Source organism: Octopus sinensis, linkage group LG4 (genome assembly GCF_006345805.1).
Source record: "Octopus sinensis linkage group LG4, ASM634580v1, whole genome shotgun sequence".
Taxonomy (NCBI): Eukaryota; Metazoa; Mollusca; class Cephalopoda; order Octopoda; family Octopodidae; genus Octopus; species Octopus sinensis.
Genome location: NC_043000.1, coordinates 159,212,623 through 159,284,711, shown reverse-complemented (window position 1 = coordinate 159,284,711; position 72,089 = coordinate 159,212,623). Strand labels below are relative to the sequence as shown.

Genomic DNA, 72,089 nt, shown 5'->3' with positions numbered 1-72,089 from the left:
AAACAAACACCTGAAAACCGAGCTCTCATAGAACTTATATGTGATAGCTGGATCTGCTAAAGACAAATGCTGAAGTTCAACAAAGACAGTTGTTCTTATCATGTGTTTGTTCAATAAAAAATCTACCTAGGGCTAAACGATAGCAATGACTAGAAGAAAAAGGGGATCTTTTCGGTTTTAACGGCAGTTTTTACTAGCGGTGTCATATGAAATTGTCACCCATAATTATGACCCTAGTATCGATCTATTGCATTTCAATCTGTTTTAGGGTTAGGGTTAGTTAGGGGTGGGGGGAAGAGTATCCTTTTTCTTCAGAAATGTAAATAAACCCAATCTGTTTCTTAAACGAGGGACATATTCATACGACACAATGTTTTTCACCTCAATAGACGTCATTGATTGGTTGAAATTGCAGAAATTGAAGAAAAAAACAACAAATATCTTACAAACTATAGAATTTCCTCAATAAAGCCAAGAGAAAAAGATGTTTTATAAACACATTCTACCAGTATACGAAGTTTAAAAGTGTTTAGTTACGTGGAAATTATTTTTTAAAAACTGCCGTTCAAACCGAAAAAGTCCGAAAAAGGACATTATATATGTATGCACACCCACTCACCCTTACTCATTAACCTCACCAACGCACCATATTTGTGTATTTGTTTGCATATACATTAGTACCCTTTAAAAATAACGGAGATCTGTTTGAGTATGGAATGCATAATGCAAAAATTAATATTGCATAAGGGTTTGTAGTTATTTCTATGACTGTATATAAAGAGTAATACTTTCATACGATTCTCATCACATTTCGAATAAAGGCAAAACTTGTCCATATATTTCTATTAACATCTGACTGCTAAAATCTCTATCGTGTCAAGCGAAGAAATAGACTATAGATTAATATTAAAATCTAACATGTATCTATTTTCAAGTATCTCTCTACTTCAGCTGTATTTACACTCCGTCATATCTTAGCTCTACACGTTTTTTCCCACTCTTATTGAGCTATCTACTAATGTCTTTGCATCAAAGAAATATTTCGTTGTAATTACTATGTAATTATTTCTATGATAGCCATAACAGCACATTTCTGTAAGATAATTTTAAAACCATTTTTTAAAGGGAATGTCGGCAATTCAAAGGAAATTGAAAGTATTTATGTGTACATAGGGACAGGCGTGGCTGTGTGGTAAAAAGCTTGCTTCCCAACTACAGGGTCCCGGGTTCAGTCCCACTGAGTGGCATCTTGTGTGAGTCTTCTGCTATTGCAGAGAAAACATAGGAAAAGGAAAGGTCCAAAGAAGGGAAGACGGAGGGAAAAAAATCGCCAACGGTACACACGCGGTCACATTTTGAATATATATATATATCGTTGAAATTTATTGAAAAACAAGACAGACAGGTGTATGAACAACAAGCAGTTATATTACTTTGACACTCTGGAAAGTGAAAATGTCTTTTAAGTTTCGAACCTACGCTCTTCAACAGAAAGGAATAAGAGAAAAGAGAGAGAGAGAGAGAGAATTAAAAAAACTTGTGAATAAGAAAAGAAGAGTGAAAGGCAAATAACGTACGGCGTATGAAAAATCACAAAGTTCAGAAGTCTGAAATTGTAGAGATTTTACATTAACGGAAGAGTCCAGCGAAATCCGTGAAAGTAGAGTCAGTATATCCTGTGGTGATCCAGGTGGAGTGCGGGTACGTAGATGAGGAGAGGTGCAGAAAGTTCAGGAAGTAGTTAAGATATGTAAGTCCAAAGGTTCGGAGGTTAAAACAGGATAAAACTAGAGTGACCACGTGAGCGTATAATATATAATTATACATGCATACATACATACATACATATATACATGTGTGCGTGTATCTGTGCTTGTACCACCACCAATTGGCAACCGATGTTGGTGATTTTATGTCCTTGTAACTTAGTCGTTGAGCAAAGAGATCGATAAGAATAAGTACCAGGCTTAAAAGCATAAAAAACACTGAGGTCGACTCATTCGACTAAAATTTCTTCAAAGCAGTGCCCCAGCATGACCCCAGTCTAATAACAAACAAATAAAAAAATAAATGATAAAAGATATGACTGATTCGTAAACTAACTATATTCGTTGTGTTGTAAATAATAAACTTCCCACATAGCTGTCTTTGTAGTCTTCACGATGAAGATATCATCTCTTCCAAAAACTCGATCGTTTCCAAAAAAGATATAGATTATATATATATTAAATATTTGTTTAATTAAAGTATCTTGGTTTATTTCCAAGTATTCATTCGCTTTTATTTGCATATGTGTATAGTTAATTTCATAAATTTTCGATTCAGCTCTCTGCTAATTACTTTGCATAAAAAGACGAATAAAGTTCTAATAACTGCTAATATCTTCCTTTTTATAATTATTACAACAGTTCCTATATGTATTTACGAAGTTTACTTGGGTGATTCGACGACGCTTGAAGGTTCGCAAAATAAAGCATATTTTGATATTTTGTTTTGGCGTTTTGATAATTACGGATATAACCAATATCTACAATGCAGTATATATATAAACAAATATCATTACGTGACATATTTTGCGTTTCCGCTTATGAAGGCATCACGAATCTTCGTATATAACCGGTTTCTAAATCGTAAGTATATAAAAAGCAAAATTCTCATGTGTCTGTCTTTGTAATTCAGCTGATGAATGCATCGCGCAATCCTATATTTCTTGCAGACGTCTGGCAGCTAGAAATACTATTGTAGCTTGATTTTATTTTCATGCATATTTTCGTTTCAGATGTGCTTCATATATACATATCTATACACATACATGGAAGAACATACATACACGTATTCACATATATATGTGTACATATTTACACACACATATATACATATACATGCATACACCCGCGCACTTTATATAAATGAGTCTGTGTGTGTATGTATCTCTTTACTCTCTTTTTCTCTTTTACTTGTTTCAGTCATTTTGACTGCGGCCATGCTGGAGCACCGCCTTTAATCGAGCAAATCGACTTATTCTTTTGTAAGCCCAGTACTTATTCTATCGGTCTTTTTTGCCGACCCGCTAAGTAACGGGGACATAAACACACCAACATCGGTTGTCAAGCAATGCTAGGGGGACAAACACAGACACACAAACACACACACGCATATATATATATATATATATATATACACATATACGACGGGCTTCTTTCAGTTTCCGTCTACCAAATCCACTCACAAGGCTTTGGTCGGCCCGAGGCTATAGTAGAAGACACTTGCCCAAGGTGCCACTCAGTGGGACTGAACCCAGAACCATGTGGTTGGTAAACAAGCTACTTACCACACAGCCACCCCTGCGCCTGTATACAAAACTTTTAGATGTATAAACAACACTTATACATAGCAAAACGCAGAAAATAAATGTGTGAATACCATTTTTATTAAGACTGATTTACTGTCTTTAGTTTTGAGAAATCTCCGGCACGTAGACATTCTTTTGCGCGTACACAAGAAAGGTGAGAGAATAAGAGAGAGGGAGACAGAGAAAGAGTGAGAGAGAGATAGAAAGAGATAAAGAGAATTGTGAATTGATATTTAAAAAAGGGAGGAGTATAAGAAGGATTAGAAAGAATGCTGAGAAAGAGAAAGGATTGACATTTTCTTTGACTACAAATTGCACTCTTCACTATGACATTCAAAGATATTATGTGTTTAAATTATGTCTTATATTTCGTCATATTTGCTGCTTCTGATGTTGTTTTTGCTGCTTCTGACTCCATTCCTTCTGTTGTTGTTGTTGTTGTCTTAATTATATTAGAATCTCTGAAACTTAATTAAACGAAAACTAATAGATCTACACTACTATTTTATCATCTTTCAACTGCTCAAGTAACTATCTGTCAGCTAATGAGTCTAAAATACATTAGTTGAGAATGCAGAATCCAATTTCTATCATCACTATTTATGAAGGTTTTTTTTTGTACCTCCCCCACCAAAATAGCGAATAACAATAATAATAAATAAACAGTTTTACTAGCACAGACGCGTCACTGAAAACTGGGTCTTTTACATTCCTGCTTCAGCTAAAATTCCTAGCAGTAACTCCTATTAATTCCTTCCAACGTGCCTTTTAAATTGCGGTTAGAATTCTCGAAAAAAAGATTTGTTTTTAATATGGCGATATATGAAAAATGACATTCCAGTTGAAAAATGTTTTAGATTTGAAGCAAAAAATGAGGAAAGAGATAGAAAATATTGGAACAATTTTAAACCTTTTCTTTTCTTTCTTATGTAGAAAATAAACGCTAGTCCTCACAAACCATAATCTCAAAATAATTTTAGTCTTTAAAGCTAACCATGATATTTTTTGTATACTTATTAGTGATTCTTCATTCATTATTTCGCTAATTCACTCATGAATTAATTATAAGTGGTTACAGCGTCAAGCTTACGATCGTGAGTTGTGAGCTCGAATCCCAGACCGGGCTGTGTGTTGTGTTCTTGAGCAAGACACTTTATTTCATGTTGCTCCAGTTCACTCAGCTGTAGAAATGAGTTGCGACGTCACAGGTGCCAAGCTGTATCAGCCTTTGTCTTTCCCTTGGATAAACACTGGTGGCAACTGCTGGTCTTCCATAAACAACATTGACCGGACTTGTGCCTGGGAGGGTAACTTTTTAGGTGCAATCCCATGGTCTATGTCGTAACCGAAGGGGGTCATAGAAAATATATTTGCCGAAATAAAATAATATTAGTTAATTAATATTGTTCTTATTTTTTCTTCAGTGCATAATTATTTATAGTCAACTTTTGATGCTCCATATATTAAAAATACTAGTGTTAATCTAATTAATGTTGTTTTTTTTAACAGCTGGTTATTTCGTTGATTTCCTTTTTCTGCATTCTTCGCTGCTTTAATGAGAACATTCAACAGATTTATAATGCGCATGTAAACTACAAGACGATAACATCGTACAAATGCACTTTTCAAACTATTTCTATTGCACAGTGCTTTTGTTATGACATCATATCGTATTATCAAATATACTATGATCTGATGAGCAGCGCTGGATTAATCATTAAGCAAAATAGCTCCATGCTTAGAGCATCAAGGGAGGTGGGAGGAGGGGGGGCCACGGAAATGGTAAATGGGCACAAACTTACTCTTTTACTTGTTTCAGTCATTTGACTGTGGTCATGCTGGAGCACCGCCTTTAGTCGAACAAATCGACCCCAGGACTTATCCTTTGTAAGCCTAATACTCATTCTATCGGTCTCTTTTGCCGAACCGCTAAGTTACGGGGACGTAAACATCGGTTGTCAAGCGATGTTGAGGGGGACAAACAGAGACACACAAACATATATACACACATATATATATATACATATATGCGACGGGCTTCTTTCAGTTTCCGTCTACCAAGTCCGCTCACAAGGCTTTGGTTGGATTGAGGCTATAGAAAAGACACTTGCCCAAGGTGCCAAGCAGTGGAACTGAACCTGGAACCATGTGGTTGGTAAGCAAGCTACTTACCACACAGCCACTTCTGTTGACATAATATTCGAAGTGGTTTATATAATCGCAAAACTAATTTCAAAGTGTTCACGGTGTTATAGTGAGGATCTGATCAAAGACATTGTCATTATAAAAAAAAAATTTAAAGTAGGAGAAAACTTTTCAAATATATATGAAGTGGAAGTTTACAAAAGTAAAGCTTATTTTCCATCTTACCGTTAGTTTTGTTTCACTTTGATAAAAATAATCTTATTTTATGCTTTATTATTGTTTATATTTTGATTCACACACACATGTATATGAAGGCACCAGAATCGTGTAAGTGCTTAGGGCCTCTATGGGGCTTAATTCGGGCCCAGCTGATAAATACTAAGAAGCTAGAAATTGCAACAAGTTGACTCCTAATGATATATTGCTACCAAACTAAGGATTTTGCTCAAAACAATCATCCTAGCAAGACTATGTACATATATATATATATATATATATATATAATATATATATTATATATATATATATTATATATATATATATAATATATATATATATATATATATTATATATATATATATTATATATATATATATATATATATATATATATATTATATATATATATATAGGCGCAGGAGTGGCTGTGTGGTAAGTAGCTTGCTAACCAACCACATGGGTCCGGGTTCAGTCCCACTGCGTGGCATCTTGGGCAAGTGTCTTCTGCTATAGCCTCGGGCCAACCAAAGCCTTGTGAGTGGATTTGGTAGACGGAAACTGAAAGAAGCCTGTCGTATATATGTATATATATATATGTGTGTATATATGTTTGTGTGTCTGTGTTTGTTCCTCTAGCATTGCTTGACAACCGGTGCTGGTGTGTCTATGTCCCCGTCACTTAGCGGTTCGGCAAAACAGACCGATAGAATAAGTACTGGGCTTACAAAGAATAAGTCCCGGGGTCGATTTGCTCGACCAAAGGCGGTGCTCCAGCATGGCCGCAGTCAAATGGCTGAAACAAGTAAAAGAGTAAAAGTGAGTAAAAGTTTTGACGTATGTTGTATGTGAAATAAATGTTCTTAATTGCATAATTATAACTCTTTTAACGGGCTCTGTATTTAATGGTATTTTTTCTAACTATGAAAATATGAATTTACAAACATAATTGCTGAAAAGGAATTCTAAACTTTCATAATGATTGCTCTAAAATTCAGTCACCGTAATGCGCCGTTTATTCATTTAGTCTTTCAGTTAATATAGAACATTAAAGTCGAGTTCGTACCCTGTCTTCATAACCACTCTTCTACTGCTTTGTTTTAAGACTTGTGAATTACTTCGCTCTTCAAGAATTTCGAAACAAAAGGATACTGCAATGACAAATTTTATCGATAATATAATGATTTCAATTCTTGGCACAAGGCCAGAAATTTCGGGAGACGGGAAATTCGATTACATCGACCCCAGTGTTTCAGGTACTACTTAAGAAGAGTGGTCCCGATGCGCGCACTCGCGTACTCGCACATCCGCGCTAGCTAGTCGTGACTAGTCGATCTTACAACGACTACCTAACAAGGTAAATAAAACACAAAAACTCAAAGTAAGGATCGACTAGTCACGACTAGATAGCGCGGATGCGCGAGTACGTGAGTGCGCGCACCAAGACCACTCTTTTTAAGTAGTACCAGTGTTTCACTAGTACTTAATTTATCGACTCCGAAAGGATAAAAAGTAAAGCTGACTTCAGCGGAATTTGAACTGAGAACATGAAAAGAGACGAAATGCCGCTAAGCATTTAGTCCGACTTGCTAACGATTCTGCCAGCTCGCCGCCTTAACGTCAGTGATAATATAATGAAATGGAGAACAATATCTTTAGATAGAAAGTACATAAGGATAAATGAGCAAATGTTTCAAAGCAAAAATTACATTCAACTGTAATCTACGAAGGTAATGCAAGAGCGCTCACCCTTATTCCTCGCTTTTATCGACATAACTGTTTAAAACACTGAGATTATTCGTTATTACTACTCTTTTACTCTTTTACTTGTTTCAGTCATTTGACTGCGGCCATGCTGGAGCACCGCCTTTAGTCGAGCAACTCGACCCCGGGACTTATTCTTTTTGTAAACCCAGTACTTATTCTATCGGTCTCTTTTGCCGAACCGCTAGGTGACGGGGACGTAAACACTCCAGCATCGGTTGTCAAGCAATGCTAGGGGAACAAACACAGACACACAAACACACACACATACATATATATATATACATATATACGATAGGCTTCTTTCAGTTTCCGTCTACCAAATCCACTCACAAGGCATTGGTCGGGCCGAGGCTATAGCAGGAGACACTTGCACAAGATGCCACGCAGTGGGACTGAACCCGGAACCATGTGGTTGGTTGGCAAGCTACTTACCACACAGCCACTACTGAGCATGTTTTGGAGACAAATAAAGATAAAAAGAAGACAACCGAAAAGAAGTCTTTAAGGGAAGCAGAGCCTGATTTTACACACATTCACACACACCGCCACCACCACCACCACAACAACAATACACCACACCGCATACATGTATGTAATCTAATATGCTTGTATGTATGCATGCATATATATGTATATGTATAAACAGCTGGTTGGCATAATGTAGAAGTGCAAGATGCTTCTACTTCTGATAATCAAGCAGAAAACTTAGTTTCAAAAGAATTGGAAGAATATGGTTACGCACTCTGACAAATTGTTAATGTAGACGAAGCATGCCTCTTTTGGAAACGCATGCCAGCAAGGAGCCAAACTCAAAACAAACAGACATCGTTTGCAGGTTTTAAAGCAGTTAAATAATTAGTATAATTGGTTGGAGGTAATTTACTAAATAGTAAGTTAAGACCTTACGGAGATGTACTTGCATAGCAAGTGACCTGATCTGAGATCGTGTGCTGGAACGAAAACAGTTGCAGGGTTGAAGGTGTTTATAAGCTATTTAAGAAACACACAAAAACCGTTAGATTCAAAGTGTCCGAAAAAATTATACCGGGGTTACTATTACAATGGTGACGGTGCGTGGCTTAGTGGTTAGGGCATTCGGCTCAGAATCGTAAGGTTGTAAGTTCGATTCCCGGCGTCCCGTTGTGTCCTTGAGCAAGACACTTTATTTCAGGTTGCTCCAGTTCACTCAGCTGGCAAAAATGAATAGTACCTGTACTTCGAAGGGCCAGCCTTGTTACACCCCGTATCACGCTGAATCTCCCTGAGAACTACGTTAAGGGTACATGTGTGTGTGTGTGGAGTGCTCAACAACATGCATGCTAATCACACGAGCAGGCTGCTCCATTGATCGGATCAGTTGGAACTCTCGTCGTCGTAACCAACGGAGTGATACTACTGAGTGATATTTTATTTTTATTTGTTTGCATCACTATTTATTTGAAGTAAAAAAGAATATGAGGACCAAAATATTCTGTTACATGTGCTACAGATTGTAAACAATGCATCGTGTCAACTATAATCGTTACAACATCGCCATTCAAAAGTTACATTATGGTTATGCTACCGAATGCAATGTCACTTTTCCAAACAATGGACAAAGACAATATTACAATAGCTAAAGCATATTATCTTCGGCAGATTGTTTGATCAGTTATTACATGCTTTTGACAAGGAAGGAGATCCAGCGGTGAAAGAATTCAACAAATCATTCAATGTTCTTGATGGGCTAAAAATATCAAAAGAATCATGGAACAAATTATAGAGAATAATATGAAAGTTGCTTGGAAGAAGGAATTCTGCCTCATTCAATTGAGAATTTTTAGGGAGATGAAGAAACTGAAGAGGCTGAGATTCAAATGAAACAGAAGTGATCTTTGATATTGCTGATCAATTACACCTTAATGTTTTCTACAAATGGCATAAATGATCTGTTTCAGTCGCTCGATCAAGAGTCCATACACTTAAGACCTCATTGAAATGGAAGAGCATTATGAAATATCTCAAAAAGATCTAACAACGAAAATTCTTGTTTATTCCTCCGGTCTTCAAAGGAGATGATGAAGCCCTTTTTAAGCATTCAAAAGGGATTCATATTTTCAACTATCATGTACCAAATTTCGAGCGAAATAGAAAAGTTGGTTCAAATCTAAATATATCTCACGCTTGTTATCATCAAATTTATAACTAATAAATACGTACAAATGGAAGTCAAAAACCTCTTACTACGTTTATAAATAAACTAGCAGTATCGCCCGGCGTTGCTCGGGTTTGTAAGGGAAATAACTATATAAGCATTTTTAGAGAGTTATAGCCAAAAAATAGCAAAATAATGCATTAAAAATGGAAAAAAAATTATGGTAAATTTTTTTTTAAATCGTTGACTCATCGAAGACATTTTTAGAGAGTTACTTCCCTTATATAATAGCGAAAAAATGCATTAAAATGGAAAAAATGATGGTAAATTTTTTTTAAATCGTAGACTCATCGTAGACGCGCGCTAATACCCAGAAGGGTTCGATATGAATCACGACTATAAGATACCCAGTTTTGGTTAAACTGCACCGCAAAATGTGGGAGTAGTTAGGAATCTAAATCGTAGGAGACAGACACACAACTTCACTTTTATATATAAAGATGACTTCTGCTTCCAGTGAACGAAGTACAAGTAACAAAGCAATAAGGAATGACGACCTCAAAACGAGTACTAAAGGAAGATCGAATGATGACAAGCTAGTATGCGTGTTTATTATTTATTGTCTATTCCCACTTCATAAAATTTACTAGCTGCGAGAAAACTCTAGTTATGAATACTGAGGTCAAAATCCCTCGTGCTTACTATATACAAAGATAAAAATGAAAATTATTTTCTAAGCAATGTCCGAGTCTCTATTTGCTGTCCGGCAATGTTTATTCAGACGCATTTTGTGATGTCGAGCGCGAAAATACCTTAAGCTAAGCCTGAAAGCAATGAAGTCATAAAAGAATCATCCATAATTTGCAGTAAGCAACATTACTGTTATTTCTTTATTTTCTGCAAACAAAATGCACAAAAAAAGCTACACGTTTGCATTATGTTATATATATAATCATAATAATAATAATAAAGGACGTTACCGTATACATTTTTACAAACCAAGGACGTTATACAGACCTCATTGACTCAAGTTAGAGAAGGGGCGCGTATTATACACAAGGTTTAGATTTTACAGAGGTACAGCCCCCTAAAAATCTCCTGCCTTATTATACTCAAGGGCGGACTATACTCGAGGATTTACGGTTATTCACTTAATATGTATGATGTATTAAATCATTAGTTATGGTTAAATCGTTTCTTTTTATTTTATTGTTCTTAATTTAATACTTTGAAATGTTCTCGCACTCACAATCCTTATTGAGAACTGAACTGTATTATGTAACATTATTTCTAAGTCAATTAACCTCTTACTTGATAATTGGATGTTTGGACCTAATTGCAATGGTTCAGTCAACGTTTCTTGTAACTAATCACACATTTGTGGACAAAGAATCCTGTTTATGGTATTCCAAAAGTGGAATTATGGTAGTAAACAGGTCACTGACTTCTTGACTTTCTTAGTTCTTTCAATATATTACTTCGCCATTTTATAGATTTATTTACTTTCTATTTATGTCAACGACTGATGAACAGTTATCAAAACTAAACTAGAAGAGGTGCGAAAGCAGGTGCAGCAGAAAGAGGGTTTCATGTTTGAAAAGTGGGCAAGTAACGTTATGATTTGCTAAAAAAACTTGTTTTCTAATGACTCCACAAATCTTTCAATCTTATAAGTGTACTTGAAAATAATACAAGCTGAGAAGTCAAAAGATATATTTTATTTTAAAGCACTTCACGACTGATATCTTAATCATTCTAAGAGCGGTGAGCTGGCAGAAGCGTTAGCACGCCGGGCGAAATGCGTAGCCGTATTTCGTCTGTCGTTACGTTCCGAGTTCAAATTCCGCCGAGGTCGACTTTGCCTTTCATCCCTTCGGGGTCGATTAAATAAGTATCAGTTACGCACTGAGTCGATATAATCGACTTAATCCGTTTATCTATCCTTGTTTGTCCCCTCTATGTTTAACCCCTTGTGGGTGGTAAAGAAATAGGTATTTCGTCTGCCGTTACGTTGTGAGTTCAAATTCCGCCGAGATTGACTTTGCCTTTCATCCTTTCGAGGTCTATAAATTAAGTACCAGTTACGCACTGGAGGTCATATAATCGACTTAATCCCTTTATCTGTCCTTGTTTGTCCCCTCTATGTTTAACCCCTTGTGGGTGGTAAAGAAATAGGTATTTCGTCTGCCGTTACGTTCTGAGTTCAAATTCCGCTGAGGTCGACTTTGCCTTTCATCCTTTCGGGGTCGATTAAATAAGTACCAGTTACGCACTGGAGGTCGATATAATCGACTTAATCCCTTTGTTTGTCCTTGTTTGTCTCCTCTATGTTTAGCCCCCTGTGGGCAATAAAGAAATAAATCATTCGAAGTTGTCAAGTATATTTTTAACCAATTGAATGTAAAAATGTGAAGGCTTACACGCTTTTTACTGCAATTCGTTACCGATTTTTATATCCGTAGGCTACATACTGTTGTTAAGGAAGTGAACCAGTCGGCTGTTAGTGAGACTTTTATAAACCGTGTTGCACAAGCGGGTGATTGCCATAATCAATAACATTTCTTTGAGCAATAGTACATTATAACAGAATTGGTGAAATGGGCAAATGTGTATGACACATTTTCCAGGTTATAGGGGGCTGTCCAATTTTCGTTACAGTGTATTGAATTAACTCAACCAAGGAAAGAAGCTTTACTGTTAGCTTATGTTCGGTTTAGAAAAGAAGAGGAAATAATTCGTGAGTTATTATTCGCCAGAAATTGTAAACAGGTGGTAAATGTCCTGTCGATATTTCTTGTCATGGGAGCGTTTTGTTGTTTTAAAGAAAAGGACATTTCTCTTACAAATACAGTGATAGATGCAATTAATGGTGTTCCGTTAACGATGGGTTGTTAGTGCAGGTTTATTGCACACATGCACAAGTCAATGACGAACGTATTAGTGAGACAGTACAAGATTCACAGTCCAAATTTAGTTACTAAATCCGTAGCGATTGCTTACATCAGCATCAGCTGAATTAACAAAACTCTAAATAGTTCACTCAAATACCGACTATTCGGACAACTGTACGAACAAAATTATAAAGAACTTAATATATCATATTTAAATTCGCTGGTTATTGAGGAGCGCCTGTGTGAATCGCTTTCTTAGCCGTTTTAGAATGCTTTAAAAAAACTAAGTTCCAACGTTTAAATGACGTATAATGTCGTATATATATTTCAAGTTTAATGAAATTAAGTTGTTGGAATAATTTCATTTTAGTAAATAATGAACAGAAATGTGGAATAAAAGTAGGAAAAAGAAATGTTAGTAAAAAATCTGTATGGTAATTTTCTCTCCATGAATTAAACATGGCTACCAGCAATCGTATAATCCAACATTGAGAGCTACTTTTGGGGGGAGATAATTCTTATTAACATTTAAAAGTTCTTAAAAGGTATTTTCCATTATTTATAGTAATAAATCAGGAGAAGCCGGAAGTGAGTGTATGATGGGAATAGTCTTTTTTTTTCTTGGTTAATTTATTTTATTTATATGTTAATTTTGATAAATAATAAATTTCTAGGTCGGTAAATAGGTAAACTAAATTACTCAACTTATAATTTTAAAATAAGGAAATCACTAGTAGATCATATTTTAGACTATAAATTACTTTAACAAATTTTTAGCCGATACAATTCGCATAAAAATCACTAACCACGTTAGTGTTAATATACACTGCGTAGACGAAAGCATTATTAGTCAATGAATAAGCAATATTTCAATTATTCTAGTATGTAGGGTAGACAACTCTACACAACTTTCAGCCTGTTTAGACATTCTCAGCTTAACGATACTATCCACACTACTTTGGATTCTTATCTTAGGTTTAATAAATCTGAAAAAATGTCCTCACTTATCTCCCGCATTTGTCAAGAAAAAAAATGTATTAGCGATTTACTAAATGTACCTTTTATTCATCGCATTATTTCTAGCGACTTTTAAAAACGGGCTTCATTAGATATAACAAAACCGAACTTGACTATTACTTTCTTTTTCCATTCAGACGGCGTAGCTGAGTAATGTTAATTTTCATGTATTTTCGTCAACAATATTTTGCATTGGCTTTGCGATTCTCTCAGCTCTAATTCGGCAAATTGCGAGTATAATTAAAATAACATTAGTAATAGACTAACGTGTTTTTAACTGTAATTAACATTCTAATTGGCCACAATTTAAAATGGTAATACTAATTTACACACGCACACACCCATTTTAGTTAATATTGCCATATTCCAGGCAGTTTATACACAAACACACGCATACACACCTTCTCTCTCTCTCTCTCACACACATTTATATATTGTACATTAAACCGTGTGGGTAGGTCAAAAAAATGTACACTGTTTCTTTATTAGCCACAAGGGCCCAAAATAGAGGGGGGCAAACAAGGACAGACAGGACACCACAGAGGGAACAATACGTAAAACGAATATGAATGAGATGATTATATAACAATGAGGTTATGAATGGCTGCATGCGCCCCTCATCACATACAGTACCTATTTCTTTATTACCCACAAGGGGATAAACACAGAGGGGACAAACAAGGACAGACATATGCATTAAGTCGATTACATCGACCCCAGTGCGTAACTGGTACTTAATATATCGACCCCGAAAGGATGAAAAGCAAAGTCAACCTCGGCGGAATTTGAACTCAGAACGTAACGGCAGACGAAATACCTATTTCTTTACTACCCACAAGGGGCTAAACACAGAGGGGACAAACAAGGACAGACATAGGTATTAAGTCGATTACATCGACCCCAGTGCGTAACTGGTACTTAATTTATCGACCCCGAAAGGATGAAAGGCAAAGTCGACCTCGGCGGAATTTGAACTCACAACGTAACGCAGACGAAATACCGCAAAACATTTCGCCCGCTGTGCTAACGTTTCTGCCAGCTCGCCGCCTTCCCTCATCACATACAGTATAATTAATCTTTTTTTTTTACAGTCCATTTTTATCAAGTATTTACAAAACAATTCATTGCAAGTATTTGAACCATTAAATATATTCTCTACAATTGTTCTATTTTTCAATATTCTTCAAACATAACATAAAACACTTTACTCTTTATTTTTTCTCCTTTTTCCTTTCTTTTTCTTTTTTCCTGTCAATTTAACATACTTATTTTCTTTTTAGTAGTACTTCATCAATGGTTCAATTTCTATTAAATCCATTACTGGTGGCAATTCTTTGAATTTCACCCTCACTCCTGGTGGGTCAATACTATCTCCACACATTTCCTCCAGTTTCTTGTAATTTTCCTTTTCGATCACTATCGCTTTCATATCCTCTGCATACATGTATGATGGTACTTTCATCCTTACTATTTGATTAAACTTCTCCTCTGTTTCTACATTCTTTGGGCACGTCACATAATACCATACTCCATTTCCTCCTTGTATTTTCTTTCCTTTATTTTGAACTCTTTGTTCTCTCTTTTCCTCCTCCTCCACTCTAAACAGACTCTCCATCTCTTCTTCGGCCAGTTGAATTTCCGAATCCTTTCCCACCGGAACAACTGGTACCTTTACTTGTAGCTCCACTTTCTTTTTACTTTCCTTCTCTGTCACCCTTTTGTTTTCCTTCCTGCTGACCTCCTTCACAGTTTCTTTTCTCATATCTTCTCTCTTCTTTTTCCGTTTCTCTGGCGGAGAACCCAACCCTCCGCTCCTCCTTTTTTTCACCACAGTAAAATCATCCTCTGTTTCTTTTACCTTTGTCTCGACCTGTTCTACCTGGTCCACGCTCTCTTGTCTCTCCACCTGCTCTGCTTGTTGCTTTTTCTGAGTGCACCATGCCTTCATGTGGCCCTTCTCTCCACATTCAAAGCATACAGGCCGCCTGCCCTCCACCTTCATTCTCAATCTCAAGTCGTCTGGTAGCACTATCTCCTCTGCAATCCTATTCAAATCCTCTACGGTTGCCTGGATAGTGAGTTCTATCCCACATCCCCAGTAGTTGAGTTTGTTAGTTCTTGTGGCCTTCAATATCTTGGCTCCATCTTTCATATTGAACATTATGGCTGTTATGAGCCATGCCTCTTCTAGTTCAGGGGTACTTGACCTACTCGCACTCTGGCCACATGTTTGCCGCAGTACTACGGCATAAGTACCCACTCCTCCGATCTTATTGCCTCTATTGCGTGTTTGATCGCCTCCTCCTCTGTCGCGAAGCGCATATTCACGGTGGAATACCTCTTTCTTCTTGTTATAAAAGTTAACTTTTTAATATTTTTCAACACTTCTTCTATTTCCTCCACTGTCGCAATCTCTATTTTTCTTGTTGCAATTCTCATAGTTTTATACGTGACTTTCCGTTTCGTTATGCTGTTTGTCAGCTCTGCAGGTGGCGTCAGCTTCAGCGTCTCGCCCTCCTTCTCCAGGAACTTTTCACATGCCTGCCTTCATTTTTCTAGGTTCGGCCTTGATTTCGAATGCCTCCAACGTTTTATCTTCAGCTTCCTTTTCCAGTTGCGGCCGCATTACTGTGGCCGCCCGCTGGCGTTTTCTCCATTTTCCCTCAATGGGGAAAAATAACACGACAGTTATACAATATTAACAAACAGCAATAACGAACAATTAATTAACGATCTACTCACAAAAACACTCCGTCTTCAACCGCTCAACTTCAAAAATAACTCAGACCCCTACTCAACTCCTCTCTACAACTCTGATCAACAGAAATGTACTCAACCCACCAATAGATGTGGATCGTTAATGAACCCAGGAGTTGTATGTGAGCGACATACTTATATATATATATATACATATATATATATATATATATATATATATATATATATATATATATATAATATATATATATATATATATATATATACTAGCTAAAGGTGGCCCGCTCTACTCGCGGGTAAGAGTGTGGTTGTTACTTTCTGTTGCTTCCTTTCTGTTTTTCATTACCACATTCTCCCTCTTTCTTTCTCTCTCCTTTCTCTCTCACTTTTCCACTCTCTTACTCTTCCTTTCTCTCGGACTCTCCCTCGCTTTCTCTTACTCCCTATCTTTCTCTATCTCTCTCTCTCCCATTTATAAACAACAAGAGATCTTGAGTAAGTTGAGAAAGAAAATATTTTGAAAGATCAATAATAAATATCAGGCAGTGACAACGGAAAGATCTGCTTCAAGGCAGACAGCAAAACACTAACATTTAAAAGGGACAGACGAACTTGCGAGCTGAATTAAAAAAAAAAAATATCTAAGGATAGTAGAGTCACCATGGCTGGCATTTCTTAACGACGGACAGCAACGTAGTGGCAGTTTAAAGGCCGGCGTAAAATTTTAAACTTGATGTAAAAGAAAATTCCTAAACACCAAGCTTTGGAGTGATTCTTTCTCACGACAGTAGACTCACCATGGCAAGCATTCAAAACTTCTTCATCATGGACGGCAACACATTGACGCTTAAAAGGCTGGCGCAAATTTATTAGCTTGATGTAACAGAGAATTCCTAAACACCCGCTCCTGTAAATTTTAATCCCCTTCAAGCCCCATTTAGACCTCTTTTCACATTTTGGTTAATATAACCCGATTTCATTCGGGTCTACTCGGGCCACATTTTATAAGATGAGGAATTTTGTCCTAGAGGTCACGCCTTTCATTTGAGGAAAAAAATAGTTGCAATGCAAACTCGCCAGCACTTTTAACATAGGTGTGCATATTTTCAGCACAACCGACCACATAATGCACACATTATATATATATATATATATATATATATATATATTATATTATATATATATATATATACGCATATATATATACTGTGTGTGTGTGTGTGTGTGTGTGTGTGTGTGTACGCATTATATTACAAATGTATACAATATTATATATATATATAATTAAATTAGAGATAAAACCACTATTAGGCAAATCAAATAGTGAAAAACATAAACCAAAACATAAAAATATAATATACAAAATATATAAAATATAAAATTTTAAAATTTAAATTATTTAAATTTAAAATTAAAATTATTAATTTATATTTATAATTTTTTAAAATATATATAACTATCAAAAAGTATTAAAAAGTTTAATATACATAAATACAGATATATAAACTTTGTATATATACATTATATATACATATTTATATATAGAATACACACACACACACACATATATAAATTAACCCAATAAATATCTGATCATAATATTTGTTCTTATGATTGTGTGGTGGTTGTGACGATGATAATTCTCTCTATGAATGCAGACAGACGTAGGGAGAGAGAGAGAGAGAGTGTGTGAAAGCGCTGTCGAAGGCAGGGAGGGGGAGATATAGATCGCTGTGAAACGACGTTATAAAAAGAAAGTGAAGGGAAGGGGTGTAGACGCTGTGAAACGACGTTATAGATAGAAATTGAAAGGAAGGGAGGAAAGAGAGTGAGTGATGGAGGAAGACAGATACATAAAAGAACAGACTTGTCAAAGTGCGCTTTTGGTCCTAGCAACGACACCTTTTAAGATGGAGATTTCTAACCTAGCCCACTCGCATCCTCGCCGCATTTTACATGTCCCTGTAAATTTGGGAGTCAATCCGACGGGATCTAGTGGCCTTTAACCCGTTCTCAATGCCAAAACCAGACAAACAAACAAACTTTTCGCATTTCAGAATTACAATATATATATATATATATATATATATATATATATATATATATATATATATAACATATATATCACTATATATATATATATATATATATATGTGTGTGTGTGTGTCTGTGTGCATGCGCGCGTGTGTGTATGTGCGCGTATCTATGATTGACTCTTCCGTCGAAGCCAACGTAGGCGTTCAGCTTTTGCCGAACGACCTTCACGAATGATTTGTATACAGTGATCAAATGTTCGTGGCACACATTAGCTGATTCTTCCCATCAAATCGACGTTGCCTGAACAGATGGGCTGTGTAGCACGCGTCAGGTGTCGAAGTGATTGTAAAGCAACGTGAGATGAAGTGTTTGCTCAAGACCACAACGCACCACCCGTTCTAGGGATTCAAACCACGATCTCATGATCTATCTATCTATCTATCTATCTATCTATCTATCTATCTATCTATCTATCTATCTATCATCTATCTATCTGTCTATCAATCTATCTATCTATCTATCTATCTATCTATCTATCTATCTATCTATCTATCTATCTATCTATATATATATATATATATATATATATATATATATATATATATATATATATATATACACAACGACCTCATTTCAGTTTCCGTCTATCAAATCCACTCACAAGGCTTTGGTCAGCCCGAGGTTATAGTAGAACACACTTGCACAAAGTGACACGCAGCGAGACTGAGCCCGGAACAATGTGGTTGAAAAGCAAGCTTCCTAACACAGCCACGCCTACGACTATATTTATATATATATACACATACATACGTACATTTACGTATGTATATGAATGATTATAACCATATCTCTTCACACCTCTCACACAACAAAACCCTTGTGATTTACGCATTGCTGAGCTGAGGTTATTTGGGCGAGAAACAAAGCCTCCGACTCCTGGAGAATTTTACTCATTCCTCAAAACTGGGTCACGGTCATGCATCAACGTATCTTATGAAAGAAAACTATCTCGTTAGCAAAGTACGATTTCGTACGTCATACATCTCTCAAGCTTTCACACCTCCCAGACTGCTGGTAGTCCTCCAGGTCTCCACCAACTTTATGTAGTTCTCTTTTAATTTTCTAAACAACGACGGCCTTGCAAGTAGAAAACCCGTGGAGAAGCACCCTCATTTTCGTTGCCAGCTTACATCCAATTCTTCATTCTTAACCAATTGCCTCTAAATTTGGTTCATTCCAAACTATAAAGATTCCATCTCGCGTACGTCCACACAGGAAATACCTCCGGCAGCTTCAAACAATGTCGCTTGCCATGACAATGTCCATCCTATTGTAATCAAACATTGTACCCCTAAACTTATCAAATGTTTTAGTCTCTCACTCTCTATGAAAATATACCTTGACATTTGGAAGCATGCTGCAATGTGACGCATTCCAAAGAAAGATATCCCCTCAAACACAGCCAGCTATCTCTCAACTACTCCATCTTTTAAGAATTTCGAAGATAATGGAGACTGCCATTAATAATGACCTTCTCCAACACATTGAATATTTTCCCCCTTTAAGAACCACCTGTACAGCTTCTGGAGAACCAGATCCACTGAAGACATACTCGTTCATGTCATTCGCCAGTGGGATCTCACTTTGTAATTGCATTAGCTATCAGTAAAGCCATCCAACTCGTCTAACATGCAAATATCCTCTCAAAACTTGTCGGCTAGATGTTCCAGCCAACGCGACATGTGCCGACGGTGCTCTTTCTGCCCCATCCTTTATCAACTAAGGTACTCCCCAGAGTTTGGTTTTCTTCCTCCGCGCTCGTCTTTCTAGACATCAATGACCTTTTTGATACATCGTCCAACAACGCCGCTTCTACGTAGATGACACGAATTTCAATTTGTTCTATTTGTTACCAACCATTGCACCATTCATATGCCTAAGCTGTAATCATTCTATAAACGGAGATCTTGGGAGCATCCTTCAGTGAGGTTAAATCCACAAGTCCTTTTTAATAGAAAAACAAAAGATCAATCACTAAGCATTCCAAGAAAACAACTCCTCTAAACACATGGCCCTCACACATCCTTAACATAAGGACTACATCCCAATACCTAACCCCTCCTGTTAGGATCAGAAAATATTGCAGCCGCCAGTAGCTGCTGAGACTCTAAGAGGCTGAAGAGAGTCCAATAATGGAGTTCTGCTCTCATCTCGGAAACGGTACTGCTGCTTCGTATACAGATATCTTGGACTACATCCAGGTAATGTATGTAGAATAGAGTCGGCATAGGACTACGAATATCGAAAATGAATACTCAAGATACATGTTGGACAGAGTTGAAAGAACCGTTTGTTAAACAACTGCACCCACACCATTCACATAGGTTGTTCGTCACTTATCAAGCACAAATTTCAGCTGACCTAATATTAATCTCTGCAATGAGAGGTCACAGCACCAGTACTACGAAAGGGTGATTAGAATGTCGCAGGAAATTATTGCATGATGGATCTTTCAGGCTGAGTAAACCAGCAGGAGACCTAGGAGTAGACCAAGAATGAAATCGTTGGATAATATCCATAGTCTGTTGGTAAATTTTGAGAATCCAGCTGGAAAGTATAATGGCGGTGGCTTCAGATAGGATCTTGCGAAGGAGGGACCTGAAGACTCAATCCTCATGACTCTCCCAGGGCGGAGAAGTTGGTTGAGAATATGAATCACAAGTTTTCCGAGTCACTGCATCAAGTTGCTATTCATGTTTGGTAGACTTACTCGCAGTATAAACACATTGTTGGCCTTCTTTACAAACACAGACAAGGCGTTCCAGTTTGTGTTCCCTATTCAATGTAATAAACAGTTCAAGAGTGGCGGGCAAACAGTATCGTTCGCACATCGGACAAAATGCTAAGCGGCATTTCATCATTCGATAAAATAAAGCGCCAGTCAAGTACTGTGGTTGATGTAATTAACGACCCCCTTCCTCGCAAATTGGCCAGAATTTGAAACAATTATAAACTGTTTACTTTTAAGCCCCACCATGATCCACTAAATTAGAGAAAATGCTTCTGGTTCTGAAAAACGCAATCACTAATCACGGACGATAGCAAGAAAATGGGTCCCGAACACATATACTCTTTCACTTGTTTCAGTCATTTGACTGCAGCCATGCTGGAGCACCGCCTTTAGTCGAGCAAATCGACTCCAGGACTTATTCTTTGTAAGACTAGTACTTATTCTATCGGTCTGTTTTGCCGAACCGCTAAGTTACGGTGTCGTAAACACACCACCATCGGTTGTCAAGCGATGTTGGGGTGGGGGGACAAACACACACACATATATATATATACATATATACGACGGGCTTCTTTCAGTTTCCGTCTACCAAATCCACTCACAAGGCTTTGGTCGGCCCGAGGCTATAGTAAAAGACACTTGCCCAAGTGTCCGGGTTCAGTGGGATTGACCCCGGAACCATGTGGTTGGTAAGCAAGCTACTTATCCCACAGCCACTCCTGCGCCTATAAATAATACTTTTATATCCTTTGCTTAATGCATCAATCAGTTTTTTTAAAAGGATCTATTTCACTGTACATTGATAACATGTTAATAATCAAATAATTTACCCTTAGAAAACATAAGTGTACTAGTTATCTCCCGTTCATATCTCGTAATATTGTCCCTTACACTTCAAATATGGTATTTGAAAGTTGCTTCCCTTTACGAAAAGGCGTGCAAAAGGATTGCAATGAGAGAGAGAGAGGAGAGAGAGAGAGAGAGAGAGAGAGAGAAGAGAGAGAGAGAGAGAGAGAGAATTATGAAAGACGGACTTCATCCAAAGCAAAGATTCTTTTAAAAAATATTTTTGATTATCTCACGGATCACGTAACCTGCACACAGAATATAATACATTTGGCCATTAAATTCGTGAATGTGAAATTCATTTGCATAGGCGTAGGAGTGGCTGTGTGCTTACCAACCGCATGGTTCTGGGTTCAGTCCCATAGCGTGGCACCTTGGGCAAGTGTCTTCTTCTACTATAGCCTCGGGCCGACCAAAGCCTTATGAGTGGATTTGGTAGACGGAAACTGAAAGAAGCTCGTCGTATATATGTATGCGTGTGTATGTTTGTCCCCCTAGCATTGTTTGACAACCGACGTTGGTGTGTTTACGTCCCCGTAACTTAGCGGTTCGGCAAAAGAGACCGATAGAATAAGTACTGGGCTTACAAAGAATAAGTCCTGGGGTCGATTTGCTCGACTGAAAGGCGATGCTCCAGCATGGCCACAGTCAAATGACTGAAACAAGTAAAAGAGTAATACTTAGACGTCTGCTTTTACAGTGTGTTGCTGCTACTTTTGATTAAATCCGTATCAGCTTGAAACGACCAAATCTATGATAAAATGTGTTGTAGAGTTGATCAGCCATTCTTGTTTTACTGCTTTTTCTATGTAGGAGTAACGACTACAGAGAGACTCCCTCTCTGGCTTATTACTGTTTAGATTGAACAATGCAATGTTATGAACCTTTTAAATTACATGCTAGATGTAGGGAAACCCTACAATAAATACTGTCAGGTTTTACAGTTCCTCAACCCAAGTTCAGATCCTGTCAGATGCAGGTTTAGCTCAGTGGATACAGTGGTTGCTTTATTGCTCCATAAGTCTTGAGTTCAATCTCACTGTGAGGCATTCCAGGCTAATGCCTTCTGCTGTAGTCTTGACAAAACCAATGTTTTGTGAATGCTATTGATAAACAGAAACTGTATGGAACTTGTATATAAATACACATAGGCATGTACATACATATCTATACATCCATATGTGTGTCGGTGCGAGTTCAAATCTCTCTATGGTTTACTGAGGCAGTAGACTTCACCTCTTGCCTAGTTTAACATCTTGGATACTCAAGATAACAGAGTCCAATTAGTAGCAAGGAGCCAGGCCCCACCCAATCTTGAAGGCTCTGTAAAGTATCTTGAGCACTAACTTTCAAGAAATATGAAGATGATGAAAACCATTACAGTTTTAACACAATAAATATATAAAAACATGTCGATTATAAATTCAGTTAAAAACTATTTTTTTAATGTTTCATGTAAAAAAAAGAAAAAGTCATTGTTCATTCGTTTTGTAAATAGTAAAAATAAGTCTTTATCATGGTTCACTCAAAATTCACTGATCTCCAAACCTGGTTTCATAGATTGAAAAATATAACCTTTAACATTTACAAATTTGAAACTGTTAACAATCCAAAGATTTTCAGTTATTTATTTTTTCTTTTGCATTCTTATTGTTTGGAATGTGGAATGATTTCAGTTTTATTTTTGATACAGGTAATAAATAACTGCTGTTTTCCCTACAAGCCATTCAGCTGTGAATTAAAACCAGGAACTGAATTCTGCTAAGCAGGGTGGAGCAAGTAGACCTGCTTAATTGCAGCATACAAGGTTCGTTTAAAAGTTTTGTATCTGAAATAAGTTAAGAAGATTATAGTTTTTCAGACTGTTAACTTAATCTAAGAGATGAAACATTTTGAAAGAAATTTATACCTTCACTAACTTAATCCAGAAAACCATCCCGCCTCCTGATCAACTACCAAACAGGCAAATATTGGTTTCAATTTTTGACACAGGACCAACATGTTCAGGGGAGGAAATAAGTTAATTACATCAGTTGGTACTTATTTTATCAACTCCAAAGGGATGAAAGGTAAAGTTGACCTTGGTGGAATTTGTACTCATAAAGCATTATGTGCCTTAAATGCTCTTTGGATACTTCCATGTTAGAAATTTTAATTCTATCATTCTGTAAAATAATATTTAATTAGTTTAAATGTACACAAATGCATAAAAATAATCTTTAACTCCATTAGATATTCTAAAATACTATTAAATTTCATTCAATTTTAAAATAAGGTAAAATTGGACAGAACTTATGGGACGAACTGATAAAATTTCTAAGATATTACTTCAGAGGGATGCATTTCAAGGGAAGAATTGGACAAAAAGTTTAGTGTAAGCTCTGGTTTGATTCAATAGCTCTATGATCAAAGGCATTCTTGCCATGACCATTCCACCTCTTTTTTAATTTTTTGGACACATCGAGGATGACAGTATGCAATGTATCTTATCTTTTTTAAGTTAGAACAGAAAGTGTGTTTAGCTGCTATTTGTTCAGCAGGTGGAGCAACCAGAAATGGGTCTTTCCTCTTGTGGAGTCTGATGAAGATGCAGGGGCACAGGAGAGGTAAGAGAAGGCCTTGTAGGGCATTCCTGTTAATTTTTGGAGGAGTATACTGTTACAGTAACGGTGCAAAAATTAAGGAGAAAGGTCATAGGTCAGTGCTTGCTTTTCTTTGAGGAAAGTTACTAGGATGAACTGTGTAGATGTGTGATTGTTAGTCATGGGTGTTCATCTTCAGATATAAGAATACTCTACTTCAGTCATATTTGCACTTGATAAATAAGAACTACTCTAAGGAAAGTAGTTCCTAACCTTAAAAAGGAAATCTACCCCCTGTACTGCCTTAACTGTTGAGAAGGCCTTGTAGGGCATTCCTGTTAATTTTTGGAGGTGTATACTGTTACAGTAATGGTGCAAAAATTAAGGAGAAAGGACATAGGTCAGAACTTGTAGTATTTTAATGAGTGAAGCCTCTCATTAACTTTCTGTATGTAAGCTACTTTAAACCTACCAACTAAAGTTTTTTTCATATAAAAAAAAAAAAATTAATTGCCGACAATAAGGCACAGAATTACATGTTTGTTACTACAGCTTTTCTGGTGTGCTGTTAAAGCACTTTTCACAAAAAACTGTTGCTGACATAAATCACAGGAAAATGGTTTCTCTCTGTAGTGCCTTCTTTGGTGTTCACGAAGGCTGTTGCTCTGAGAGAAATTTTTATTACATATATCACAATGGAATGGCTTCTCCCCTCTGTGTATTCTGCTGTGTCTCTGTAAGTTACCCCTGACATTGAACTTCTTACCACAGATATCACATTGGAAAGGTTGCCGGCCATTATGCCGAATCTTGTGCTGCTGTAGACTGCTTGACTGAGAGAAATCTTTACCACATGTGTCACAGTGGTACTGCTTCTTCTCCAAGTGGCTAATCTTGTGTACCCGCAAATTGCTTTGTTGGGTAAAGCTTTTGCCGCATAGATCACAGTTAAAAGGTTTCACCCCAGAGTGCACTCGTTCATGCGTTTTTAATAAAGTAACCTGAGAAAAGCTTTTACCACATGTGCCACATGAATATGGTTTTTCACCCGTGTGAGTCCTCTCATGTTGTATGAGGTCCCTTTTGCGTGCAAAACACTTGGTGCAATAATTGCAAAGGAACGGTTTCTCCCCAGTATGGCGTCTCTTGTGTTCCTGAAGACTGTTACTCTGAGTAAAGTTCTTACCACAAATTTCACAATGAAATGGTTTCTCACCCTTGTGGGTGCGCATATGTCTTTTCAAATTGCACAAAATGCCAAACTTCTTGTCGCAAGTATCACACTGGAATCGCTTTACACCTGTATGCGTAACAGCATGACTCTGAAGACTGCTTTTACTGGAAAAGTTCTTAGCACAGACCTTACATTTGTATTCTGTTTCACTGGCATGCGTTCGTTTGTGAGTCGAAAGAATGCTCGGCTGAGAAAAATTAATGCCACAAATGTCACAGTTGTATGGTTTCTCCCCAGTATGAGTCCGTTCATGGCATTTCAAAGTACTCCTGAAAGTAAATTTCTTGCCACAGAAGCTGCAAAGGAATGGTTGCTCCCCCGAGTGTATTCGTTTGTGGAGCTCAAGTTGGTGGCTGTGTGTAAATTTCTTATTGCAAGTTGTGCAACTAAACTGCTTTTCCGTTTGATGTGTTTTCTTGTGTTCTTGTAAAAGAGACAGTTCTGAGAATGATTCCTGACAGGTCTTGCATTTGTGAGGTTTTCTTTCTGAAGACTGGACAGGTGTATATTTGCTGAAGAGATATAAATGTGAGGAATCATTTAGAAATCTAGTAATATATGGACAAGTGGAATAAAAAAAATTTCTTCTTGGAATACAGATAAGGGTTAGCAAAAGGAAAAGTAACTGCTCAATAATAAGTATTTGTAAAACATATGTTAGTATGGGAAAAATGGACATAGAATAAATGAGTGAGATGAGTATTTGTGTTAACAGACTGGCCAGACAGATGGATCCATAGAAATCAACCTTAAATATTCAATATTACATATTTAAATATTATATATCATCATCATTGTTTAACATCCGTTTTCCATGCTAGCATGGGTTGGACGGTTCGACCAGGGTCTGGGAACTAGGAGGCTGCACCAGGCCCAGTCTGATCTGGCAGTGTTTCTACAGCTGGATGCCCTTCATAACGCCAACCACAAGTGACAGAGGAGGCTGGCAACGGCCCCGATCAGTTGGTGCTTTTTACATACCACCAGCACAGAAGCCAGTCAAGGTGGCGCTAGCATTGGCAACGTTCTTTTTACATGCTTTATGGTGCTTTTTATGTGCCACTGGCAAATGTATATATAAATATATAATGTAGGGTAACACTATCTCTCTCCAACCCAACCTTTTGTAGGACTCTAAGAACTTTTGATATTTGAAGTATATGTGGGCCATTGATCTGTTCAAGGCTTTCAGTTTTTCTTTTGTTACAAGTTTTAGAATTTTTCATACAAATGTGCAAACAAGGCTAACAGTGTGATTAAGAAGTTCACTTTGCAACAACCATGCAGTTTTATTTTTAGGTTCAGTCCTTCAATGTGACACCTTGAGCAAAGTTTCTTCAATGATATTACTCTGTTGACCAATGCTTTGCAAGTGAGTCTGGTACATGGCAACTTTTTAGAAGCTTGTCACGTTTACATATATATATAAATATATATATATTGATTGGAGGCGCAATGGCCCAGTGGTTAGGGCAGCGGACTTGCGGTTGTAGGATCGCAGTTTCGATTCCCAAACCGGGCGTTGTGTGTGTTTATTGAGCGAAAACACCTAAAGCTTCACGCGGCTCCGGCAGGGGATGGTGGCGACCCCTGCTGTACTCTTTCGCCACAAATTTCTCTCACTCTTTCTTCTGTTGGCCTGCTCGCTTAGCCAGCGGGGTGGCGTCATTTAAAGGCTAAATCAATGCGAAGCGCATTGTGACCAGCGATGTGTAGCAACATCTGATAGCCTAGCCGGTCACGGTAATATATATTGATAAAAATGGTAAGACAACAAAAGAAAGAAAGAGACCTCAATATTATGTAAATAGAGGAATTTATCTGTAAATGTAATATGTGACAATTATTCGGTAGCCATGATAAAACTCTGATTTCAGATGCCGAGGTGGAAATCCATGCCACCATCTCTTCAGATAACTGAATAATTGTCACATATTACATTTACAGATATATATATATATATATATATATATATATATATATATGTGTGTGTGTGTGTGTGTGTGTGTGTGCGTGTTTGTATGTGTGTGTGTGTCACTACTTAACAACTAGTGTTAGTTTGTATTGCTGTAACTTAGCAGCTTGGCAAAACCGAATAAATACCAATTTTAGAAATTAGTACTGGGTTTGATTTGATTGATTAATCACCTGAAGGTAGTGCTCCAGCATTGCCGCAATCTGATGACTGAAGCAAATAAAAGAATAAAGATATAAGTATTACTTATGAGGTGGGTGAATAGGAAAGATTCATAAGAAGTTCATTCCATAAGCAGTCGCTTTGCCTTACTACCTAAATAAGGTAGATAACTCTGTCTTGTCCAGTTTACAATCTTAGTAAATAGATTCCACTCACCAATTCGTTAATTAGTTGCTAGCAATTGGAAAGGCATCCGACTGTATTAGTAACTGTTCCAACAAAAGTCATCCCACCCACATTCAAAGCAGGATTCTTCCCTCTGTTAGTATATCAACCTCCTCGCTCTTGTGTGGTCACAAAAGCGTTACAAATATTTTCTCTTTGTTAATTGAATGAAGGCCCACAAACAAAAATAAAACATTGAGTAGTGATGGGTTGAATCGTTAGCTTTGAACAAATGAAAGGACTCTATTATATGAATTGAGTACTTTTACCTTTGCATGCATACCCTAACAGACAAAACTGACACACCCCATCATTGAGTCCATCTTACCCAACCCAACCCGTTATCCTTACCATCGTGTCCTCAAGCTCCCTCTCTTTCACACTAACCCTAATATTACTCTTTCCCTCCTCCTCTCTTCTACTCCAACTCTGATAGTATTCCTTCTCTTATTCTCTCTATCAACACTGTCCCACACTAATTCTGTTCTCTTCTATTATGAGGTACTCTCTTTTGTTTCAGCAACAAGGTGACTCCCAACAGTGTTGATGCTACAAAAAACACACAGTACACTGAAGCTGATTGGTAATCGATTCATACAGGGGCAATATGGAGTTTGAGAGGGTTCTTGAGTCTTGGTGATGGCTAGGTAACCTCTGTAATGCTAGTGGCATGAAAAAAAATGCACCCAATACACATTGGAAAGTGGTTCATGTTATGAAAAAAATGCAGCCATAGACACAATGCCAAACACAAGATACTGGAGCAAGAAGTCATCTGACCTGTTCAATTCTGTTGGCCAATCCTATTCATGTCAACATAGAAAGTGAATATAAAATGATGACAGCTATGATTGACTGCTAGCTACTAAAGTGTTCCTTTTTTATTCTCTCTCTCTCTCTTTATTTTCTCGTGTTTCTTCCTGTTGAAGAGCATAGGCTCGAAATGTAAAAGACTTTCTCACCTTCCTGAGCTTTAAACTAATACACCTGTTTGTTGTTTACACACCCGTTTTCATCTTTTGACTCTTGTAAATTCCAACTATATATATATATATATATATGTATATATAAATAACCCATATCTGTCTATCATGAGGTCTGTCTTTCTCATTCTATATATCCATGTGGACCATTTTCATACTAGCTAACCACTTGATCTATTCCTTCAACATTCAAAATATCACCTGGATTTACCTGGGATTATACCTTCACAAGGGCATATACCTTCACAAAAGAATGGACCAACCTCCATACCCTCTGGAAGAAAATGAGCTGTGAACTTTATCCTGTCTATATTCTTCTATCTACTATTTTACTCTTTATTCTTCTATTTACTATTTCATTCCTTTATAAAGTTTGAATTCCCTGTCTAGAACATCATACATACGCACCTTGTCTCTGATGACGGAATACTTAGTGAATGGAAATGCTGTAAGATATTAAATAATCAATTAATTAAGAAATTAACTAATTAATTACTTCCAATTCACCTTACCCTAATTAAATATTCTAAATGACTTGAGATAATCATCCTGCCTTGGTTTTTGTTCTCCTTTTTCTCTAATATATGCCTGCTAACTCGGAAGCCTTCTATGGATGGCTAATTCCAGCCTCAGCTGCAAACTTGGAACCTAACGGATGACCAATTATAGCACTTACACAGAGGACCTATTCATTTAGATCACCAGGGAACTTAACCCCTCCCCACATATTATATAAATAAATAAATATATATATACATCACGTAAAAAGCACCATCCGATCGTGGCCGTTTGCCAGCCTTGTCTGGCACCTGTGCCGGTGGCACGTAAAAAGCACCCACTACACTCACGGAGTGGTTGATGTTAGGAAGGGCATCCAGCCGTAGAAACATTGCCAGATCAGACTGGGCCTTGGTGCAGCCTTCTGGCTTCCTAGACCCCAGTTGAACCGTCCAACCCATGCTAGCATGGAAAGCGGACGCTAAACGATGATGATGATATATGTAGGGTATGATAAAATGTGCACACAGTCCATAGTGTAAAGTGACAAGCAACCAGCTGCAGGTTATGCAATTGTAAAAACCATGCCCCAAATCACATGATATGCTGAATAATGAAAATTAGCAGTGTTGAATGATAGATGATGAGTCGATGGTGAAGAACCCGGACAAGTGGCAAGATGCTGCTATCAAACAACACACCCATAGAACCAAGGAGAAGGAGATGTAAAACAGAGATGATGATGATACATACATCATCATCATCATTTAACGTCTGTTTTCCGCGCTAGCACGGGTTGGACGGTTTGACCGGGGTCTGGGAAGCCAGGAGGCTGCACCAGGCTCCAGTCTGATCTGGCAGTGTTTCTACAGCTGGATGCCCTTCCTAACGCCAACCACTCTGTGAGTGTAGTGGGTGCTTTTTACGTGCCAATATATCAATAAACTTCAATGAAAACTTACCAGTTGGAAGTAACATATGTCTGCTGGGCAACAGTTGTAAAAAGGGCTGGGTTTAATTCAAGGGAAGATGATACTGCAAAAGGATAGGAAAAGCAATTGGGATATTTTAACAATATAATATTGGCATTGTCATTCATGTTGTACGAAGAATAGCATATTGCATGAAATATGATAGAAGTGATTGGCTGCGAGTCAATAATAGGCGCAGGAGTGGCTGTGTGGTAAGTAGCTTGCTAGCCAACCACATGGTTCCGGGTTCAGTCCCACTGCGTGGCATCTTGGGCAAGTGTCTTCTGCTATAGCCCTGGGCCGACCAATGCCTTGTGAGTGGACTTGGTAGACGGAAACTGAAAGAAGCCTGTCGTATATATGTATATATATATATATATATATGTGTGTGTGTGTTTGTGTGTCTGTGTTTTTCCCCCTAGCATTGCTTGACAACCGATGCTGGTGTGTTTATGTCCCCGTCACTTAGCGGTTCGGCAAAAGAGATCGATAGAATAAGTACTGGGCTTACAAAGAATAAGTCCCGGGGTCGATTTGCTCGACAAAAGGCGGTGTTCCAGCATGGCCGCAGTCAAATGGCTGAAACAAGTAAAAGAGTAAAAGAATAGTAGGCTTTTTTGAGAGTGTAAACTGATACAGTCATATTGGTGATTTGAAGTTAATGATATTGTATGCTGAGCACCATATTAGACCAGGTTGATCAAATATATGACAAAAGGCACTCCAGCTGTGGCCGTCTTGCTTTATTATTTTTCTAGTATTTGATTATATATTGTCCAATGTAGAGTTTCTCTTTTTAAAACAGTGGGTTGTAATTTCAAAGAGATCTGGTTCATTTCTAGCAGTTCAAACAACCTTGTTATAATTTTCTCATTAGCTCAAGTGAAATTAATTTTGAAGATAATGTCAATTACATTCTGATATCAATATAATAGTTTCTCTTCTTTTTTTTTTTGGTATTTCATTTAGTCTTTTTCAGGACCTCTGATGTGAGTGAAAGATAGATATTTTCAAACCAGAGACCAAACTTGAATGCTTGGAAGTGTTATTAATAAAAAAAATAATAAATGCACCCTTTTAAAGCCTAGCCAGGCTCATAGGCTCGGTTTCCCGGTTTCAATGGCATATGTGTTCCCCAGCTGGATGGGACGCCAGTCCATTGCAGCGTTACTCATTTTTGCTGGCTGAGTAGACTGGAGCAAAGTGAAATGAAGTGTTTTGCTCAAGAACACAATGCGTTGCCCGGTCCAGGAATCGAAACCACAATCTTACGATCATGATGCTGACACCCTAACCACTAAGCCATGCACCTCCACACTGGAAGGTTTATAAGTAAATGCAAATTGCTATTTAAATACAAAGTTTAACCTTTAACTCTGTAGATGTAAACTGATAGATAGACGAAATTAATACATACATTAAAATAAATATAAAGCACAATGATAAGATATATTGACTGAATAGATCAGTTTGTATTTAGCTGATACAAGTGGATAGTGCAGTGAGTTTCGTCGGAATAAATTGTGTTTCTAAGGATCAAGTATTGTTGATCAAAGTTACATCAGGCAAAACAAATCTTCCATCAAATGATAAGGTAACAAGAGAAAGTGATAGTAAAAATACAAAAAAAAAGGAAATAAAATAAAGTAAAATTATACATACATACATACATACATACATATATCATCATCATCATCATTTAGCGTCTGCTTTCCATGCTAGCATGGGTTGGACAGTTCAACTGGGGTCTTTCAAGCCAGAAGGCTGCATCAGGCCCAGTCTGATCTGGCAGTGTTTCTACGGCTGGATGCTCTTCCTAACGCCAGCCACTCCGTGAGTGTATTGGGTGCTTTTTATGTGCCACCTGCACAGGTGCCGGGGGAGGCTGGCAATGGCCACGGTTGGATTGGTGCATTTTACGTGCCACTGGCACGGAAGCCAGTCATATATATATATATATATATGGCAGGTATACATTGCCAAAGATGTAGCAGAAAAGAAGAAGTTTGCCAATGTCCAGCGTCGCGAGGATCAAAGAGCTGAAGTATTTCGGATTGCCAGACAGTGTGTCAGAGAAAATAGCGATGTTATAGGAGAGAAATGTGTCCGCATGGATGATGGGGCACTTGCTTTTACTACTAGTGAAAAGAAAGAGGCTTGGAGAAGCCATTATGAAAGACTGCTGAATGAGGAGAATGAATGGGAGGAGGAGAGCCTGCCAAATGTTGACCCAGTAGAGGGACCAGCTACCCGAATAGACAGCTCCCTTGTAGATAAGGCAATTAAGGATATGAAACCAGGCAAAGCCCCTGGCCTATCAGGAATCACTGCTGAGATGCTTAAAACAGCTGGCTATGTGGGCTATGCCATAGTCACCCGCATTGTAAACCAGGTAGTTCACAATGGAGTCATACCCAATGACTGGTGCAGCAGCACCATAGTCAACTGCTACAAGGGTAAGGGTGATGCTCTAGATAGAAATAACTACAGAGGTATCAAACTGTTGGACCAGGTGATGAAGGTCTCAGAGAAGGTCATAACCAATCTCATTAGGGAGAGAATTTGTTTAGATGAAATGCAGTTCGGTTTTGTACCAGGTAGAAGCACCACTGATGCTATATTCCTGGTCCGACAACTGCAGGAGAAGTACCTAGCTAAAGATAAACCCCTCTACATAGCTTTTGTAGACTTGGAGAAAGCCTTTGACAGGGTTCCCCGTTCCCTTATCTGGTGGTCGATGCGGAAACTGGAGATTGAAGAATGGCTAATAAGGGCTGTACAGGCTCTATACAGAGAGGCTGTCAGCAAGGTTAGGATTGGCAACGAATATAGTGAAGAATTCCGGGTAGAAGTAGGTGTGCACCAGGGCTCAGCCCTCAGTCCCCTTTTATTCATCATAGTCCTTCAGGCAATAACAGAGGAATTCAAAACGGGATGCCCCTGGGAGCTCCTCTATGCCGATGACCTAGCTCTCATAGCAGAATCACTACCGGAACTAGAAGAGAAATTTCGGGTGTGGAAGCAAGGGTTGGAATCAAAGGGCCTTAGAATAAATGTAGCAAAGACCAAAGTATTAGTAAGCAGCAAGAGGTACTCAGCACACATCCCCTCGGGTAGGTGGCCCTGCTCAACCTGTAGGAAAGGTACAGGTAGAAACTCCATAAGATGCACCCAATGTAAGTTATGGACACATAAGAGGTGCAGCAACATTAAAGGGAAATTAACAGATAAGATAGCTTTCATGTGCGGCAGATGCACAGGGACAATAGACACAACAGACACTCAGAAAACAGATTCCATCACACTCCAGGGAGAGAAACTAGAAGTAGTTGATAGTTTCCGCTACCTGGGTGACCAAGTTAGTAGCGGAGGTGGATGCACAGAGAGTATCACCACTAGAATACGAATAGCCTGGGCAAAGTTCAGAAAGCTCCTACCCCTACTGGCAACAAAAGGTCTCTCCCTCAGAGCAAAAGGTAGATTGTATGATGCATGTGTGCGAACTGCCATGCTTCACGGTAATGAAACATGGGCTGTGACTGCAGAAGACATGCGTAGACTTGAAAGAAATGAAGCTAGCATGATCCGCTGGATGTGTAGTGTCAGTGTGCACGCAAAACAGAGTGTAAGTATCCTGAGAGAAATGCTGGATATAAGAAGCATCAGATGTGGTGTGCAAGAGCGACGCTTGCGATGGTATGGTCATGTGCTGCGGATGGATGAAGAGAGATGTGTGAAGAAGTGCCACTCCCAAACAGTTGAAGGTATCAGGGGGAGAGGTAGACCCAGGAAGACATGGGATGAGGTGGTCAAGCATGACCTCAGAGCATTGGGCCTCACTGAGGCAATGGCGAAGGACCGAGATCTCTGGAGATATGCTGTGACTACAAAGACCCGGGCTGCTTTCTGCAGCAATTCCACATACCCCCTACCCATTCTAAGTACCCCGGATCCCCAAAGTACCCTGGATCCCCAAAGTACCCCGATCCCCCAAAGTACCCCGGACCTCGTTGCCCCCGTGCCGCTGACACGTTAAAATGCTCGAACCGATCGTGACGATGCCGGACCCTCCGGCCCCTGTGCAGGTGGCACGTAAAAAGCACCCAATCCACTCACGGAGTGGTTGGCGTTAGGAAGGGCATCCAGCCGTAGAAACTCTGCCAGATTCAGACTGGAGCCTGGAGCGGCCCCTGGCTTCCCAGACCCGGTCGAACCGTCCAACCCGTGCTAGCGCGGAAAGCGGACGTTAAACGATGATGATGATGATGATGATGATGATATATATATATATATATATTTATATATATATATGTATATATATGCATCCACTAGCATATATAAAGAAGAGTGTAATCAAGAAAAATCTGGAAGCACATTTTGATCAGTACAAGGGAATTATCCATACATATATAAACAACCATACAGATATATATATAACTTTATAACACACACACATATATACATATATACACAAATCTGATATATTTTTGTGTGTATGTGTGTGTGCCTTTACACACACACATATAATGATAGATAGATATTGATAAAATTAAGGAGTTTCTTACATGCTTCTTTGTATAAAGAGTCTAGAAAGTTATCAATATATTGGCGACGTTGGTCTAAATCAACAGAGTCTGAAAATTCAAGAAGATAATCTTTTTCATTCCTGAAAATAGATAACAAATTTCATTTAATTTAACTGTATAAAATAAATTGAATAAATTTTGAATATGCACATTGTAACTGAACAACCTTTTAGTATGGTACATTGTAATTTTGGCTAAGTGAGCAAAATTAATCATGCAAAGAGACTTGATGAAAACAGTCTTGTAGATAAGGATACAATTACTATCATTTTTTTCTTCCTGACAAGTGTTTGACTCAGAGTAAGCTCTTTTAGTTTGTGCTTCAAGGAAATAACATATTTCTTCATGATTGCATTGTCATTAGAGCCATTGAACAAATTTGCTGTGCAGTCTTTTGCTGGTTCTATACATTCTGGGTTCAAATCTAGTTTGCCTTTTATTCATTTGGGATAGATAAAATGAAGCACAAGTCAGGTACTTGGGCCAATGGTATCAACCACTCCCCCTCCCCTCACAATTGCTGGTCTTTTGCCTAAATCAGAAACCATTATTACTATTATAAGGGTGTTTGATTAACAGAATTGTTAGAGTGTCAGACAAAATGCCTTGCAGATTTTTTTTTTGGTTCATTTTCTGCAACCTTGCCTTTCATCCTTTCAAGGCTGATGGCATCTCCTCCCTTCAAAAATTCATAATTTTGAGTCTAAATTAGATATAATGATTTTTGGTTCAGGGACATGGCCAGCAATTCTGAAGGGAGGGGAAAACTGACACTATTGACACAGTACTTAACTGGTACATTATTAATTCTGGAGGAATGAAAGGCAGAGTTCACCTTGATAGGATTTCACCTGAAAATGTAAAAAGCCATATCAAATGCCACAACCATTTTTTCAAACACTTTTATGATTCTGCCTACTCGTCAAATAAATAATTATCAATATTAGAAACAGTAGCATACTAGACTCTATGTATTACGATATTTGATTTCTTTTTTTCTAAGCATTCTGATTTCATATGCCTCTGGCACTTAACTTTCATCCGTCTACAATAGGTACCCAGCATATACTGGACATCAGTTCAATCAGCTATACATTTCACCTAAAAATGTCTGGTTATGTACCAATGTAAGAAAGCATTAGGTTTATCAATAATGAATCATAATCCTCATCGTTTAACGTCCGTTTTCCATGCTAGCATGGGTTGGACAGTTCGACCGGGGATCTGGGAAGCCAGGAGGCTGCACCAGGCCCAGTCTGATCTGGCAATGTTTCTACAGCTGGATGCCCTTCCTAACGCCAACCACTCCATGGGTGTAGTAGGTGCTTTTTATGTGCCACCAGCACAGGAGCCAGAAGAGGCTAGCAAACGGCCACGATCGGTTGGTGCTTCTACATGTCACCGACACGGACACCAGTCAGGTGGGAAGTAACTAAAGAAAGTGTTACTATTATTATTTAAAACAGGGAAGCGATACACTAAACATGAGCTTTGTGACCAAACTAGACCACATGTGGTTGCTTTGCTAATAAATATGAAACAAAGAGGAACAAATTTTAAGATTTGCCATGTTTTAAACATGTTAGTTCTCATGCTTATACAACAAACCAACTGCACCATCCTGATCCTCTCCTTCAGCATTTGCAAAGAAGCAAACATAATAAAGTGTTGTTAGTTTGAAATATACTAAGACCATATTTATTAATGAATGATACCAAAGATTACAAAAATTAAAAATAATTGATTGAATAGTAAGAAGTAATGATATCTTGAAGGTAAATGGAGTAAAAATCATTAGTCATATACAACTAATTATAGAAAGATATAAACAAAGAAACGAAGGTTCGTGCACGTTGTATCATAACTACAGAAATGCATCTCGTCCGACTTTCATTCTTCCAGAACTTTTTGAAAATGCTTATTTTTTTCTAACGAAAGTTTTCCAAGATAAATTTAAGATGGTGTAGATTACAATTACGTCGGTAACTAACAGAATATAGTTATAGCATCGGGTTTAACGATTTTGCGTTGTTCGGCCAACGTTGCAGGGGTAAATGCATAAATCGGTGATGATGAATGCCGTATCAATGCATCCTCACAGTGGTGTGTCTCAAACGAGATATTGGCCTCGACTCTAAGTTAGGCTGTCTGATCTTTCCAAATCTGACTGATAAAATCAAACCCTAATAAAGGGGGCACCATATTTCAATGGCTCAATTAATTATCGAATTATTGGCGTCAGTATGTCTGATTCGAGACCTCAGTGTTATACTTAACAAGACATGTTTCCATTGCCCTCACCTGCTTGCTACCACAACAGCTGACTTTGTTAGTTGAAATACAAGCATCAGTGCATAATGTAACAGTAACACGAAGGTATTGCAGAGATAACAGAGTTCCCAGATTGCAAACCTGCGGGGTTTCGAACCGGGTGGTTTGGGTAACTTCTTTTGATTACAAGTAAACATAATTGATCATCCGAGATCGAATCATCGAACGAATTAATAGTCGGCATGTCATCCCTTTCTTGTTCTGTAATTAATTGTTACATATATCAAATCGATATTTATTAAGGAATATCTTACTAATCAAATAATTTACTGCAGTTTTACCTTTGATCGGTCAATTCATCCGTTTCTAACATTATAAAAGCAAACGGGTGGGACGTCCTCTGCTAATTTGAAAAACGTTCTCTATTTCATGTAAAATACAATTTTAAGACACATTTTGGTAAATTCTAAAAACAAAGTTGTGAAAAATATGAGTAAAAATTATGAAAATATGTTACAGATTATAATGTAACAATAAATTCTTATACTATTTTGTTTAAATTTTATCAAAATAATTTATAATTTAAAGGTTTTATTTTAACTTTATATACGTAACTAAATGAATTACCCTCTTTTCGTTGGTAACTTTCTAACCGGTGCTCAGGCAAACGTTTCGCCTCTGTAGAAAGGGACTGACTGATATGATTTATGGGTAAAAAACAAAAAGAAAAAGCTGTTGTCGAGAAAATTAAAGTAAGAAAGGATAAAAGACTTATTTAAAAAAAAAAGCAAATAAATCTGAGCATATCTGACCCAATTTAGGTATATTAAGGACGTAAATATATCTTAGTGTAAATACACATGATAAATATCCCATGGATGATTAAGGAAAATATAATCACTGTTTTGTTTTAAACTCAGATATGGGATCTTAATCTATAAGCAAATAGAATGCCCAGTAATCGAAGATGAAGTAAAATACGAAGAATATAAATTATGTCTTCAGTACCCGAATGGACTGTTTTCGAACCAAGTATCAACTGTCGCATACAGTGTTCGTTCTAAGCTCTGTTGTTCTTTTTCTTTTACTTGCCCACACGTTCTATAGTTAATAATGTGAAATCAAATAGAAATTAATTTGCATAGAATTTCTCTTTTAGATGAATTCTGATTTTTTAGTGGAAAAAATGTAAGCGTGTGTTGTATAGTTGTGTATATTTTAAGAAAAGACATACAAGTGAATTTCTATTGAAACCAAAAAAGGGATGATTGGTTGTATAACATTATATAAAAAGATATATAATGCAATGTGAAGTGTAAATAAGTGAAACTTGAACAAAATCATAAAAATTTTGTAGCGAGCAATAAACTAATTAAAAAATTCAAGGGAGGCAACTTTTGCTACTTGCTTCCCTTTGTTTAAAATTGAGCTTAGGAAAGAATAATATATATTTATTTACTACCCACAAGGGGCTAAACACAGAGGGGACAAACAAGGACAGGCAGACGGATTAAGTCGATTACATCGACCCCAGTGCGTAACTGGTACTTAATTTATCGACCCCGAAAGGATGAAAGGCAAAGTCGACCTCGGCGGAATTTGAACTCAGAACGTAACGACAGACGAAATACCTATTTCTTTACTACCCACAAGGGGCTAAACACAGATAGGACAAACAAGGACAGATAGACGGATTAAGTCGATTATATCGACCCCAGTGCGTAACTGGTACTTAATTTATCGACCCCGAAAGGATGAAAGGCAAAGTCGACCTCGGCGGAATTTGAACTCGGAACGTAACGACAGACGAAATACCGCTAAGCATTTCGCCCGGTGTGCTAACGTTTCTGCCAGCTCACCGCCTTTTGAAAGAATAATATAGAATTACTATTGTTTATAGAATGACAAGCTATGGCGTTCATGCTTTCCATGCATGAATTGATAAATTGAAGCACATTTATTTTCTTCTACTGAGCTTATTTTCGTATGTAACCGAGGGTGTTTCCTAACGTGTGTCGTCTCATGGTAAGACTGAAGTTACCGTTACCGTGCTTGGAGATTTATAAACCTGTATCTTCAAAGAATCATAGATGAAGAAAGAAAGAGATCCTGGTCATAAATCCTTGCAATAAAAGAAGATAACGGTGGAACCTATCATAGTTTCAATGATATGATGGCGCGAATTCAATGTTTTTTTGACAATGAAATGTATCAGTTAATGCTTATTTCAATGCCAGTATTACACAGTTTTATTTATTTTCCATATGCAAGGGAAGAAGGTACTATTAAAAAAAAATCTGTTGGCACAACACTGTTAAGATTAAGATTATTTTAATGAATGTAGATGGGAGATAACGTAGTTAAAATACATACATACATACATACATGCATACAACAAAATACCCGTTGTTGATGTTGAAATTCCAATGAATCTAGGTTAGAAACCGGTTATTTCTCTATTGTCAAGAAATCTTGAAATAAACTGAATAATCACATACACGCACACACACACACACACACACATACACACACACACACACACACACACACACACACACACACACACACAGAGTTAAATTTACAGAAGAACAAAAGACCCAGAGAGGTATATGAACAACAAGCAGGTGTATTAGTTTGATGCTCGGAAATGGTCAGTGCTAGTGTGTGGAGTGACGTGGAGGTGGTATGATGTGGTATAGTGGTGTGGGGTCTGGAGATGTGAGGGTGGGGTGTTAGTGTGGGAGTGGAGGTGTAGGAGTAGGGTGGGCTATGTGGGAGTGGGATTGGTGGTTGTGGGGTGTGGGGTGTGGATATAGGGAGTGAATGTAGGGGTATCAGTGAAGAGAGAAGTCGGGTAAGAGTGAAAAGAGGAAGTAGGTGTCAAAGCAAGAGAGGCGAGGAGAGGTGGGTAGGAGTGAAGAGAGGAAGTAGGTGTCAGATGAAAAGAGGAGAGGAGGGGAGTCTGATGAAGAGGGGAGGGGATTAAGCCCATGTGACGCAAAGGAGCGAAGAGAGAAGTTTAATTCTTGTTCTCGGTGAAGGCGGGAGTCCGGATGGCCCCTGTGCAAAGATAACCCGAACACAAACAAGTGTTGTAATGAATGACCGGTAGAGCGGAAATGGCGCGAGACCGTGTTTGTAAAAAACATAAATCCGAAAGAAGAATCACTCTCTAAGATGTAGAGCAGTATATATTAAAATGGGGAAGGCCGGTTTATGTGATTACCTTAGGTTTCCCGTCCATAAAGGGTTTATCTCTCACCTTTTGGAGCAAAGTCTGAGTACAAATTGTAACCTGGACAGCAGAGATGGATTGTAGATAGGGGTCGAGAAATTTGTGCCTCGGAGAACTGGATATGTGGTTTGCATGTAAGAGGTAATGTGTGGGGTTTCGGTCACAGAAGTTCTGGGATGTTGGGGTAGAGAAGGAAGAAATGGTAAGGGGCGATGGATCTTATCTTTGCATCATAGAGAAGTGTAGAGTACAACTGTGTGTAGATAGGTCACGGAGCCACTAGGCAGGAGGTCGAGTCTGAATACTTGCAACAGAGTGAACTCCGTCAAAGGCCAGATGGTGGTACTTAATCGGGCTTAAGGCGGTGAGCTGGCAGAAACGTTAGAGCGCCGGACGAAATGCTTAGCAGTATATCGTCTGTCGTTACGTTCCGAGTTCAAATTTCGCCGAGGTCGACTTTGCCTTTCATCCTTTCGGGATCGATAAATTAAGTACCAATTATGTACTGGGATCGATGAAATCGACTTAATCCGTTTGTCTGTCCTTGTTTGTCCCCTCTGTGTTTAGCCCCTTGTGGGTAGTAAAGAAATAGGTACTTAATCGGGCTGACCTAGAATGCTATATAAAAAGGAGATACATTAAAACAATACCAATAAACAGCACACCCAGACTCTAATAACTACTTTTGATTTGGTATAACTATCCAGTCACTAGTCATTCAGTAACTTCACAGCAGTTTCTTACTCAAGCTCCTTTTTGAGTATTTAAGAAAACCATATTATTCTTTTATTCTTTTATATGTTTCAGCACCTGAGAGAGAGAGAGAGGAGGTGGGGAGAGATACATTAACCCACTTTCTCTTTCCCTCTGAGCCAACACACTAAAGAACACAAACTCATTTATGGTGTCTTATACGTTCATTATGACAAGAATATATTCATTTACGTTCTTTAAAAGTTTTCCTGTTTTTATTAAATTGTTTAGAACCATTCTTTATAAACTCGATTTTTCATCTTTTAACGCAAATAAAAAAGAAATTGTTGATCTAAACTACAGCATTTTAACTTCATCGATATAACCAAACCGTTAAATATTCATTGAAAAGCGTATGGCGGAAGCTATCAGGTGTTAGGAAATTCAAGTAGTGAAATGATTGCTAAACTCAGCACAAGACGATTTTTCATTGAATCGAAATCAATGGCTATTTTCTTGATTCCAGAAATATAAATATCAAACACGAGTTTGATGTGGCTTGAACACAGCGCAGCAACGTAGCGAAAATTGAATTTAAAAAAAGCCATAACTAGTATAGTACATTAAAGTCTTGCTGACGAATATTCTTGTAACCATGATTCCTAGAATAATTTCTGAAGGGTTTCTTTTCTTGCGATTTTGAATATTATTGATGAATTGTATGTTGGCATTCGGTATCTAATATAAATTAAAATATTTTTCTCGAAATCTCGAGTGGAAGAAGATTTAGTAGATTTTTATTCACTGATCTTATAGTTTAAGATTACGATTTTAAAGAAATGAGTGGCTTTGTGGTAAGTAGCCTGCTTACCAGCCACATGGTTCTGGGTTCAATCCCACTGCGTGGCACCTTGGGCAAGTGTCTTCTACTATAGCCTCGGGCCGACCAAAGCCTCGTGAGTAGATTTGGTTGACGGAAACTGAAAAGAAGCCCGTCGTATATATATATATATATATATATATATATATATGTATGTATGTGTATATGTTTGTGTGTCTGTGTTTGTCCCCCCAACATCGCTTGATAACCGATGCTGGTGTGTTTAGGTCCCCGTAACTTAGCGGTTCGGCAAAAGAGACCGATAGAATAAGTACTAGGGTTACAAAGAATAAGTCCTGGGGTCGATTTGCTCGACTAAAGACGGTGCTCCAGCATGGCCGGAGTCAAATGACTGAAACAAGTAAAAGAGTACCATTTTCATCCTTAATCTGAACATTTCTTCGAATATGAAACATAACAGATCACTCATAATGATCTGTTACATTGACATAAGACCTGTAATTAAGCGTATGTAGTCATGAATGTAATAGGCCCCAACATTTGATTTAATCCCAGAAGGACGAAAGGCATAGATAACCTCAGCAGTTTTTGAACTAAAAAATGTTATGAGCTGGAATAAATACTACAAAGCGTTGTGTCCTACCCACTACCAATTCTACCAACCTCACCCAATAAAATACCAGCTATAAAAGAAATGGTAAATTATTTCTGTGAAGCATTCATGTATCACAAGCAACGCACTTAAATTGTGAACAGGATTTCAATGCAGTTACGTGTGACTTACTGCAAAGTGACCGAAGAACCATAATATGGCAAGTAACTTTCGGCTGGAAACTATGATTATAAGCTATGGTTCTAATACTTAATCGTTAGAAGTTTTGAGTTCATAACCCCATCTGGCTAACTGATTTGAGTTTCCATTGTTAAAGTGAGTTTATGGGATGTAATGAGTAATTGTGAGAAAGGGAGCAACAGGATAAATTAGGAACCGGAAACTCTTACATACCGTAACTCTTCAGAGATATTAAAGACGTAATTTTATGATAAATTCCCCTCTGTAAAAAATCTCAGGGTTCTTTTCCATCCTAAAAAATACATAAAATTTCAAGGTTTTACGGGAACATGCTTGTCTCACTAAGAGCTGTTCTGTTTCTTAAATATATTTATGTCTATATATGTTTTTCGTTGAGTTGTATTAAGTTCTTAAAAGAGTTGAACTTGGTCACTCACAATGCAACAAGACATTTTGAGTTAAGAGAGTTCCCAGTGTTTGTAATATGAAGTTGAACTGGTGTGTTGATTGAGCTATCGATGCACACACCCAAGTGCGTGTATCTGTTCGTCTAAAGTATCTTAAATGGAGAATCTTTGGAATATCTAACAAATTCTCAATGTGCCGCTGATAGATTGGATTTGGAGAATCCGTGTCAGTTTATTTTGCTCTTTCTCCAACAAACCTAGTATTTCTAGATGTTTATGTAAAATTGTAGGTAGATAGCCTAGTGCACTATGATGCTAGGTACAAATGAAAATATAAGTCAGGAAATAAGAGCTGTAAGATCAGCCTGAATTCACGATAAATGTTCTCTTTTCCCCGACTTTTGATGGTACATTCTCATCAGCTGGGCAGCTGACCTCTATATTTGCTATATTTGTACCGAATTGCTGCTTTTATTGGACCAGTATTCCACCAGTATTCCACCTTTTTAAAGTTGTGAGTACGTGCCTTTTCTGAAATGTATTTGATGTTTACGTCAAGGCAGTCCTTCCAGCCGATGGCATTGTAAATAGTCTTTGTTACTATATCATGTCTCACGGGCAGATGATATCTCGTAGACATTTTGGAGTAGCTGCAGATAATGTGGATGACATGTTCCATACTGGTTTAGCAAAGCCGACATTTTCAATCATAATGTCGTTTGGTGGTATCTTTGTCTATATCAGCTATTTAGAATCTATCACTTGTTCCTGGATAGCGAATGTATATCATTCAAGGTAGGATGTAATGTATCTATCACAGGTCCGAGAGAGGCCTTTCTTCTTGTCAATACTATTGTTATCTTCTAGCTTACGGCATATGTACTCATACATTGTATTTTGCTGGAATGCTGCCCGCTTCTGTTCCAGGCTTCTATCTAAGTAAGCCAGCGTGGTCTCCTTTGAGGCAGTTATATGCTCAGAAGACCAGCTCTGTAGTTCTCCAACTCTGAGGATTCTACTAATTTCTTTCTTTACTGTTCAATTGGTGTTGTCTGAGTGATAGAATGCGACATTCAAAGGATGTTTCGACTGACCATATGTTTCTTCTGCCATCGCTTCTCCTCACATAGATCTTATCGGTGTCGCACTTGATGCGGAATTTGCTAGTGGTGGTCATATGTATGTATGTATGTATGTATGTATGTATGTATGTATGTATGTATGTATGTATGTATGTATGTATGTATGTATGCATGCATGCATGTATGCATGTATGTATATATGTATGTATGTATGTATGTATGTATGTATGTATGTATGTATGTATGTATGCATGCACGTATGCATGCATGCATGTATGTATGTATGTATGTATGTATGTATGTATGTATGTATGTATTATGTATGTATGTCTCTTCTATTTTTTGATTATTATTATAAATCTTCCACTGAGGAGGGAGCCGGTTTCCAACAAAGATGCAAGGCTCCATCTTTGGGATATTGTTAGCACAGACAAATTCACATTTGGAACCTGAGAAAGTTTTGCATAGTTTTACTGTTCCACACATACATTGGACTTGTAATGTATGAATCAACCGGTCAGTTTCTCTTTCTGAACATCCCAGTTTATACAGATTCTCCTGTATGTATGTATGTATGTATGTATGTATGTATGTATGTATGTATGTATGTATGTATGTATGATTGCATGAATGTATGTATGTATGTATGTATGTATGTATGTATGTATCAAAAGGCGGAGAAACTCTTGAGAGTCAACGGCCATCCAATAAATGTCTTAAGGCTGTATCATGCGCGGGGACATTGAAATGATCGGACTGAATACCCGATCGCGCGGTTAAACCATTGGGAGTGAAGGACTCCTAGCCTTTGTTAGGGCATCCTTCTAGGAGAAGGTAACTCAGGTAACGGGGATAACTCCGACATAAAACCTGCGGCTCAGTGGTTACCGATGATGTTGACTTGTTCTTCTTTTCGGATTATGGCTGCTGTTGCTTAGTGAGTAGGATTGACTCAGTGCACAGCCTTTTCTCATTTTACAAAAAATCTTCTTGCACAGGCATTGCACGATAACAACATTGATTAAGCTTCGTGCAATGGCCATACTCGATAATGAGGGGGCAGCCACCATGTATGTATGTATGTATGTATGTATGTATGTATGTATGTATGTATGTATGTATGTATGTATGTATGCATGTGTGTGTATGTATGTATGTATGTACGTTTGAGCGTGCGCACACAATTCATAGTTATACGTATTTATAGTAAGCATAACTAGTAAAATTGTTGCACTGTCAGATATAGAGTCCAGCCTCTCTGAAGCAGGGGATACATATTCATTATGTTTCAATGACATTGCTGCTAAACGTGTGGGAATACTACGTTTGTGTTATGATGTATTGGCTACAAGACAGGTGTTGTCATAGGCTTATGGCCACACTTTGTTTTAGTAATCAAGAAACCAAAATATTTAGGAAGCGTCTTAATCGATTTTCCTCTTGTTGGTCAGTGTATCGGTGTTTGGGATGAATTAAAATTTCGTTATTCCTTATGGCATTACGTCACTTTTTATTCCCCACTTTCACTTTCTCTTTTTATTATTTGAACTCAGTTTCAAATCCCCTTAATGAAAAGTTCGATGATTGGTGATTTTCTGTGTGTGCTAAATTGCCGTTAGCCTGCTGTCAGCCTATGCACACTTTTAGTTGATGATTCAGTGTAGATAGTAATACTTCGGCTGTTTACAGCGTAGTTTTTTTTTTAGATGGTTCTTATTCAGTTCCAATTTCTAAGTGTTTTAAGTTTCTCTTATTTTTGCGGGAAGGCACGTATGTTTTGAATTAGAGGCAGCAGATTCTATAAGTGACGATTGGAAATGTGAATCACATGTGCCTATCTTTGTTCTTGTTGCAACGTATTTGTATATCGTTGTTAAATTCTAAATATTTGTATTGCTGGGGCTGTTGAATTTTAAGCAGTTTACTATCAATTTAATCTAGTTGATCTTTGTACTATCACTCCGATCTAGTGTAAAATACTTCCCTGCAACCATGCAGTATGGTATTTTAAACAACTGCAGTCATACAGTAAGGTATTCTGTGGTTAGTAGTGTAAGATATTGTAACTGGATTTTGCGCTACACTCTTCTATTTCGACAGTTATTTTACGTTTCTATTTGCGCATAGCAGCTCCCGAGTTAGTCATGCAAATGTTGCTATTTTTACAGCAAGCCTGTAGTAATTGTGCAGCAGAGACTGTTTTTGAGAAATATCGGGTTGTCCGGAAAGTTCGTGCCAATTTTTAAAAGAAAGAAAATGGTCAATAAATACTCGCCATAACATTTTTAATCAACCAAATATGAACCATTTTGTTACACAATGCATCAGCATCTTTCCTTTAACATGAAAATACCCTCTTCCCAGAATTGAGGTGGTTTAATGAAAAAGAATTCATCAAGGTACCTTTTTACGTCATCCAAGGAATTGAAATTTTTACCATTAAGACTATTCTGCAGAGACCTGAATAAGTGGAAATCCGAAGGAGCAATATCTTGTGAATATGGATGGTGGGGGTAACACATCCCAGCCGAGATGCAGCAATTTTTGTCTGGTTCCCAAAGCATCAAGTGCCGAAAATGAACTTTCTTATCTTCCATTTTAAAGGGTTACATGATTAACACAGGTTATAGGAACATAAATCTTCTTCCACGAAAAGTAGCTTAAACTGTGCTCTAAATGGAGGTGTAGTCAAATCCGATTTTATGGACTCAACCATGTTCTGTTCTAAAATAAGTCGAAAAGTAAGCTACTATAAATCGGCACAAACTTTCCGGACGGCCCAATAGTTAAGGGTATGATATACGAGCGTTGTCCTTGTTTGCAGACATTTTTATATGGAGAGTTAAAGCATATGACGGTTCTTATTATGCTTCTTTTCCTGATGTTTGTGCATCTAATGCCTAGAAATATACGTTTTATTTTTATTGTATTCATTGCTTTAAAAGTTTTTGTTTTAATTGCAGCAAAATCCAACGTTTTTCTCTGCATATATACGCTGGACATTCTTTTTTGTTTGCGTTCACATCAAAACTTATAAGAATACTTGGAGAATGTTATCGATCTATGTGGTTTTCCAGTAGGGCTACTATTTGTTATTGGATAGCAAGTATCCGACAATTTGCTAATCTAGTTTCCAGTAAGGTTGATATTTACTAATGGATAGTAGTTCCACTGTGATGTCAAGGAAATTGACAGTTTGTTTGCATACTGATTGCTTAATCCATATTGTTTGAACATTTTGCTTGATCTTCGTGTAACTTGTCTGAGTAATGTCCGTTCGTATTACGGGAGAGTATAATGTAGGCATATCTACACAAACACCTATTTTGTAAATATTTAGTCATATGTACACAAACATCACGTTGAGGACAATAGAGTTATTAATTCACATATATAAGTCAAAGCTGCCTATGCAGCACATTAATAAGTTCGTGGTATTTTGTGTAGTATTTTTAAAAATCACAACTTATCGGTTTCAGCTATGATCGAAATGATTCTTTTAATAAAATACATCAAACGAACATATCGCCCAAGTATAAAAGGTGTCATTGAAATAATTTTATTTTCAATGACTAAGGAGTGTTATTTCGAACTTCTGTAAACATAGTTATATTTGATTATTTCTTAGTTAAAGGCGCAAGACTTAATCAATAAAAGACTGAATTTATGAAAAGAAGCAAAACAGTTGCTGTTATTACACTAACAATATTAAAAGTTTAGCAAGGTCACTTCTTTGACGAGGAAAAGTTGTTTTTTTTGACACTGTGTACTTCAGCAATGTAAGGCTGTTTGAGGTTTTGTCTAGTTGCTAGAAACACGAATCTCTGACACTTTTGCTTTTTTTTTCTTGAAATGTGAAGAAAGTCATGGTTCACACAAACTGAAAACTGATTCAATCACCAAACGTGCAAATCTCGAAAATAAATATTTGAAGAAGTTTAAAGGTTGGTTTTGCAAAAAAGATTACACGCATAACAAAGATTAACATTACGAATTAAATTTATATTGCTTCACATCAGGGAACAGAAATCACTAGAAAACACAAATAAGTGCATACGACAGGTAAGTCACGTATTTTGCCTTCAAGAGAATGTTTGGTAATGAAGTTGAATAAGACATTCACAAAATTCCCATTCTTCAACAATGCAGTCCAACGGAGAATGAATAAAGAAAAGAAATAAATCTTTTATTGAAGAAAGTAAATCGAATCTTGTTTTGTAAGTTGTCAAGCCAACTGATACTCGAAGAAAAGTACAGATCCAAGTATTTATTCATTTATGCAAGGAAGTGAAATTGTAAAGAATGTCTTATGCTTGTGCATGTGTGTGCTTATGTATGTGTGTGCGTGCGAGAGAGAGGGAGAGAGGGAGGGAGAGAGAGAGAGAGAGAGAGAGAGAGAGAGAGAGAGAGAGAGAGTAAAACAACATCTATTTCAAGTAACTGAGTTTGATTCAGTGAGATAAGAAGAATTTCGCTTTGAAGCTACGGTTTCGCATTTAATTTTACAGTGCGACACGTTGAGTAATTGTCTTCTGCTATACATTCAAGCCGACAAAATTTTGTGAATGAAATTTAGTTGATATATAGATATGTCAAGAGTTGATATGTCAATATCAACACTTAACATATCTATATATCTACCATATTTTGTTCTTGAGAAGATTTATTTAGATATCCAAAATAAAAAACAATGCTAGCGCAGAAAACTGAATCAAAACGCCACTAAACTACCTGGATCTATCTCACAGAAAAAATTATGATCCGATGCAAAAGTTTGGCGACACAGGTGAAAAAACTGCGGCCAACAACTTGGAATATACATACATTCACCTTTATGTTTTAAAAATATTCTAGAATCAATACAGACCATGTATTTATCAAATATATAAAACGCTAATATATTTGGAGCTATGTCCAAAAAGTATGATGAAAATGAAGTATTTCAGTTTCCTGCTGGTTAAGTCATTCCTCTACGTTGATCGCATTGATGACAAACAAAGCCGATCTTTGTGTAAAATGGGCGGGTTCTCGAGGTGGTCATTAAGCTCTGCAGTACTTTTTGGAGTTGCACTTTTTTGATACTTTCTAACAGTTCGCGCAAGATTCCGACGGTCCCTATCTGAAAGTTTTGGTTTTCTTCTGGAGTTTTGTTTCGACAAGGAGGTTTTCCTTCTTTCTCAAAGGCTGTCATTACTTTGGAGACATTACTTCTTGATATACCAAACATTTCGGATGTTTTCGTTACGCTAGCGCATGCCATACGAGCACCAATAATTTGACCTCTTTTAAGTCCGATAGATCTGTCATTTTAAAGAATTTTTATTACTTTTTTCTGATGATATCTGAAAAAACCCAGCAATTTTAGCAAAACATATTAAGCAACACTAATAATAAATAAAAAAAAAAACATAAAAATAAACAAGCTTTTGACGGTTTTATAGATATTTCTAAATTATGATGTTATGATGCTATGTATTTCCATAATTTTGTCCAACCCCTGTATATCATACCCAACTACAAATTCATAAAATATATGATATTGATATCAAAATGAAGCACTTTCTCATCAACCCAAAACCACAAACTAGCAAGCCACAGAAAACACTTCAGACAGCCAGTGCAATATTTAATTTTCGATTTGAATATAAACGTTGTATACGTCATCACTTTCTCGTCAGTTGACTTTGCATTTTTAATAAGGTGCCATAGTACTGGAAATAATATTGGGTAGAAGAAAAAAAACTTACTTGACAGCACTGGAACTTTATATACAAACATACTCATACCTACATATACAATCAAACACACACAAACATAAATACATATACACACATATACATATAGACACACACACACACACACACACAAACACACACACAGATACACACACACACATATATATATATATATATATAAGCAATAATAAATCTCTGAAAGAGGTATAAACAGTAGTTGCACGAAATGTGGCTCACCACTAAGGGTGGATGTTACTGTAGCTTGTAGCCCCAGGAGAACATCTCCAGCTGGCTATTGACACACTTTCTGTGCCCTATCAGTATTTGCAAAGGGAAGCCATCCTTCCCATCGTCGACCTGACGTGATACGTACGGACCCGAGTTTCTGGGTATTTACCCATCGTCAGCGCACGACAATCACCGGTCTTCGATGAGAAGGGGGGGCCAATGCAAATACATATATCCTTTTTCCAGCGACGAAAAGTCACTGATCTCGAAAAAGTGTAAACAAGCAATAATGAATCTCTGAACGAATTATAAACAGTAGCATATGATACACATAAAATGTGAGTGCGGACTATGATAGATATATTCATAGCAAAATACAAAATAAAAATCAGCTTACTGATATTTCTAAAACCGACCAGGAAATCTAGCAATACTTAAAAAGGCAGTATTTTGAAATCCAGTATTTTTTTATTCTGTCACTAATAATACCATTTTCACGAACCTTTGCGATATACTACAAAGTAGGCGAGTAACAAATCTTTATTACAATCATTTAATTCTGATGATGAGGTGTAACGTTTATGGTCGAACGGATTTAGAACTGTTATTGTTTCATACTAAATATGAAAGGCAAATGAAAACAAACAAAATAAATAAATAAGTAAAGTAAATACTTAATAAAAAAAATTAAACTCAAACACAATATTGTCTTTGGTATAGCTGTGACAAAAAAGGCGGCGAGCTGGCAGAAATGTTAGCACGGCGGGCGAAATGCGTAGCCGTAGTTCGTCTGCCGCTACGTTCTGAGTTCAAATTCCGCCGAGGTCGACTTTGCCTTTCATCCTTTCGGAGTCGATTAAATAAGTACCAGTTATGCACTGGGGTCAATGTAGTGACTTAATCCGTTTGTCCTCTCTATGTTTAGCCCCTTGTGGGTAGTAAAGAAATAGGTATAGTTGTGACAAAAGCTGTTGTCTGTTTATTTACACACACACACACACACACACACACGCACACACGTACACTCACATACAAACACAAACACGCGCATACACACTCACGCACATACACACGCCTATCTATCTGTCTATCTATCTATCTATCTATCTATCTATCAATTTGGGTATGTATATACAGTGACCCAGCAACAAAGTTTGCTAAGGGGGTGCAAACCTAAGTCCTAATATTTTTATGAAAAATGTGCATTTTTCCAACGTTAACATAAAAAATGCATGTATAATAATAATTTTTGTTATTATAAGGATTCGGCTGAAATGTTCATAATCTGAGCAAGACACTCTCAATCGAATGTGACCAAGTGAAGTTCATTTTCTAACATAGTTCCTCTTACTGTCCGCACACAGTTGCAGTGCTTGGATCGCACTGCCGAAGAAGCTTTTCTGTTCATCAAAATGGTCATCAACAACAGATAAGATAAGGATGACACTTCCTGGAAAATTCCGAAGACTTCCTGCAGAGTTCCGACGATGAGACTTCCTGGAAAGTTTCGACGATGAGACTTCCAGGAATACTCCTACGAATACCTGGAAAGTTCCGAGGATGGGATTTTCTAGACTGCCTGGAAAGTTCACATGATGAGAGAATTCTTGGAAAGTTCCGAGGACTTCCTGGAAAGTTCCGAGGACTTCATGGAAAGTTACGAGGGTGAGATTTCTGGATAATTCCGAGGATGGGAGACTTCCTGGAAAATTCCGATGGAAATTTCTGAGGATTATGTTTAAATATTGCTTGATAAATTTGTTCGTAAATTTTTTACCGGCATCCTCTCTGTTCGCCGGGTATGATTTGCGTTTGCGCAGAGGTTTGAAAAGTTAGGATATACAAATCGTTAGATCTACATGTGCTTCTAACAGTCTGTGCGTCTAGGATTACGATGTCTTCCCACTGAAGAACCTGACCCGGCAAATATATTCTGTGTTTGCTAAAAATAGGTAGAAACCGTTCGGTCTGGGATAGAGCTGAGATGGTAAATGTTTTTAATTTTCATTCCTTTCATGAATTTATCCCTTTTTGCGTTTCTAGCACTACGCTTCCTTATGTGGAAGCCTTTTATTATATTCCTATACGAAAAATATATAGTCTAATGACTAACTCGTCTTTTGTGCTAGGCCACTGGTATTAATAATTTATTTTATTACCCTACTTGATTATGTTTATATATATATATATATATATATATATATATATATATATGTTACAAAATATAAAGTTATATCTTGAGATCGTTAGTGACAACAACGCTCAAAATATATAACAGACTGGAACAGTAGTGCTCAAATGAGCTGTATACACTTTTTAATCCGAGTGGAGGCAATGCGAGCAGCAACTACAAAAGCACTACAAAATCCACAGAAAGATCAAACACATACATATATCCATATATTCATTTATATCTACAGAACAGACATAAAGCCCGACGTTTAGAAATATATAGTAATATAAACATCATATAAAAATATATTGTACGCATAAGATCCACTCGACGTTCCATAAGAAATTTAGAAATAAAAATTGCAATAAAAGTTAGAGGTAATGATAACAATTGAATTAAATATAGTAAGTATAGTAAGTAGTAATTAAATATATTTTATTTTATTAAAATGGTAATTAAATCGTGATATAATAATTAAAAGAAAAAATAGCAATTAGTATAAAATGTATCAAGGACTTGAACTCGAATGAATGGGAGAAATTAAAAGATGAAAAAGTTAATTGAGTGCAGAAGTGAATTAGTCCAGATGGACTAATATGAGCTGTGCTCATGCCATTTACTATAGCTGCTAGATTGAATTATATGCTTATAAAGTAGCATTCAGTATCTATGAGAATTTTTGGGAGTACGTAATGTCTGGTCTTTCGCATGTAGCAGGTATGTAATTGTGCATTTGTTTCCGTGTTCTATGTGTTGTGTGTAAAAAACATCCTGACGAGGGGACAGTCAATTTTAAATATATGATATGTTTTATATTAATTGGTGCATCTCCGATGAACTTTTACGTATTTTTGTAAATTTGTATATTTATCTTCTATGTATTTTTCTCTGGAATTTTAATTCGTCTTTTTAATATGTCATTGTATGTTTTATTACCCCAAATTTTTAATGTAACAAATTTATACCAAACTAGCACTATGACCCAGCGTTGCCGGGTCATAATGCTAGTATGTATATATATTTAAAAGTTATAAAATATACTTGTTGCAGTCCTAATATTTAAAGAAAGATTCTTTTAAAAAAATATTGACTATTACAAAAAATTATTTGGAGCACAGAATGTTCCACTTCTTTCGGGATGAAATTTTTGTGTAGTGTGTATTTAGTCTTTAGGCGCTTTCGTTGTTAAACTTTTCAAACCCACGTGCTCTGGGCTGAATATGTGTGGTTTTGAAAAATCTTTCTTTTACGTTAATAATAATATATGCATACATACAAACATTTATATATATATATTAGAGACGTGTGCGTGCGTTTGTCTACTTGAGAGAGAGAGAGAGAGAAAAGAGAGAAAGAGAGCAATATTTAGATAGATACATAGATAATCGTCCATATTTCTATTGAGCATTATATATTTTTATCTATGTACTAAAAACAGTAAATATACATAAGTGTACACGTATGTCCACGAAAGTAGATGAATATGCATAATTATATGTATGTATGTATGTATGTATGTATGTATGTCTATCTCTCTCTCTCTCTCTCTCTCTCTCTCTATATATATATATATATATCAACGCATTTCAATAAATTCTTATTTGTATATATTTATATATTTATGCGAGTTCGTATGCACATACAAGTTATAAATCTACCTACACACATGCACATAAATATATGTATATATTTATGTGTATGTGCATGTACTCTCTCTCTCTCTCTCTCTATATATATATATATATATTCTCTCTATCTGCTTCTCTCTCATTCCTTGTATATATATATATATATATATATATATAATATATATATATGTGTGTGTGTGTATGTATGTATACTTAAATCAATCATATACTCAGTATGATAAAAAGAAATTATAAAGCAGAAGATTAGTGATCTTGGCATCTCATGGAATCGTCTGGCATTTACCGCGATACTAAATTGCCAGTTCCTATGCAAAGACTGAACAGACAGTTTAATTGTCTATTTTGACGCATGAAATGAATACATTCGACTTGCGTCAGAATAAAAATCGGATTTTTTCCCTCAGTACAATTATGGTTTGCCCAATGCCAACGAAAAAAAAAAAGAAGTTTTCTTTGTTTTTTCTTCTTATATATCTTTTGCGTGTGTGAATGTCTATCTGTCCATAAAGAGGAATATGGTCACCATCAGATTCTATGGAGAGTTATGAGCAAACAAGCAGTAATTCTTGTTATTGATTTTCCCCAGATCAACCTTGATGGAGCAGACCTATGATCAAAAGCGTTCATGCATGACTATATTGTCATTTTTGAATGATATAAAGTAGGTATGAATACATTATCTAATGAACTTGTGTATCCTTTTTAAGGTGAGAATGGAACTTAATCAAGATGCGGCTGATAGTCGTAGCACATTGTTCGGTCACTTAGAGAAACCATCCTTACCTCACGTGTATATATAAATATGTAAATAAATATGATATACTTAAATCAATCATATACTATGTATAATAAAGAAAAATTATGAAGTATAACGTTGTATTTATGTTGTTGATTAGTTTGTAGTATAAAAAAAAATCGAACAGACACGAGCTGCTATTTCAATTCAAGTTTGTGACATTTCCCATAATTTTCTCTCATTCTATCTTCTCCCGTTCGTGATGGTGAAGATGATGGCGAAGGTGATAATGGTAGTGATAAATATTGTTGTTGTTGCCTAGCCCATGGTTCGAACTAGTTTAGTAGACATATTATAAAAAGCATTCCAGCCATGACAATTCCATATTTTCCGGGCACAGCACAAAGTCCAGTGTGTAACTATTTCCAAAACAGCAGAGCAAGATTTGAAAGAGCTTTGGTTGTTATTTTTGGTACTTTCAGAGTCTGCATAGAGACTTGCTTTGGCTGAAGCAGTTTAAATATGTCACACTCATCCTATATATGATTGTAATTCAAGCGACACCGAAAAACCAGATTTCGGCAGCGTGTCAGTGCGTTGGCATTTTTTCTTTACTTATTGTGCGATGACGTTTACAGTCGATACAGGATTTGGTTGCGTGTGAGAGCAAATGCGTAGCTACCTATTTTATGCTCAGGGTTCGAACTCATCAGCGGTTAACTTTGCCATTCCTTCCTCCCGTTACAATAATTTTAATAAAATATACTTTATTCAAATTATATTTTTGTGAATGTGAATGCGTGTGGTCAGGGAGCTGCACTCATGGTCGTTAGATTGAGGGTTCGTTTCCCGGACCTGACGGCGAGTTGAGTTCTTAAGCAGAACACTTCATTTCACGTTGCTCTGTTGGTGCGAGAGTGGTAGAACCATTGGCACATCAGTAGAAATATTTTACGGCTCTCTACATTTTGAGTTCAAATCCTATCTCACTGCAGAAGGCAACGGGAAACTATATTAATCCCAAGTAGTTCATTATAACCCAAGTTCCAATAAACTACTTAAAAGTGGTTGGGTAAGATACGGGTCCTCCCATATCGTATAGAAAGTGCTGGAGAAAGTTCACAGGAACAGGACCTGCCCGAAGTCAGACCACCGCTAGACTGTATATATATATATATATACATGTTTCGCTGTAAATGAGTATAACTAGCGGGGTAAAATAAACCTGACTATAAACCAAACCCTAACCTTAAATTAACTCTCAAATCTAAACCTAAATTTAAGACTAATGCTGAAATAAAATCTAAATCATTACCTTAATCCTAAACTCGAACTATAAGCCCAACACTAAAACCATCACTAATCCTAAAATAAAACATCAAATTTAAACATAATTCACATTCTAACTCTAAAACTTATCCTAATCTTAAACCGAATTCTAACACTCAACCTAATGATAACTCTAAACCTAATACTAACCCTAATAATAATCTTAATCCTAATCCTAAATCTAAACTTGGTCCTAAATTTAAACCGTAATATATCCCTAATCGTACCGCACAAAATAACCCTCACCCTATAAAAGAAAAAAAAATCTAGTATGAATCATAAACCTAAACAGCCAAAATAGAAATCCTAAATCTAAAACTAAATGGTATTCGCAAGAACACTAGAACTCAAATTTACTTCTATTTAATAGTGAAGTTGATTTGGATAAATTTTTGTGTTTAGCTATTGTTGTTGTTGTTGTTGATGATGATGCTGTTCTTGCTGTTACTATTGTTTTTGTTTTGTTTTTGGTGCTTTGGCTGTTGTTTTGGTGTTAATGTCATTATAGGTTTAGGTGTTGTTTTTATTCTTCTTATTTCGTTATTTGATTTTGCTGTGCTTGTTGTACTTGCTTCTCCTGCCGTTGGTTGTGGGTTTAATTCATATAGCTACGCTGTTGTTGCTACCGTAGTATTTTATTAACAGTGTTAATAATGGTGGCAACCTGGTAGAATCGTTAGCACACCGTGCAAAATGCTTAGCGGCATTTCGTCCGGCGGCGAGCTGGCAGAAACGTTAGCACGCCGGGTGAAATGCTTAGCCGTATTTCGTCTGCCGTTACGTTCTGAGTTCAAATTCCGCCGAGGTAGACTTTACCTTTCATACTTTCGGGGTCGATAAATTAAGTACCAGTTACGCACTGGGGCCGATGTAATCGACTTAATCCGTTTGTCTGTCCTTGTTTGTCCTCTCTGTGTTTAGCCCCTTATGGGTAGTAAAGAAATAGGCATTTCGTCCGTCTTCACATTTTGAGATGAATTTTTTCCGAGGTCGATTTTATCTTTCATTGTTTTCGAGATCGATAACATAAGTACCAGTTGAACACTGGGGTCGATGCTGTCGATTAGTCCCCTCCAACAAAATTTCAGGACTTGTTCTTATAATAAAAAATGTTTATTAGTCGTGGCAGTAGTGAGTGAATGGTTAACGATTACTTTAATGTTTTTTCAAACCTTCTCTCATTAAGTGTTAAACAGCGGTCACTGGGTTTGTTCATGAGCCTTTTCAGTCCCAGTACATGTCTTTAGCTTGGTCCTTTCCTATTGCGTTCATCAATCGACGAAGTATCAGAGGGAAAGTTTTAGAGGTGGAGAAGGGTCACAGCTTGTCTGTGGATGTGAGAGTCTCGTTTGTTTTCATGTCTTCAAACAATTGTGGGGCATAGTCGCTGGCCCGAACACTTCCTCCTACGATACTAAGGCTATTCCTATCGACATAGTTATAAATAAGCCAGTGCTTTTGTTTGAAAAAAATTATAAATATCAAAAATTCTCGTGGAAAGACCTGCTTTTCGCTTTCCTGTCTCAGAGTAAGGGTTTCCGATGTATTGAATTTCTTTGTTGGTAAAAAATAATAGAACAAAAGCTACTATTTTTATAAGTGGCAGTTTTTCTTTTATTGACTACAACAGCCCCCAAATGCAGAGAGGAAATACAAAAAAAAAAAAAAAAGAACTAACCAGAATCAATCAAGGGTTTACATCACGTAAAATGGTGGAAACAATAATAACAATAAATAAATATGTTGAATTATATTTTACACTGACAGTACTTAGCAAAATAAGAACAAGAATGGATCTTTAGAATGAGGGAGATAATCATACAAGGTAATTAGGGATAGCATGCACAAAATCCGGAATTCCTCTATGCATGTAAAGAAGCGTACTTTGCTAGTACTTGCTACCAATTTGCAGCAGCTATATGATACGTGTATACACAATTAACTACGTAAATTTTGTCACACTAACCACCTTTCATAAAATTTACTGGTAGGCAAAAGTTCCCTCTCTGTCCTCAACATTTCTCTTTCATATATAGCTTACAGAAGTCGATGAGGGCGTACCCTAGAAGCAAAAGTTCTGCGCTCAAAGTTTTCAACCGTATCCACTACACAACGTTTCTCACCACAGCTACCAGCCAGAGGGAGACTACGCGATCTTGTTATAAAACTACCAATAGCTTTATTATTACAAGCACGATATATAAAGCATACTGTATGATTCATAAAATTTGTGAGAGCTTTACAAAATAATATTGCAATTTGTGTTTCCACAAGGGCAGCACAAGTACAAAATAATAAATATATCACCATATCGAAAACATTTAGGCGTGCAGAAAATCACCGATAACCGCATAAATGTAAGACGTGTCCTTTGAATCTAGGCCTATGTTGACCATAATAATCCATAACACAAGAATGTTCATATCAATTTCACATACAAACACAGCTACTAATTATACCAGGTAAAAAAAAAAGAAATCACATTACTGTTACCTACAGCACTTCTCAAGAGAAAAGCCATTCTTATATGTCCACTTTACAGTTAATATAATATGAACAAAACACAATTCCCCGTACGACTTTTTTTGATTTATTTCTTTTTTCCTCTTATAATACTAACGGTTTACGTAGTTATTTGTTTTATATAGCACTTAGTTGTCTAACTTTCCACATGATAATACTGTTAATAAAAACACGGACAAGGGCAACGACAGCCACAGCGTTGATGATGATGATGATGACGATGATGATGATGATGACGATGGGGATGTTAGTGACGATGATAGTAATAAAGATGATTACATTTTTACATTAAGGCTTGTCATATATTTCCAACTATAAACATTCACTCACGTAAAAAAAACAACATATATTTGTGTGAATGTGATTAGTGCTCACTCTGTATGTGTGTGTGCGCGTGTGTGCGTGCGTGCGTGTGCGTATGTATGCATGCATGTATGTATGTATGCATCTATGTATGCATGTATGCATGTATATATGTGTTTGTATGTGTGTATGTGTAAGAGAGATAGAGAGAGTGAGAGAGAAAACCCATATACGCATATATATATTTGTGTGCATGCATGTATGCACTTGGAGAAACTAATTCTTCTGTCATTCTACAATGTTTAATGGAATGTGTTATTTCCAGACAACTGTCCTCTTCCGCAAACAATTATTATGAAACTTTGCTAAATTATTCTCCTGCAAATTAAAAAAAAAACAAAGAAAAAAGGAAAACACAAGAAATAAATAAAATAAAAAGTTAATTACAGCAAGAGCCTTCTTATTGGTACAGAGACTCGTCAGCAGAATTAATTATACTCATTTAATATATATATATATATATATATATATATATGTCCGAATGACTAAGTAGTGTGTTTCTCAATCATGAAGTTCCAGGTTCGATATTACTGTACAGCTATCACGAGGAAGGAATTTTTACCACCTCATGTCGACCAAGGCTTGTTGTGATTAAAAAGGGACGAGATAGAAACTGCATGGAAGCCGATTGATTGGACTATCTGTGTAATCGAAAGGTTTGGGTTTCACACACTGTGATACTTATACTCCATCTTATCATTAGGTTAAATTTACTCGTGTCTGTGCTATGATCAGCCAGTCACAATTTTATGCAATTTGGTGGCACCTACTCCACTCTTTTAAACTTGCTGGTTTTGTGCCATTTTCCCTGGCTCTCTACTATCTTTTCTTGTCTCACATATACGCACGCACAGATATGCACATAATAATTTGACTGCAAAAGCTACGTTAGCAAATGTGCTCTTTCTTTTACAAGACGGCTAATATCATCTAGAGGAAGTTCGTAGTGTTGTAGGTACAACTATGATGTTGAGGGACTTGTGTTTGTGATCTATTATTCTCATTAAGCCATCTATCTATCTATTTATCCGCTCAGTCGAAGTCGCTTCTCGGTTACTCGATGGATCGGTGTCCTCCAGCCAGTTCTATTCTGGGTCGCTTCTTTCAGATTGACTATGTCCATTCCCGTGTCACTCTTGATGGTGTCAAGCCAGTGGGTTCTTGGTCGGCCTCTTCCTCTCTTGTCACTGACCATTATATAAACTATAACTTATATTAGACAAAATTGTATTATACAAAATAGGCACTGGCAGCACTGTTCCCTCAAAATGTTTGTAAATATCTGATTTCGTGCAAAAGTTTAGTAAATATCTGATTTTCTTGCGACAAAAATATGTACATACTGAGTGCTCTTGCTGGGGACACTTCTGTACACACAATAATTTCATTTATGTCTCAGTTGCCAATGTATGTGCGTACGCACTTGGGAACAGTATAGAGGAAGCAATGACTGATGTGATTTAAAATCATAAAGAGAAGGTAACTGAATAACACCTTTATAATCACTCCGTCACTTCACAACTTCAGATAATATATCCCCATACTCCTCCCCCCTTAATTCAATATTTGCTGTAAAGCGATCCATATCATTTTGCGATACTAAACTTAATCTTGGCTAGATTAATCAACGTGCCTTGGTTGTGGATACCAACGTAGACAGAGCAATGCGGTTAATGTTGTTATAAGATTTTCTTAACAATCACGTGGTTCCAACTGCAATCTCACCACGCGATATCCAAGGCAAGTATCTTGGTCTATAGCTTCAGGCTATCATAAAAGTTGTGAATTAAATCGAGTAGACACAGCCTGTGTGGAATCCCATCTAATAGACACAGCACTTAATCTTAACAAGTAGACTTAATCGCAGCTTGCTTGCATGCAACAACCAGACTATTTGGTAACTCTAGCGGAATCCACGATATTGCGAACTTTCGTATAAGGTCTCCGGTTTCGTCTTCTCTTCTTGTCTCGCCTCCAGTCTTTGAACTCGTTTGAGAAGTGTATATGTAAGGCCTAAAAAGGTAATATGATCAGCCATTCTTCCCTGACAAAGCTCTCTAAGAAAAAAAGAAATATAAACGTAAAACAGAACGCGTATCAATCGACACGAAACGAACCAAACATCTTTCGACTGGTTTTCCACTGCCCTTTCATTGACCTGACCAATCAATGTTTACTATTTCAGACTACAAACACACACACACACACACACACACATGTCAGTCTCAAATGTGATTGATTAGAAGAGCATTGGTTGTGACACAAGAAGGAAATTACGAGTAACGAAAATCGCCTCTGTACAATTTTTACCACCCAATACAATTCTGACTATTTAAGTAGATTCTTCAAACAGAATCGATTGTTATGCCTAGGTTTCGAAATTAGAAACCATGGTGTGTGAGCGGGATTGTGTGTATGATATGTCTGTGTGTGTGTGTGTGAGCGTGTTTGTCTACGTGTGTGTAGTGCGCGTCGAATCTGTGTATACGTCTTGTATACGTATTGTTTGACGTTTGTGTGTGTGTGTATGTATGTATGTGTGCATGCGTGTATGTGTGTATGTATGTATATATGTGTGCATGCGTGTATGTGTGTGTATGTATGTGTGCATGCGTGTATGTGTGTATGTGTGTGTATGTATGTATGCATGCATATGCGTATATATGTGTGTGTGTATGCATGTGTGTATGTATATGTGTATGTGCGTGATTGAGTGTGAATGCTTCTATAAGTGCGCGCACGCATGTGTGCGGCGAGACAGAGGTTTCTCATTGTGTGTAAATGTGTGCGTGCAATGTTAGTGATCTTTATGCGTTTGAGTTCTATGGTGGACTTCATTGTAAATATGTGTGAGTATGTATGTAAGTGGAGTCTCGTGTCGATGCGGTTATATATTTTCAATGCTTGTCATAGTGTGCACGTATGATACAAATTTGTGTAAATACTTGCTTCCCCGAGTACTTGCGTGTATGCATACGTATATTGGAAAAACTATGTAGGTTATATATTTGTACTTATAGCTCTTAGTGAGTATCTGTCGAGTGTGTGAATGTAGTTTCTGTGTAATGTCTGTGTAGTGTTCTTGGATAGTACATAATAAATGCGTGTGTTCAAGTAAATTAACACTAAACTACTACTTCTCCCTCGCTGTTAGCAGGCATAAACAAAAGTTTTCTTAGAAAAATAGTTTTCACAGAGAAGAGTTCAACTCACACCCTGAGTAGTTTTGTTGCACGTCAGCGAGGAGACGCAGCACCGATGAAGTTTGCTGGGTCTTCCGCATTGCTAAGATCCATGCATCTTATACACAGTTTAGAACACTGGAGATCGATGTCTGTATTAAAAAAAAAAAAAGCAGATGAGATTCAGCAGTCTGGTTAACTCTGTTTAAAACATCCAATGATAAAATAATGTGTTGTCTTTCTTTTAGCTTTTATTACCATTATTATTACTATTTTTTGAACAGCAGTGTATGAAGTAGGTAGTAGTTCAAATGAATGAACATCTGGTTTCCGATCATAAAGGTTGGATGATGGAAATTTACTGATATTTTATCTGTGGACGATGGAGTCAGTAAAGTTAGTATTTTGTGATCGAAACCAAATATTTGGCTTATTCCGATAAAAAAATAAGTTAAATGGTATTTAATTTGAGAAGATTGAAGACATGAGTTCATACATTCCTCGGGATCTCCATGTGAAGTCGACACTGTCGATGGCCAAGCTTAACTTCATCAATTTGTTGCTGTTGATGGACATAAGATTGGCCTCGTTTGAGTAGAAATATGCTCAAAGCCATTTCAACCGTGTCTATCACGATCACTCCTATATATATATATATATATATATATATATATATATATAAGGATTTTTTGCGTAATAAGATAAAAAAAACCCAAGGCTGTGTAGATATCAGGCAATTTATAGATAGGTCTTACAGCTGTTTCTAGGATATTTATTAATTATTAATTTATTAATTATATCCCTTCATCGGAGACGGTGTGAGAGGATAGTTAAGTCATAATTAGTTTAGATGTGATATATATATATATATATATATTATATATATATATATATAGATATATATATATATAATATATATATATATACATATATATATATATATATATATATATATACATATATATATATATATATATATAATATATATATACATATATATATATATAATATATATATATATACATATATATATATATATATATATATATATATATATAAAAAGGAGATGTGGAACACGAGTTGTGATATATAAAAAAGGAAATGAAGAAAATGCTGACAAAATAATTTAAGTAAAGGAGAGTGTATTTAATAAGGTGAAAGTTCTTTTTTAAACAAAAAAAGAGAAAAATTGGGTTAGAATACAATGTTCATTTTTTGTGAATGATTTCAGTGTATAAGAAAAATAGTAAGAGTCCTTTACAGTGTTCTGTTTCAGAATAAGATATTTAGTAAAAGCGTGTAATATACAGTTTTTGTGGAAAAGTTCAATGTCAGATTTCAGTGTAGAATAAAAAAAGTAAGAGTTTACCGGTTGCGCATTTGTTATGCTTATCAAAAGATATTTTGAGTGAGATAGAGTTCCTTTCTGATTGATTTTTTTCTCTTATCTGAACTACACATAGACTAATGTACTTATATATATATATATATATATATATATATATATATATATATAATATATATATATATATATAAGTACATTAGTCTATGTGTAGTTCAATTTTCAGATCAGTAGGGTTAGACATGAGCTAGATTTGGTTACAGTTAAAAACAGGCCGAGCGTTGAGATAAAAAGCTTTCTCGTTGGCTCTTCAACTTGATGCTTGTAACGAAATTAGCCAGTAAAGAATTTCCGGAGTGTTTTGCAACTGAGCAATGATTCACCGAAAGGTTAAGCGGAGAAATTTTTTTCATTAACATTTGCGATGAAAAAAACAATACAAGAATGATTAAAAATAATTGTATTAGGATGGCATTAGTTTACCTTGTTTCCTGAGGTGTTATATAGCTAGATAATTTACAGGAGAAGAAGCCATTATTAGAACTGGTATAAAGGACACAAACAGGAAACCGCCCACTTGCATGCCGGTGGTTGTAGTGTGTGGGTAAGTGAATTTTCGTCAATTAGCCAGATGTCTTGTTTTTGAATGTTTAATTCTTACTTTGCAAGAAGCTCGCCACTCGCTGCAGACAGTAATTAAAAATTAACGAACACAATCAATAATAACAAAAGAAACAACACTAGCAATTAGAAGAATTATAACGATAATATTGACTTAAAAATTAACAATTGTTCGACAGTAACAATAACAGGTAGACATCAGCAGCAGCAACAACGACAACAGCAGCAGCATCAACAGCAAGCCCAACAACCAAAATAGCAGCAACAAAAACGACTATACAAAAACAAATCTTAAAAATAAAACCCAGCTAGAAATATAATGCGGTTCATATACCACAGCAACTACAACAGCAGCAGAATTCAACATCATACTTCAGACAAAGTTTGGAACAGTTAAGTAGCTCAGTAATAACAACACAAGCAGCAGTACCAGTATCAACAATCCGTCTACAACCACAACTACAACCACAACTGCTGCCATCAGCATTGCCACCACAACGACCACCACCACCACCACCACCACTAACACTAAATGTACTTTATCATTTTTATTTCTTTATTGCCCACACGGGGCTAGACACAGAGGGGACAAACAAGGACAGACAAACGGATTAAGTGGACTATATCGACCCTAGTGTGTAACTGGTACTTATTTAATCGACCACGAAAGGATGAAAGGCAAAGACGACCTCAGCGGAATTTGAACTCTGAACTTAGTGGTAGACGAGATACCTATTTCTTTACTACCCACAAGGGGCTAAACACAGAGGAAACAAACAAGGACAGACAAAGGGGTTAAGTCGATTATATCGACCCCAGTGCGTAACTGGTACTTATTTAATCGACTCCGAAAGGATGAAAGGCAAAGTTGACCTCAGCGGAATTTGAACTCAGAACGTAATGGCAAACGTACCCACAAGGGGCTAAACACAGAGAGGGACAAACAAGGACAGACAAACGGATTAAGTCGGTTGTATCGACCCCAGTGCGTAACTGGTACTTAATTTATCGACCCCGAAAGGAGGAAAGGCAAAGTCGACCTCGGCGGAATTTGAACTCAGAACGTAACGGCAGACGAAATACCTCTAAGCATTTCGCCCGGCGTGCTAACGTTTCTGCCAGCTCGCCGCCTTGAATGTAATATATCATACTGTTTAAGATTTGCCACCTTGTTTGTGTGATGCTTTAGTAGAGTTTGCTGTGTTGCAAGCATTCGGCACAAGTTACTTCCTCATCCCAGTCACGGAAACCCTGCTATTTTTCCTCTGACAAAGCCATGATGATGATGGTGATAATGCTAATCTCTCTCTATATAAAGCTGAAGTTGTCTGTGTATGGCAGGTTTGGTAGCCTTCAACTAACACTATCTCCTCCGAGACCCTACGGCGCAAGTTGACCAAAACTGAGAGTATGATAGAAAAAGGCTTGCTCTTCATTCCGTAGAAGATAAAATTAAAATCGCACCATGTTAGGACCAAAAATTATTTACATCAAAATGGTGCTTTTTTTTCTATGAAAATCCCTATTTTTTGACTGCTGTGTCGCCATTTTTCGGTGTATTTCAACCAGAAAAATGTTCACTTAAAGAGAATAACAAACTACATAATGCAAAAGTTTTACTTTGCAAAAATTCCAATTCTAAAGGGTCGAAACAAACCCGAGCAACGCCAGGCGATACTGTTAGTTATAATAATAATTAGGTAACCCCGTGCCGTCAAAAATGACGGCTAATTGTAGTATTTTATATATAGATTAGGTACAAAACCAAATTTTGAGTTTAATAATTCTTTTATTACCAAATTTATAGTATACCTTTCAACAGATGTTTTATATTCTAGATACACCCAGGCAATAATTATTTACTCTAATGAGTTTGTATATGTGTATATTTGTGTAGGTGTGTGTGTAATTGAAATAATTATTTGTAACAAAACAGACAGAATATGGATGGTAAATCAAATTAATTCACTTGTCAATGTTATCTAGTGGTTTCTTTTGAGATGTGACATCGATAATCGTTTGTTACTGAAAGAATGCTAATTCACACAATATATTCATATACTTTCATTTAACACGATCACACATACACACATATACTCATACAGAGTTGAAACGCTGTTTGATTTTTTCACCGTAGAATTTCCATCACCCCACTACCAGTTTGCCATCACCACTTCCGTCCTTATTCATCTATTACATCTCCCTTTCTCATTCATATGTTGTGACGGAGAAAAACACAAGAGTATTATTATAGTAGATGGTTTCAAATTTTGCCACAAAAGCAGCTGTTTTTGGAGAGAGGTTGAATCTATTATATCCTCCCCAGTGTTCAACATATACCTATTATATCGACACCGAAAGGATGAAAAGGCGAAATCGACCTCGGTGGAATTTGATCTCCGAATGTAGCGACGCGCGAAATACCTATTTCTATTTCTTTATTGCCCACAGGGGGCTAAACATAGAGGGGACAAACAAGGACAGACATAGGTATTAAGTCGATTACATCGACCCCAGTGCGTAACTGGTGCTTAATTTATCGACCCCGAAAGGATGAAAGGCAAAGTCGACCTCGGCGGAATTTGAACTCACAACGTAACGGCAGACGAAATACCGCAAAGCATTTCGCCCGGCGTGCTAAGGTTTCTGCCAGCTCGCCGATTTACTACTACTACTGCTACTACTGCTACTGCTGCTGCTGTTGCGGCTGATGATGATGATGATTCTTAATAACATAGGCACAAGACCTGATTTTTCTCGTAAGGGCAATAGTTGATAACACCGATCCCCAATGCTCGACTGGTACAATTTCATGATCCCGAAAGAGTGAATGACAAAGTCAACCTCAGCGGAATTGGAAGTCTGGACGTAAAGACTGACACAATCACGATAAGCATTTTGTACGACGCGCTAATGATTCTGTAAGCTCTTCGCCTTAAAGATAATAATAATCTTTACTAGTATAGGCACAAAGCCTGGAATTTTGGTGAGGAGGAGAGTCGATTACCTCAACCTCAGGGCATCACTGGAACTTATTTTATTGTCCCCCAAATGATGAAAGGCAAAGTCGACCTCGGCAGAATTTGAACCGGGAACGTACAGATGGACGAAGTGCCGCTATGCAATTTCCCGGCATGCTAACGATTCTGCCAGTATCTAGCGTGGTTACGATTCTGCAAATTCACTGCCTAATTACTTCCAATAATAATTCTTTCTACTGAAGGTACAAAGATTGAAATTTGGGGGAGGGGGATAGTCGATTTCAACGACTCCAGGACGCAACTGGTACTTACTTTATCGACCCCGAAAGGATGAAAGGCAAAGTCGACATCGGCGGTGTTTGAACTTAAAAACGTAAAGACAGACGAAATACCTATTTCTTTACCACCCACAAGGGGCTAAACACAGAGGGGATGAACAAGGACAGGAAAACCGATTAAGTCGATTATATCGACCACAGTGCGTAACTGGTACCTATTTAATCGACGCCGAAAGGATGAAAGGATGAAAGGCAAAGTCGACCTCGGCGGAATTTGAACTCAGAACGTAGCGGCAGGCGAAATACTGCTAAGCATTTCGCCCGGCGTGCTAACGATCCTGCCAGCTCGCCGGCTTCCTGCTACTAGTAATAATAATGTTAGTAATATCAATGGTTTCTCTCTCCTGGTCACAACGACAGCACTTTACAGGAGAAAAGCCTTGTCGATACTATTGGTCCCGTTCTTAGATCTTTCATTATTTTATCAAATCCCGAAGGAATGAAAGGTAAAGTTGACTTCGGCAAGATTTGAAACCTGAATTTAAAGAGCCAGAGAAACTATTGCATGGTATTTCGACCGACGTGCTAACAATGCTGCCAAAACCCAGTGGAGTCTTGGTCACTCGACTGCTTGAAATAACAGCTAGTTCTTCGTATCACACGCTACTGTTTTGTAACAGGTAAAGGCATTAAATAACTTCGTCTCATACTTTCTGTCTGACAGTAAATAAATGAAACAAAATTTTAATAGAATAAACGGAAATCTCGCGGCAGGAATGCCTCTCATCATAGAGTTAATCAAGCACAGATCACCTTAAGTTAAACAACAACAATGACGATGACGATGACCGCAACAACGATGACAACGACATCAACGGCGACACTAGTAGCAGATATTATACAGTTATCATCAAATTCTTATTACAATATTCAAAATATGCCGCTGGTGCTTTCTTGAAATTCATGAATATTCTAAGCCAGCAAGCACTTTAATAAACAGCCAACTAGCCAATGTCATTCAAGTAAGAACGTTGTCCTTTAAGCGGTTATGAACCACATTCCCACCTCATGCACCCAGGCACGTGTCCGCCAACATTTGTATGCAAATACCAGTAATCATTTGTATTATATACATTTTATGCATAACAGATACAACATAAATATATGCCAAGGGGATACAGAAATAGCTAATAAGTTTAATCTATGCAATTCTTTCTCGTCCGGTAGCGACCGATTTCAAAGTCTAACCAGTTCGTGCGTTTGTGAAAATATCGAGCGTCGTGTGCTGCTTTGCAGCGGTTTGGGTGTTTGCGAGTGTTTGTTTGTGATTTCTCTTCTCGTAAGAGGAGGGATAGCCTAGAAAACGATGTCTGAAGGAAGTTATGACTACTCGGACGTATCATCGTCCGAGGAGAAGTTGCTAGAGGCAGTCCAGATAATGGACCACAAACAGAAATTTTGCTGAGGCAGCAAGGTGTAAGGAAACTGAAATAAACATGGAGGAACTAGGAAAACACAGTAGCAAAATGAACCGAGATGAGTTCGAAGTAAAGCTGTCACCCCAACAAGAAGTAAAAAAACGGAATTAAAGAAAAAAATTTTTAGCTATCGAACATTTTCGATAAGTAAAGGAAAAATCGATGTCGTAACAACGGAACAAGTAGAAAAAGCGTTAAGGCCGATTTGGGACGACATAGTACACTTAGCAAGAAGTTCAGTGTTAGGAACAGTCAAAATGCAGCAAGTGGAGGCGCAATGACCCAGTGGTTAGGGCAGCGGACTCGCGGTCGGAGGATCGCGGTTTCGATTCCCAGACCGGGCGTTGTGTGTGTTTATTGAGCGAAAACACCTAAAGCTCCACGTGGCTTCGGCAGGGTGTGGTGGCGACCCCTGTTGTACTCTTTCGCTCCAACTTTCTCTCACTCTTTCTTCCTGTTTCTTGTCCCCGACTTCCTACGCAACCGCTGAGCCTGGATGCGCATTCATCCATCCGTCGATGCTCTCGGTGTCGGGGGGTTGACCTGCTTTCTCTTCTGCGGGTCTTACTAATAGCAAAGGACCACGTTTCGGACTTCTCCCATCTTGCGAACTCTGGGACGAAGACCGTTCGCTCAACAGCAACAGCAGCAAAAAAAACGGGCAGCGGTTACAATACAGAATGAAGAAGTGGTGCTGTTGCCCACGTATAGTGGTGGGGATTTTGCACTAAAGGGGCTTGTTGGATAAGGTCGTAATAACGAGTCTTTTTGCTGTTTGCTTTATATCTTCTCGCACTGTCCTGGTTTATCCAACAAGTATGTTTGCGTGAGTGTATGTACGTGAAGGCGCATATTTTTCTGTGCGTCTGTATATCATTCCTTTGATAACGACAATGCATGTGCTCATGCGTGCGAAGTGGCCGTCTTTTATGATTTCGAAGGAGGCGGCAGAGAAATTTTGGAAATCATTCTTGTAGACACGGATATGTATACATACGTGCTTTTGTCTTGTTTCCCGATAGAAACACAGGAATATATTTCCAAGAGAAGTATATGGCAATAAAATTTGTACAAAGTCGAAGGAGGGGATGGGCAAGGAGGAGAATAAAGGGAATCAGATGGTCTTAGAAATAATGATTACAACAACAACGACAACATCAACAACAATTACAACAACAACAGCAATGAAGATGATGCTGATAATAACGACAATGATGATAATGATGATAATGATGATGATGATGATGATGAGGCTGCTGCTGATGATGATGATGAAGATGATATTCTCCTTATTAGCCTCTTAGGTTTCATGAAAAGTTCGAGCATTGTACAGGACGGTGGAATGGTTACATAAATAAATATCAACAATGTAAAAAAAAAAAGCAAAGCTGGAAAGCATTCGAACAAGAAATTATTTTCTAGAAACGGGATAACTTCGAGTACTGCTTGAAGAAGCCCCACAAAACCATGGTCACCCTGAAAACTAGGGCAAACGTATCTTTCCTATTCTCCTGTCTCAAAATGTTGTTCAAAACATTTCTGCCATTTGTTCATATCTTCCAGTTTTTGTGTTGGTGTGGCTTTGTTTCTTTTTCCTTCCTTCCACTGGCAAATGTTTGCCGTTTCGGCCCATCACCGTCTTCTTCAACACACGACAGGTCTGAGTAGTTCCAAGCGAGACGAGAGGGGCATGTTATGTGTTCAGTATCCTTTTGCTTTGTTCTTTTTGTTTCGGGGTTTCCGTTACTGATGTTCTTGTTGATGTGGTGTCCCTCAAGGGCAGTGTTTCTTTAGGGGGACTATTTTATACACATACACACACGCGCATATATGTATATATCAAAGAAAGCAAAAAGAAAAATTAAATGCAAAAGGTTAAATGGATGTGTATGTGTAAAAGAATTCAGTACTCAGTATTTTGGCTACAATGGTTAAAGGTTAACAGTTTAATCATTTTTGATAGTGGTTTGTTTGGAGTTCTTGTATTTATGTGTATTATTGCATGTATATGTATTTTTATTTTGTGGGGAATTATATCCATACATATACGCGTGCGCATGTATAGTGGGAGAGAGAATGATGGGAGAGATGAAATAAAATTTCTTGTCTCTTGTTCAAAAGAGAAAATCTGTTTGCAATGATAACCATTCAGGTTTTGGATTAGTACACATACACACACACACACACGGGGCTGTAGTAGGAGACATTTAATGTCACACACTGGTGCTAAATCCTGAAACATATAGCTAAGAAGCAAAGTCCTTACCACACAGACAGGACTGTGTCTTACAACAAAACTTATAGAGAAAAAAAATAATAATCGGTAAATAAATAAACAGTTTCCGAAAAATTCTAATTAATAATTATTATTAATTTGCATTTTATGGATACCGCTTTTAGCGTAATAACCTGCAACAAATAAAAGTTGCTTTGGATCTTGTTAAATTTCTTTCCGATTTTTGCCAGGCATAGTTGAGATGTAGTTTGATTTTATAGTTTAACACCCAACTCGATTTCAGTGAGAAATAGTTTTTTTTTTCCTCGTTTTACCTTTATGTTTTTGTGCTATCACCTAATCTCTTCTAATATACCGCAAATGACTTATTTCCGCCAAAATCGGAGGTGGGTGGGCCCTCGGAATCCACCCTCACCTCGGAGTTTTTTTTCCACGTTTTTTTTTCGTGTGCTAGCAACTAATCTCGGCTCCTAGTATACTGCCAAATAGTTTCTTCCCCTTTGCAGCGTATTAAGTCATAAGAAAAGTGGCTGCGTTTTTATGCCTATTAACTGCTATTTCTAGCATACTAAACAACCACGTTGAGGACCGGTTACCTTTGAGTTTATCTAAAAGAGAGAGAAAAATGCTTTACACAACAAATTCCGATATAATCGTAATTTACACCATCTGAGACGTATACTCTTTTACTTGCTTTAGTCATTTGACTGTGGCCATGCTGGAGCACCGCCTTTTAGTCGATCAAATCGACCCCGGGACTTATTTTTTGTAAGCCCAGTACTTA

At 37.2% G+C, this 72,089-nt stretch overlaps 1 protein-coding gene across 2 annotated transcripts; it reads right to left on the bottom strand.

Moving 5' to 3' along the window:
* Positions 1–24,123: 24,123 nt before the first annotated feature.
* LOC115210880 (zinc finger protein OZF-like) lies at positions 24,124–62,485 on the bottom strand. 2 transcript variants are annotated; one of them, XM_036502606.1, is made up of 4 exons: positions 62,403–62,485; positions 35,109–35,209; positions 30,535–30,607; positions 24,124–26,241 (listed from the first exon to the last, which is right to left on the bottom strand). In XM_036502606.1, exons 1-4 carry the CDS (start codon positions 62,468–62,470, stop codon positions 25,002–25,004), a joined length of 1,482 nt encoding a protein of 493 aa, XP_036358499.1. In that variant the 5' UTR covers positions 62,471–62,485; the 3' UTR covers positions 24,124–25,001. The 2 variants fall into 2 exon arrangements, with proteins under 2 accessions (XP_036358499.1, XP_029635510.1); XM_029779650.2 differs by lacking the exon at positions 62,403–62,485 and adding an exon at positions 37,742–37,831.
* Positions 62,486–72,089: the final 9,604 nt, after the last annotated feature.

Coding starts and splice junctions, on each gene's coding strand:
- LOC115210880 (XM_036502606.1), bottom strand. CDS start 62,470: ATGCGGAAGACCCAGCAAACTTCATCGGTGCTGCGTCTCCTCGCTGAC. Junction 30,608..35,108: donor CTCTTTATACAAAGAAGCAT/GTAAGAAACTCC, acceptor ATCCTTTTGCAG/TATCATCTTCCCTTGAATTA. Junction 26,242..30,534: donor ACATATGTTACTTCCAACTG/GTAAGTTTTCAT, acceptor ATATCTCTTCAG/CAAATATACACCTGTCCAGT.